Source organism: Cimex lectularius, unplaced genomic scaffold, assembly GCF_000648675.2.
Source record: "Cimex lectularius strain Harlan isolate CLEC.00 unplaced genomic scaffold, Clec_2.1 scaffold28, whole genome shotgun sequence".
Classification (NCBI taxonomy): domain Eukaryota; kingdom Metazoa; phylum Arthropoda; class Insecta; order Hemiptera; family Cimicidae; genus Cimex; species Cimex lectularius.
Window position 1 is genome coordinate 2,563,780 of NW_019392712.1, and position 60,948 is coordinate 2,624,727.

The 60,948-nt window shown below is 34.1% G+C and overlaps 1 protein-coding gene across 2 annotated transcripts; it reads right to left on the bottom strand.

Moving 5' to 3' along the window:
• Positions 1-37,350: 37,350 nt before the first annotated feature.
• LOC106669209 (FAS-associated factor 1-like) lies at positions 37,351-58,227 on the bottom strand. Of its 2 annotated transcripts, none has more exons than XM_014398525.2 (14): positions 57,968-58,227; positions 52,374-52,442; positions 51,137-51,368; positions 49,745-49,994; positions 49,381-49,657; positions 48,687-48,810; positions 47,551-47,696; positions 47,209-47,363; positions 45,648-45,784; positions 45,141-45,303; positions 44,554-44,650; positions 41,807-41,941; positions 41,399-41,476; positions 37,351-38,192 (listed from the first exon to the last, which is right to left on the bottom strand). In XM_014398525.2, the coding sequence occupies exons 1-14, from the start codon at positions 58,013-58,015 to the stop codon at positions 38,112-38,114; spliced, it is 1,992 nt and encodes a 663-aa protein (XP_014254011.1). In that variant the 5' UTR covers positions 58,016-58,227; the 3' UTR covers positions 37,351-38,111. The 2 variants fall into 2 exon arrangements, with proteins under 2 accessions (XP_014254011.1, XP_014254010.1); XM_014398524.2 differs by having other exon boundaries at positions 48,687-48,813; positions 57,968-58,223.
• Between the last annotated feature and the right edge of the window lie 2,721 nt (positions 58,228-60,948).

Here is a 60,948-nt window from a genome sequence, read left to right on the forward strand (position 1 = left end):
TTAATTAATTTAAAATATAGGTTTTTTATTTCATGGGAAATTATAAGCTTACTTCTCTTACTCTCACGTTATCAAAAGAAAAAAAGGGAATCGCATTAATTTTTTAAACATAAAATAATATATAATAACACATGCAAGATTTGATGTTTTTAGTCAACTTTGAGAAAACCTTGACGGAGGTTTGGAATAAGCCTCTTTGGGAGTTTAAGAAGTTATCTGATTCCATTAGTCAAGATATTGTAATAAAAAATGGAAAATTATGTTATTCCAGACGAATCTTTGAATTTAATTACGTGTTTCGGCTATTGCCGAAGAAAAAAATAATAATAAAACAAAAAAAATTATAATGAAATGAAAGTAAATTAATTCAACTAAAATTAATTTTAAAAAAGGTGAAATTAAGCAATAATCTGGAATCTTCGCAAGGAACCAATTAGTCACAATGAAGAGCAAAGGTAAACGGATACTTACCACCAGTCACGAGTCGCCCTCGTCGGAAGAATCGGCCTCCGCGTCGAGCTCGAGCGGGCCTCAGCCAGAAGCAACGTGTTTTCAAATTGTGATGGTCTCCAGCCAGTCTTCTCGGCCCCCTTTTGTGACGAATATTGGCTACTAGCACGGACTCGTTTGATGAAGAAATAAAATAAAAATAAAACTTAAGGATAACGGAGACAATCGTAAGAGTCGAGGGAACGGAAGAGTGTACAGCCTTCTCTCATGCCTTGAGAACAACAACTGGATTAACCGAGACCCCCCTCTTTAAGATCAACGGTCACCTTTAATTGTGATTCAAAATCAAATTACTTACTGGCGTAAACAATTGCCTTTTTGAAATGAAAGAGCGCACGTTGTAATGATTGATTATTTTGTGAGTTAGTCGGTGAAATTAAAATGCGGAGTTCCTCAGGGGACGTTGCTAGGACCATCACAATTCATATCAGTTTAATTTATTAGAGCATTGGTGAGCGCCTTGAAAAATTTATTTTAGGTAAATAATCTTCGAATAACCCCTCTAAATCTGTAACACTTGCCTGTGTATCAACTTCACATCAACTTCCTATCTCAACCCCACCTTATGAGTTTTCCCTCCTTTTGCCATTTTTCAAATGTCGTGTAATCGGTTTGGATTCTCGACGACAATTGAAATGGCCACGGAGAGCTTTAGTGAAGTGTACTTCATATTAATTCTTTAAATTCACTAATTTCGTGATCCGCTTGACAAATTAATATATTACAATTAATTAAGGTTTTTAGTTGAGATGAAAAAAAGTTAATGGCACGAGCGGGATTCGAACCCACGATCTTCGCCTAGATCGCCGCTGTTCTACCACTTGAGCTATCGTGACCTCGATCCGCTCGGACATTAACTTCCCATCTCAACCTCACCTTTTGAATTTTCGGTTGAGACCCGAAGTTAATCCGTGGCCATTTCATTTGTCGCCGAGAATCCAATCCGATTACACGACATTTGAAAATTCATGGCAAAAAGGAGGGAAAATTCAAAAGGTGCGGTTGAGATGGGAAGTTGACGTCCGAGTGGATCGAGGCCACGATAGCTCAAGTGGTAGAGCAGCGGCGTATCTAGCCGAAGATCGTGGGTTCGAATCCCGCTCGTTCCATTAACTTTTTTTCATCTCAACTAAAAACCTTAATTAATTGTAACTTCTTTTTTTACCTTCGGTAAACCATAACAGTTACCATTTGCGGCCTTCCCGGGTAATTCGAAAAAGGGGTTAAATTTCTTGACAACCCTCTTCAAGGTTGACCTTCCAAATGCATAAGAGATGAAAATATCTTTTGTTTCACAAACTAACGTTCACGGGAGCGTTTCCCGACTGATGTACACATTTCTCGTTAAATAACGATTTAACAATAAATTTCTTTAACGAAAGCTCTAACTTATAGTAAGTCGAGTAATCTTGGTTAAATAATTTCTACTTTGGAGGGGCGGCTAAGGACGTGAGATTATAGATTTAAGGAAATTATTTTTGGTGTCTAGGTCAACAAGAGTCAGAAACGTGCCCCAGGGGTTGAGAATAAAAATTGAGCTAATTTAAGAAATTTTGAACACGTTTTTCTGACTTTGTTGTTAAAAGATTGCAAGGTTATTATGTATCAATCGATTTGTGTTTTTACTTAGAAAAGAAAATAATAAGCAGGATTACATTAAATGAGATGAGACATATAAAAATTGACAAAACCCAAAAGACGCTACCAGTAAAGTAGGCCAAAAATATTTTTTGAAAAACCCAATTCGGAATCACTTTAAGCACCCTTTATAGTCCTGAATACGCATGTTTATAGCAAGCAAAAAAACATTATTAACGTTGTTACACCCCTTGGAAAACTGAATGATGCCACTTTAGCCTATGTCAACAAGGTTTAAATTTTATTTCATTATAAATGTGCAAAATAAAGATGAAATCAACAAACACTCAGCAAACATTTTATTTTATATCTAAAATTCTAATTTATTTAATAACAATAAATTTAAATTGATGTATTGGATCTTCTTGAGGTCATTTTACAGGTGAATAAAAACATCACTATTGGGTTTCACCAAGCTTTCGGCAAATGTTCCGCCATCTTCAGGGCATAATTTATTGAAAACGAATTTACATTAACAGAGTTACATAAAACATCATATACTCATACATTATAAGAATAAAATTACGTACTTCACCCAGTTTTTTAAGACAATTAAATTTATTGCACATGTTTGTTGTTATTTTAAACTGAAGGTGGAAATGAATCTACATACTGAAAATAAAAATAAAAAATAAAATAGTCTTGTTTAAAATCTAGTGACACTCATCGGTCCATCCTTTGGTCCCACCTCTTTATAAGTTAATACTCAATCTCAGGTACATGTATTTCTTTATCAAGATTACCTCGAAAAAATTGGGTATAATTAATTGAGTATTATTTTTTTATTTCCCAAAAATTTGTAGGCAAGGATTTTTCTTAGGCATAGAAAACGAATATCAACTTTGTTTCTGCAATTTCGAACGCGCTTGGAGTGATTCGAGACGATGGTGTGTTTGCCTGCCAAGTCTGCACCGACTCCCTCAGCGCGGTTACTGCTGACCGTGAAAAGACCTCAGTGGACCATTTCGTTGTGCTCTTGTTGGAGAAATACCATGACCTGGAGAGAGTCACCAAAACGGTGGTTGTTGACTGGGTGCCCGGACTCATAGGCCTGAAAGGTAACGAAAAGGTGGGCGAGACAACTAAGGCCGAATAGGCCATGCGAGGTGTACACACGGACCATCCCAACTAATTGAAAGGTGCAACTCTTATTATAGTAGTCCTTAGGATTGCCAGCCGATATTTGGGTTTTATTGCATACAGTAAGAATAGTTTTGTGTCCCTAGCGGGTATTGAGAGTGAATGTATTTATTAGCATGAATTTGTGGTTTGATAAAACCGATGGCAAAATATTGAATAACCCATCGATCCTCAACTAGATTAGTTACATAATATGTGTGGAGGGTGATAGAGGATACACCCCAAACTGAGTGATTGGTCTGTAAACAATAAAAAATGTATTTCAGAATGAGTGAAAGTGTGAATGGTAGACTGATTAAATTGGGGCTGAAATGGCCTAGCTCTTGGTAGCCCCTGAAGTCCAACCTGGACGGATAAGAGAGACCTAAGAGGGTGTATTGTAAATCACGATCGCTGGAATTGCTGGTGGACAGCGAGAAGTGATAAGCTCAACTCTGTACACGTCCGTATTTATGTACTTGCATGTGCAGATTTGAGCTTACTGTATCTGTAATCAGTAACTTTGTTTCTTGTTAAAAAAATTGAATATGCTTGCTTTAAACTAAAAGTTAGTAATAAGGCCGGAAGTTCGATTAAAGTCTTATGTCAGAATCTAGTAACCATTTCCTCAATTTTAGGGCTTTGTTACAAAATTATCTTCCATTTGAAGCAAGCTGTCAATCGTGTCCTATTAGGAACTACATTCGGTGATGTATCTCCCTCATACACATATAAAATTAAAGTGCCTTTTATTAAACAGTGAACTTGGGTAAATAATGTGAAAATCAAAGGGGTAGTCGTAAAATCCAATATTTGCTCGTACTGATTTCGATATAAACATCAATTTGTTACACTAATTTAACTTGATCGACTATTAGTCTAAAGAAAAACTACAAATAATATTAACGATATTGTCTACTAATTTTTTCTTGTTTGGAAAGGTATTTTATACGTAGGTGTTTTGACCAAACAATTTTATTTTATATCACATTCACTTTGAAATTTTTTAATTTAGTCATAATTAAAAAGGAAATTACTTGAGCAAAAATAAGAACGAATTATTATAAAATATTGTGGAAATGGAGTTAAATGGATCGTGAGAGTTTATTCTTATTTAGATGGTAGTTTACGACGAGGGAAAAGAGCTAAAAGTCCTACTTACGCAGAGATATGAGATCTTAGAGGATCGCTAGAAATTTATCGTGAATGAACGGAAGGATTTCAAATTTACAGGCCGGACAATAATTAGTTTAAAGGATTTGGATCTCCCCGTCAAATTATACCTTGGAACGTACACATCGCTGAATGAGACACGAATTAAGCAGCTGTGTCGCTCGTTAATTCGGCAGAAAGCTTTTCTAAAGGTGCTGTCTCTACAAATAATTTCACTGTTGTTTATGTTGTCGGATACAGGAGCGAATTTTAGTAGACACCCGTTACCGAGAAAGGATTGTGGTTTAGCCCGTGCTTAACTACAGTTGTGACTGCCCCGGCGGAAAGGGATTAGACAATAATATACACCGAATAAATAGACGGTTTGGAGAAAGGGAAACTTACGAAGGCACCCAGTGCTGAAATAAACGTTGTTACGTTTCCATCAACCAACTTCTTCCTAGATTCCGGACATTTTTACACTCACCCTTTAACACCAAATTTACCATGCCAACTTTAGGAACAAACTTATTACTAGTACAATGAAAACTACATATCACCACGGAAATATGATTAAAATTGTTACATATAAGTTATGTATAAGGTACATATATAAGGAAAAATAATTATTAAAGATAAAACATATAAAGTTTGAAAATTAGGTTAATACAGTATAAATTATTAATATTACCTATGGTGTAGAGTTAGATTTTTCAGCCAAATAAACGAATAATGTTTTGCCCTTTCTCTTCATGGCGAGCTACCGAAAATGGCGTCTTATCAGCCCCCAAAGCACTGTGAGGGCTGACGGGGCACTCGGTATTTCGCCATTGGCCCACTCACTTTATCATACAAACAAACAAATATATACTTACACTGTTCAGCTATACACCCGTTTCCCTTCAAAATCGGAACATGGAACCCAACAATCCACCCCCACGCACAAGGACTGTCTTTATGTCGGGTTCAATGCCTACGCACTCTCTGTAACGGGCCATGGCGTGGCACTCCTCGACCATGTGACACACACAGAGCAACCTTTCTGTATAAGTGGACCACCGGCGCGGGGTTTCCTAAAGTGTCCGTGTGTCAGTCCGGTATGGCCTATCCTCAAACGAAGTGTGAGCACGATACCTTCCTCGTGTTTCACCTTTTATTCTTCATATACATGCGTTTCGGAAAGTTTCCGTCCTTTTTCAAAGTATACGAAAACTACAATGATTTTTGGTAATATCACATGTGAATATAGAGTAATAAATCAATTTTATTTTTATAGGACCATTATTCTCAAGACACAATAGTACATTGCATATCATTCCAAGTATAATATACAATGTACTATTATGTGTAGAAAATAGTGTTCTTATAAAAAAATTATGTATTCCTTATATTCACATGTTGCGAGATTGAGCCAGTTTTTTAAAATAAAAAATCAAGCTATTACGAACTTGAATCATGAATAATGTGGATCTCTATATTATGCGTGACTAAGTGGTCGCTATATCTAACAATTTAAACGAAATTAAATGTATTTCGTATGTAATTGTAATATGTCCTAAATGTAGATTTAGGAACAAGCTTCATACTAGTACGATATAACAAAAAAAATCGCTGTACCGTTGACATAGATCCTACCACGGAAATATACGCAAAATAATCTAGATATAAATTTGAACTATTTTTCTTTTCATTGCAAAACCTTTAAACCGCAGAAAAAGGATCAACAACGGTTTATATATATCATAAATTATGTCCGAGATAAAGTATTAAAAAAAACAGCGAATATTTGTTTCGAGATAAACGTTTCCGTAAGGTAGCAAAAGAGTAATACTATAAATATTACATGCATAAACTGTAAAAGAAAATGTCTTGGCATCTTTTTATTTTTGAAATTGCGAAATATTATCAACATATCAGTTGTGCTATTATTGTGACTATTGTATAAATATTGCTTCTTTAATTCTGCTATAACGATTGTTTTTGCACAGGGGGCGAGATTTATGCGCTTCATTTTCCGTTTTTTATACACACTTTGAACAAGTGAAAAACACATTTTAATTATTTTCATTTTTTTATGCATTTTGCTACAAAACGCACTATTATCATACAACATGATAGAGTTCCAATGTGAGAGAATGGGTTAAATTTGGAATTAGGTACTGTGTATTAATTAAAACACAAATGGAAAATAATCATCAATTCCTTAAATAAGGCTTTTTTTTTTTTTTTTTTTTTTTTTATTTTTTTTTCTAAGGCTTTTTTTTTTTTTTTTTTTTTTTTTTTTTAACTGGGGCTTCAGTTTATATTCTATTTACCCTTTCAAAAACTACATTCATACAAATAATAAAAAAATAATAAAATAAATAAAATAATAAGTCCTAGAACAGATCCCTTTCTGGCTTGTGTGAGTAAACAGCTATTTTTGGTAAAAATAAAAATTTGGTGTGCACACTATTCAAGTAAGTTAATTTTATTACTTTGACGTCAAAATAAAAAATAATAATTGTAATTTAATTTTAAAAGGATATATATTTTTATAAAGAAGAGTAAAAGAAATAATATTTCATTTTAAAAGTTGTTAATATTTTAATTGTATTTTCTAATTTGGAGGTCAAAATTTTAATAATAATAATAATAATAATCTTTCAACCGAGAATCAAATTCCATTTTAAAATTAAGGTTTGTAGATTTGAGATAGGTTCGTTATTGTATAAAAGGATTCTTTAAATTAAAAATAATAATTAATAAAATATATTGTCATTTTATGTGAAAATAAATTGTAATTAAAGATTCAAATTTAAGAAACATTTGGTGTCGTATTTACTTTGGTTTAAATGAAATATAAAAGGTGCCTCTGATCGATAAATGAAATAATCGTAGTCAGGTCCGATCGTAAAAAACCTCTGGGACATTGATTTCGGTTTTCCGAAATCAGGGTTGGGCCCAACAAAAAAAGAAGAAGAGACACGCTATATCACACACATAAATACATCCATACAGTACACTGTCGGTGGAGTACTTGATATTCCTCCAACGACCCTATACTAATCTAGATTGGGGTCGATGGAGTACTTTTATAAATATTCCGCCATCGACCCCGAACACACACTCTTACGCTCTCAACGTTCGAGGGGCGATGATGACGTTATATTTCACCCTCACCCCTCGCCATTCACGCTAATAAATACATGCACTCAAACAATCAAACAAAACATATAGACACACAACACATAAGACATTATATACAATTTAAAAAAAACAATTTCCCCTAAAAAGCGGAACAGGGGACTCTGAAACTCGCTACCGTGTTCGAGAACTCTTCTTAAGTCCGGAGGCATGCCTACACGCTCTCTGTATTGAGCCAAGGTATGACACGGCTCTATTATGTGGGACACATCGAGCAACCTTTTTCTGCATAAGGGGCACCGCGTATGGCAAATCATCAGTCAGGTGAGGATGATCCTTCGTCTCCTGCTCAGGTTCTCTGAGGGCCATCTACCGGTCGTACTCTTGACTCGCAAGAGCCTCTCCGACGACCCCGCCCACTGACGCTGCCATCTTTCTTTTATCATATTTTTTACTGCGTGTTTAGCGTCAGGGGGCCTGATCGCGATGGTCCGATCCGGAGGGGCGCGTTCGTTACCCTCCAGGCTCCGGGTCTAACTAACTATTCTAATAATAAAAAAAAAATCTTTCCCTGAAAATAATAGCACCAGCACACAGGAGGAAAATAATGGGTTTTTGTTATTTCACCTCTCACCTTTTTTTAATCGTGACTGATTTCTGAGGTTGTGGCCCGAATTGTTTAGTACCTATCTGGTATATGTTGGGCGTGTTGCCCTTAGCGAAACTCCCGAATCGTTATGTTTCCACTGAAACTGCTATCTCCAATCCCTTTCCCTCCAAGTTTGCTATCACCAACCCTTTTCCCTCCAATTTCACCGGAAGCACTCTCTCCCCGCATTTATTCCTTAACATCTTTGTCTGCTTTCGAAGCGTTAATACCTCCTCGGTGACTTGTTTCAAAGTATTTCACAACCGTCAATTTTTTAATTACTGCGTAGGATCGCCTTTGTACTGCCCCATTAATCTTTCATCGCTTTGCGCATATCCTGCGGTTTGTCATTCGCATCGCCCAACGCCTTTTAACGCCGAGTCGGACCATAGCTGCCGACCGCGTGGTCCCAGAACTTACATCGTTTTTCCTTCAACATTCATAATATCTTCCGCATTCTCCCATACATCTGAGCCCTTTTCTCCCATCCTTTCTATCATCACTATCTGGAGATACTTATTTACCGTCTTTCACTGATATCGCCCAGGGAGTTGCATCATTCATCGTCATTCCATCTACCGAAATTAGGCCTATTCATCGCCGAGCGGAACATCATCTTTCGCTCTCAGACTTCATATTAACTCATCGTTCATCTTCAAGAGTCAATCACCAATCAAAAAGTATTTGGTGGGGGGAGTTGCTGGCGAACACTATCACCGACATAAAGGTCACAAGTAATTGACAATATAACTGCATTTAGTTTTTACATACAAGGGTACGCTGAAAACATAATTAACATACATTAACAATTAAATGTCTGGTACATATTTTTAACTTAACTTTTTCACTTGCCTTTAAAAAGTCTTTAATAATTCCTCTATTTAAGTCAGACTCAAATTTTAGAGGTTAATAATATTTATTTGGCTTTGTCTTTATCTAGAATTCTTGAAAAATTATTAAAAATAGATTATTGGATTTCTTTAGCGCAAACAAAAAAATGCCATCAAACCAGTATGGTTTCCTGTCTGGTAGGTTTATTGGGCAAGCTTTGTTTGACGTGGTTAATCTTATTTGAAAAGAGGTTGATAGAGGTAGTTATGCTTTGGGACTTTCCTAGACATAAAAAAGGCGTTTGGCTCTGTTGATTAGGGTTTGTTATTAAACAAATTTACCACTTACAGAGTTGTATTTATTGAATAGAATCAAGGACACAAGAATTGGATCAGTCTGCAGTTTTTCATTGCCCGTTGTCTCGTGAGTACCACCAGGTACCGTTTTGGGTCCATTAATTTCGCTTGTTGATTATTAATGATCTTTTAGAAAATAAAATATTTGGAAAATTGTTTAGTTATGTAAATGATGCTGCTCAACGCTTAAACCGGTCCTTGAGATTGGACCTTTGACTGCACTAATGTACATTGAGGAAGTTCTTCTGGAAGCTTTAGTCCGATTCGGTCCATTTGTTAGGAACAACTTAGTGTTAATCCATGATAATGCTCGACGCATGTAGATCAAGTGTCACCCATTACTTGGAGGAAGTATGGATTAACACAATGAATTGGCCAACACGACGAAATCCGATCGCTCATTTCCTGGATGGCTAGGAGACTTAAGGCCCTCCCCAGGGCCAGAGGAGGTAATATTACAACATTATTAAGAGCTAAACCAGGTAATAAATTTTTAGTTACATTTTAATCTAAATGATTTTCCAGTGTTTGGTAAATTTGCTTTCAAACCTTCTTATTAATTAAATCATTTTTTATTAAAACTCATGAATTTCTGATCTCTTTTAATTTGGTTTACATTAAAATAAGTATGACGTAATTTATATAACGTTAAAAATGTATATAGTTTGGAAGAAATACACTTATCCGTTTTTTGTGACTTTCAGTGTATAAAATTAATTTTCAAAATTGTAAAAGTTCCACAGATGTAAAGAATTGCATAATTTCAAAAATGTTATCTTAATAATCTATACACAATTCTTTGAAGTGTCTATATAAAATTCGATAATATTTATCTTTTTGTTTTTTCTCTTTGAAAATGTTAGGTAAATTTTTTTAAACTGTACTTGCTTTACTATTAAGGCTTTGATACTATTGATGAACATAATTTGAAACTTATGCAACACTTTCCTCTCTACATCTGATGTAACTCCTACCTACTAGTACAAGCTCTGCTTTTAGGGCGAAGATGTAAAGAAATTTTCTTTTGGACTTTCACCCAACAGTTTGGTCACACCCCGATGTGCTGACCCTTGGGTCTACACTTCAGGGGAGTTCGCCTACCCCGTTTTGTACCTGGGTACCCCTAAGGCCAGAGGAGGAGATTGCCGGGCTCAGATGTATTGTAGAATGCGGAAGATGGTATAAATGCTGAAAGAAAAGCGATGTATGTTCTGGGACCACGAGGTCGGGAGCTATGGTCCGACTCGGCGTTAAAAGGCGTTGGGCGATGCGAATAACAATCCGTAGAATAACCGCGAAGCGATGAAAGATTAACACGGGGCAGTACAAAGGCGATCTTACGCAGTGATTAAAAAACTGACAGTTGTGACATACTTTGAAACAAGTCACGGAGGATGTATTAACGCTTCGAAAGCAGACAAAGATGTTAAGGAATAAATGCGGGGAGAGAGTGCTTCCGGTGAAACTGGAGGGAAAAAGGTTGGTGATAGCAAACTTGGAAGGAAAGGGATTGGAGATTGCAGTTACAGTGGAAACGTCACGATTCGGGAGTTTCGCTAAGGGCAACACGCTTGGGAAGAGCCTCTCAACGGCTGTACTGTATCCTCCCCAATTCTTTATTGTGTTTCATTTCGTCTTAACATGGTTTATATCCTTTGTTTTATCGAGTGTTCTGTTTTGTATAATATTAATAATAATGTGGGAAGTTTAGTGGCCGACAAACAGGTCATCAACGTCCCTCTGCGTGTTTTTACTTCCTTTTTCTGAGCTTTCACGCGTATTTTTCAACCTGCAGCTATTTTATCGTCTCGATATGTCACTGGCTCTCTGCTTTTGTGGGGCAATGAGAACAACTCCCACAAATGCACTGGAAACTCTGCTAAACATACTACCACTGGAAACGTTCATACAAGTAGAAACAAGGAAGGCTCATTTGGGATTAAAAAACAATCAAACTGGATAGGAAATTCGGGCCACAACTATAATTAATAAAATCAGACACCCATTCTTAGAAACGGAAAGTGACAATATGACAATATGATCCCGGATACATTCTCGACAATATCCTATAAAGACTGAACACTACTGACTACTAACGTCTAAGTAAGCACACTTCGTTTTTTTAATTATATAATTATATAAGTATATATATATATATATATATATATGTANAAAAATGTTGACGAATATTAGGTCAAAGTGGGGCTAAGCCTTTACGTTCCGCTCCCACGCTGTGAGGAACCTTCGGGTCGACATCTTAAATGCTGAGTTTGGAAATGCTGTATGTTATGAAAGTTGTAAGCATCGAAATTTTACTACCATTCTTGTCCATTCTACGATAAACGTAACTTTTTGTAAATGGTTTACATCAACAGAGATAAACACAGCATCAATTAAAGAACAGACAGTGTGTTTAAGAAGATGTCGACCCGAAGGTTCCTCACAGCGTGGGAGCGGAACGTAAAGGCTTAGCCCCACTTTGACCTAATATTCGTCAACATTTTTTTGTCGTAGACAGAATCCTAAATAAGCAGATTTTTATCCCATTGATTCCTAATCGTCCTGCCCTATGGCTTCCGATACAGATTTTTTTTACTTCGACCTACTTTCAACATCTCCTGCGTCGGAAGGTGAAAACGTTTCCCACAGCCGGTCCACTCTGTCCCAGTTCCCCGATAAAACTGTACGGTCGTTTCAACGCCGATGGGAACGGGAATATTTATATGAGGCGACTCGGACGAAATGGACGGCTGATCTCCTTTCGGTTACTGTCGGGAGGACAAACTCTGCCAAAACAGTGACAAGTCATCGCCTTCATCGATGCCATACATTGTACATTGTAGAATTAATGAAATTATTAAAAAAACATAAACACATACAATATAAAACTATAAGAGGAAATGAACCAGTAAAAGCATTGTTTTAATATTCCTCGATACTAAAATTGCCGCGCTATCCATTACGGCTAGGACCCAAGTACGACGGGTGCCCTTTGTGGAGGTAATAAAGACAAAGTGGGAAAATTCGTCAACATAAAAACAAAGTGACGATAAGGGTTGAACCAGGCAATAACTTCCATTTCCCAGTTCCTCTTTTATTTGAAGTAAGTAAACAAAGAGTGATGTTTTTTGTTTTGTGTTTTTTTAACCGCCGTGACAAATAGATTTTTTTTTTTTTCATTTTCTCTTATTTTCTATGCGATGAGTGGAGAATGCAAAGATTAATCAAACTGTGAGAGTTATTTACGGTTGAATAGAATACAGGTTAGTTTGCACTTGACGTGCTAACAGCCGCGCCCCAATGGTTTTCCCTCTGAGACCATTTCACAACTCAGTTATCTGTTCAAATCAACCCGACATACAGATTTATTTCCGACAGGGTAATGCCATTAAACTTGCTAAAACATATTATTCACTATCAACAAACACAAAAAATAATAAAGATTTAAAAATTTACACCCAAAAAACTCAATTTCTAGTACCTTAAATGTATAAAACTCCAATTTTCTATTAAGTTTTGATTTTATGAAACTTACAAAAACTATTTGAAAATCTGTTCAGAAACATATGTTGTTTTTAAATCAGCTTTTTTTAAGCCTTTGGTATTTGGCTTATTTTACTTACTGTGTCCGTTAACTTGGCAACGTGTCATATTCAATCAAGGCGTATATTATTTTACTCAACGTCACGACCCATCCGATTTAAAATTTGTCTATTTAGTCTTATTGATGAGCATTTTCTGAATAGAAGAGCATATTGACTTTAAACAACTATCTTGCAACATCATAGGTAATTTTTTTCTGTGGTTTACTTATCCACAATCACGCTTGGTCTTTTATTCGACCCGTTCTTCAATAATTGTCTTGGTTGAAATACGTATTTTCATAATCAAATTAGTTTGCTTCCTGATTTGAAATTTTTTAACGTTAAAGTTCAAAATATTATTGTTTTTGTGGATAAATTTATAGATGTATCACAGGTGAATCGAGTCTATGGACGTTTTAGAAATTCAGATTATTTTTCTGCTTTCCTCCATAGCGTTTTGAATATTTTAAATTATTAATTTCAATCATGCTTGCCAGGAGAAGCTACGGGCGTTCATATGAACGATTTTAATTAAAAATTTTTTGGTGATTCAAGGTGGAAAAATATTAGAAATATGTTTGAGTACGTCCTTGCCAATTAGCACTAAGAACCAAGAAAAAAATCTTTTAAATCATTCACATTAATTTTTTAATGTATATCATAATTATCATACCTCATTCGAATTGTTTTTTGTTTTTTTAATATATAAAATAAGGAAAAAATATGAAATATTAGTATTCAATAGCGTAGGTTCATGAAAGGTTACAAAAATAAAAATACACTTCGCACAAAGAATATCCAAAAATATTTTTATACAAAACACATAGTTGGATTCATATTAAGAATCCTTTAAAGCCCATAAGTATCTAATTTTCATAGCAAACAATAAATATACATTTTAGGGCTATATTAGAAACAAAATGTTTTTCAGCTGAAAGAACCTTCAGAATAATGTATATTTTTAAAGAAAAATTCCAATAACCGTTTCATCCGACAAAAACGGCCGAACGGCTTGCGAGGATATTTTTGAATTGCCCGTCAAATTGGTGGTCAAAACGTGATCAACTGTCTGGTTGAAGGAGATGGGTTGCAACCATTATTTATTCTTACCGCATTCCCACTCGGCCTGTACACGTATTGCAACAAAAAATGCGGTTTATTTTGTTAACTACACCATTGTTTTCTAAAGCAAAAACGAAATTTTGTTTAGCTTTTCTATTTGGGTTAACACAATGTCATAAACATTTATTTGAAATTTCAAAATAATTTAGGTATTTTAGGTGAATCGTAGATAATTAATAGAAGAAAAAATCAATTAGCTTCATTTACAGTAAGTTTTTTATGTATTTGGACTTTAATTCTAAAGAAGGGAATTGTTATTTTTTAGGAATTAATCATTCGTTGATCATAGTATAGTTTAAGGATCTAATTGTGAGGCCGACGAAGTTTTTTCCTCTACGCCTAAAGCCAATAAGTATCAAATTTTCATAGCAAACAATAAATATACATTTTAGGACTAAATTAGAAACAAATTTTTCAGCTGAAACAACCTTCAGAGTGATGTATATTTTTAAAGAAAAATTCCAATAGCCATGTTTCATCCGACAAAAACTGCCGAACGGCTTGGGAGAATATTTTTGAATTGCCCGTCAAATTAATGACCTTTTTTTCAAGCCGGTAAAGTGTATTCTTTACATCAACAAGCGCGTTTTTGCGCTTATGGTTATGAACATGAAATTTACATTTACACAATGTTTTATATTGGCTTTCATAGCATAAACCAAATAAAAAAGGTTAACAAAATACATTCTTTAATTAAAAACAAGATTTTTAACTAGCCAGTGTTATTTTATTTTCCGGTAACTGATTTATAAGGTTATTTTTACATCTAACGACGTAACTGGAAGTCTTTACGCACTCAGACCACTGATCGTCTTCTGCTGTCTTCTTGGTTGGGAGGTTTTTTTTTTAATTTCTCTAACAAGAGCAGTTTGCATCTTGGAGAAAATGAATCTTTAGGTTTGTATTGGTAGTTTCTTTAGACAAATAAAATGGATCATAATGACAGAGGATTATTAGATAGTTTGGATGAACGGATATTGGAATGTTTGGCTGAACCCACATTTCCCGTTAATGTGTTTATGTAGGCAGCCTGATATTTAAAAAGTTATTATCATTTAAGAAATTCATTCTTCCTTGATTGCTGAATATTTTTAAGACCTCGTTTGCGATTATTGTTGTACGTTTGCATTTGGGGTAATATTTTCATAAATCTTTTTTAAACAGCCCCTTGGAAAATAGACCAGTAGTAATGTAAACCACATATAAAAACTTACAAACATAATGTTTCACTAAATAAAAAATATTTTAAAAGGTTTTTTTGCATTATCTGATTTAACGTGTAACTTTTGGCCATAGGAGAGTTTTTCTGGATTGAATTTGAAATGATTTTCGCCAATTTGAATGAATCTACAGATAAAAATTTAGGTAAGGAAAGAAAAGCCTCTTTTTCAACTTTGATGGGCAATTGAAAACAAAATTGAAATTATTGCAATGCTTGAAAGTAGATTTATAGATTATCATATTGCAAAGAATCGAGTGCAGTGAAATAAATAACAAGAAGGCGCATTATGTTTTAACTTTATGATTCAGTTGCCATGAAGGCAATTTAAAATTTACAGCTACTATGTTTACACTAACAGAATTCTTTGGATGTCATCTTAGCAATCTTTACAATCAATTGTTAAACCCATAAATATTGCTCTAAGCCCCTTTCTGAATTTCCATCCGCTGTTAGACAAGTTGCCTTTAATGAGTCAAATCGTGGAACGATTTGTAAATTGCGTTCATAATAGGCGCTGAATTAATCATGGGGAATGATTGTCATCATGACCTTATGAGTAAAAGATTCCTAAATCCTGATCCATGTTCCAGTAAGTCTGATTTCTACATTGCTTTGTCAATTATCGTCCCAGCCTGTACAACATTGTAAAGTCCCTTTATAAACAGCTTGTGCAAAAACGAAAAACCCTTCAATAATACGTCATGACAAAATTCCCCATGACAAAGTACACTTAATATTTATATGTACAATCATTACGATTTAGAAAAAAAAATGTATAAAGGTGATTATTTTTAGTATATAATTATTAGGGACCGGATTTATATGTGAAATAAAATAAAAAATATGTACATATGTATGCATTAATTTTTTAACAAATAAGCAAATAAAAAAGAAAAATATATAAACTAAAAAACATTTAGTTATGCATTTTTTTTAAATTAATTGTTTTAATTTAATTTTAAAATTTACACATACTAGGTGAATAATGTGTAAAAAGGAAAAATATAACAAGTTAATGAAAGAGAAAATAAAGCTCTATTTTCAAATTAAATTGAAATGTACATTTTTAAAGTTTTGTCATAAAAATGTATATTTCTAGTGCAAAAAAAATCTATAAAACAAAAACATAGTTTTAAAAATAATTAATAATTATTGTATTTGTATTTGAAAAATGTGGAAAAGAATTAAAAGAAAAATTTAAAACTAATCTTCAAAATTTTTTGAAATAATGAGCATTTTTAAATTCTCGAAATTTGTTGTTTACGTCTTGAATCTTTAGTCCTCTGAAACACTTCTGACGTTTTAGCTCGTTTTCTTAATTGTCAATAATTTCGTTTTTATTTGATTAAATGCGAACAAAAATATGTAAATTAAGGTAAAATATGGAAAATCCAAAGATTTACAAATATATAAAATAAAATACGTTTATTTGCTACTAAATAACATGAAACATGAAATAAAAGTTTCAAAACGGTGTACGAAACCGAGAAAAAAATTGGTGAACCCATGTAATTCCTGTCCCTAATAATTATAAAGCATATATGGAATATATTGAATGCTTGGTTATTATTATCATACGTTTTATTCATTAATAATAATTACGGGTTCCGGCTCGTATTTGCTTCGGTCCTGGATTCGAATCCCGGGTTTTTTAATTGAAAATAGTACGAAGTAGAACGGGTAGTTAGACGTTAAGTCCTCCAGTATGACATGAATACTTTACTGTTCTTTTTACTTACTTGATCATCATGAGCTATTCAATGTCGTTTCATAAAGAAATTGAACAACCTAAATTTTTTCACCCTTCGCCTCTGTCTGCTTCACGGTCCCAAAAATCTCATTTCAGTAAATATTCTCATTTATTAACCCATTTCTTCTGTCTGGTTTCCGAGAGTCGATAAATACAAAATTCAACCCGTCCTGCAATCCTTATCTAGACTCGTATTGACATCCAGCAGATTATTCACCCCGGCTCTTATATCCTGTGATAGATCAATTTTTCGATGATGTATTTTACGAACTGGAATTTTTTTGTAAGTGTTACATTGACCACATATGTATTCACGAATAATCAGGATGAAAAACAATTTCAATTGTTATCTGCCAAGCCTATTGTAAGATAATTATCAAGGCAAAATAATCTTTAAAATATTTACAAATTGACATATTTAAGCTTTTAATAGATGGCTTCAAATGACTTTTAAGATAGACTCAGCCCTAAAATTATCAAAATAATTAAAATATTTAACAAAACGTTTTCGATTCAATTAATTTTGAAAGTAAGTAAACGAAATAATGACTATGAATTGTTATATTTATCGAAGCAGGTGTGATTCAAAAAAGCTATCGTCTACTAATTGATATATTTAAGTACATTGCCAATGCTTTTTTACTCAGAACAAACGCCTTGGTGTTGGTGCAAGTTTACACATTCAACAATTATTATATATTTATTCAAAAGTCTAATGCGTTTTAGAGTATATATTAACTAAAGTGTGACCAAATGTCAAAACGCACCAGGCAGACCAAAAATAAGTAAAGTAAGACCACGTTGTTTAAAGAGGATTAATCGACTAATTATTTCCAATCCTAGTTTTGAAGTATCATTCAGGTTAAATAAGATATTTTATTTATTTCTCAATATTATAGAATTGATACATTCTTGTATTTTATTCCGTCTCGGACAGTACATTTTCTACATAATTGCCGTTCCATAAAAATAGAAAAATGTTTGTTCTGTACAATATTGTACAACTGCATGTTGATTTTGTTATTTTATTTGAAATTAATATTGTCAATTAATATTTCTATTAATATTGTCTGTCAAAGTTGCGTTTTGCCACGAATAACATTTTGATAAAATATATTTTATAATAAATTTATAATTCTTTTCTACTTAACAATCGCAAAAACTAATCAATCGATCAATCCTGGTATTAACGTACCGTTCACTTTTAAATAAATTATTGTATTTATTGTTCAATAATACAAACTTGATGTTTTATTGAATTTTTCCGTTTCCGGTCAGTTCAATTTGTATATAATTATCACCGTTTCATAAAAATTCAATTTTTATTTTTATGTGCTATATCGTATAATTTTATGTAGATATTGTTGTTAGCAATATTGCCTGTCAAAGTTTTATTTTAGCATAAATATGATATATTTGTCATTTTTTCTTGCTTAACAATCGCAACTTCCACGGTTGGTATGGTCCATGATCCTTGTGTCGTTTGATTGACACACTGGAAAATTTGTTGATTATAACCTAATTAAATTGGGGAAACCTTTACTGTTTAAATTGAATATGAAATAGATTTGGTTTTCTTCACATTCAATCTTTATTTAAACAAAATAATTTTTACATTAATGTGTTATTTCATATTCATCATCGTGGAACCGTGGTGTTTACTAACGTGATACACTAGCGATAATGTGACAAAGGGAAAAATAATTTCACATTATCTCTGATGTTCATTTAAAACGATTATATACTCTGGTTTTTATACATAATCGGTGGGTTTTGTGAATATGTATGCTTCTTGTGACGTACCTGTGCGTATCTGTCGACTACGCCTTCTCCAAGGTTGAGATCCGTGCCGGCCGTGCAATTTTCTCCCAGTTGCTGTTGGGATTCAACGATCCTCAAAAATCTTGTCACTATATCCCCAGTTGGGCTGCTGACCCCCGTCCTGTGCTGTAAACGTTCACCGGGTGACAGCTCGGTCGTTGACGCGCTCGCAAATGTGGAAGGGTCGGAACTGCTCATTGACGACGGCTCTGTGCTCCATTCCCAGTAGTCATCGCTTCGTTTCATCTGCCTGGTCAGTTGGCTTCTGGACCTTCCATGCCTTATTTGGCTGACCCAAGCGAAACAACCGGTTACACCCCAGATCACGAACATAACCCGCCACTTCATCCCCTGGCAATATTATTTAATCGTCTTTAATTTTACAATTCTGGCGAGTTTATTTCTTTTTCTTCGAAAATACGCGCGGTACCATTGGATCGAGTTGCGAAAGGCTGTGCTCAGAGTTCCCAAAGTACTGACGCCACACACCCTTTGCGCCCTTATATATAGGGAGGACCTTCATAGCGCCGGCGCCTGTTGACTATACGATTGTCAATTTTATTTATTTATGTATTATATAAAAAACATACATCCATTATTTTTTATATCAGCTTTCAGCTTATTATTTAATTTGATCAGTATTATTTGAACTATTTAATCAAAAGGCTTAATTTATTTTTTATTTATTACATTTATTTGATATTTACAACTAAAAATATTGTATTAAGTAAATGTGTTCATATATGTTGAATTTGTCATTTGAGTTTGTTGTAGGAAAAGTTTCCCAGTGGTGACACTCCTTCACACTGAAACCTACTCAATCTTCACTCAATGAGAAGTTCTCGCGGCCACTTTTCTTCAATCGTGTTGGAGGATTTTCAGGCATGGTTGGAAGTGATAAATGTCGTACTAAAAGATTATTGTGTATGTTCAGTGATTGATACCGTAAACCGTAGATTTAATAACGATTTTTTCGATCTATATTTCCTGTTCGAATGTAATAAGAGTTTTAAAACATTAAATTTAAACAAAAAGTATTTTTTTAAATGGCGGATGAGACGGCTAAGGCCGGGAAGTTCAAACCCCCGACTTAAATACTGCGATTCGGCACCCTGACATTAAACAGCAATACATTTTTTACGACTTTTTGCAACAGCAGAGGTCATATCAAAAGAGAATCCCTCACGTATCACGAGCACTGTCGATAGGTGGCTCTTGGAGGATCTGACTCGTAGAAGAAGGTTCGTCCTCACATGATTAAGGATATGCCATGTGAAGTTGACACACCGACCATTGATTTAGGGCCAAAGCACGCGTATGTGTCCGGCATTTAGAGAAAGGTTTCTCGATGTGTTCCACCTAATAGAAGGTGCTGTTCCTTTACTCCATACTGATTACGCGTAGGATTGCCTGTCCTTCAGAAAACCAGGGAATATATGGCTCCGCTGCTCCAATTCGTGGAGGAAACAGGGTTTTTCATACCCCGGGGGCAACCAACAGTGAAGTCTTTTCAGTTCCACCTCGCACTGTAATCGCCGATGTGGTACTCGATATTCCACCATTGGCCTTCTCATTAATCTTCTTAACACAATTTTAATTATTCACAAATACATACACACAAATTTATATATATATATATATACATATATATAAGTAAAAAATTTTAATATACAACAAGCACTCTAAATGTTCAAGAGTTCAGAAGATCATAAAAATCGAAGTTTTGAATCTTCGATATAAATACAATAACCAAGCTTTCTAAGGGCCAAGCCTTTGATATGGTTCGAAATTCGAAAAATAAATACAAGAAAATGATATATCAAGTGTGCACATAGCCTTCTGATTTCTAGAGAACCAGAAAAATTTCTTTCCGTAAATTTGAATAAAAAACGCTAGATTCATCCACCCGCCACAAGTTTACTTACAGTTACACTCTATTGAAGTAGTGAAGTTTCCAGTTTGTCTGGCCTGTTGTTAATTCCAGAACTGGAGTACTTAGCGTAAAACAACATTTGTAAATTGCGATGCTTGTGTTTTTCTGCTCCGTTGAAGATTATAACTCAGGTTTATGCCTATGCAGACAACAGTGTATTCAATTGGCACCTTTACACTACAAAATGTGGCCTACTGCTTTTTCCAGTGAGTGATAATAAAATGCTAGCAAAAATGCCCTTGTCAGCGCTAGATTCATAAAAACTAAAACCTCAGGTATAGTTTGGTTGCACGGAAAAAAGAGAGCTTGCAAACGAGTTTAATTAAATAACATTAATAACAGGGGACCCAACAACCTACTCTCGTGCCCAAGGTCTAGATTTATGTTGGGTGCCATACCTACTCGCTCCCTGTAAGGATCTCGGGCGTTCCTCGACCAAGTGTAACACGCTGACCAACCTTTCTCTTCAAGCGGGACATATGAGCGGGGTTTGCTCCAAATCGTATGGCCTATCTTCAAATAAGTGAGCCCTGTCCCTTCCATGCGCTTCAGATCCTCAGCGGGCCATCTGCCAGTCGTACGATCCGGCGCATCGACGCAGTCACGATCTTTTATGGCGTTCTTTATTGCTCGAACAGCGTCACAGGGCCGGATCGCGTTTGTTCTATCTAGAGGCCTCGCGGCTTCGTCTGCACGTTCGTTGCCCTCCAGCCCAACTTGTCCGAGTTCGTAGCATATCTCTCTAATAAGATCGAGAGGGTCCACCGAGAATCTGTCATGAATAACCGAAACCGCCCTCAGGGAGACCGTGCAGACAAGATAGCCAGAGCCCACATCGTCTCCGATCACCCCGATACCAAATCGCATCCAATTCGAACATGGACAAGTGGTCATGCCTCAGCTATACACGGCGCAGGCCCCCACCCTCGCCGGTCTAGACCCGTCCGTCGGTAATCGAGGCGAAAATCCGACGTATTCCGATCTGAGATGCAGGAGAATATCGGTAGAGGTGCGACGGTGTAAACGATCCGGCTAGTACAGCAAGATCGTCCCAGACGAGTACGGCCGGGAGAACCCAGGGAGGCGTTAGACGGATTCCCAGCTCAAGTACCGACTCCAGTGTCAAATCGGCCCTCCCTAAGGCTTCGCTGAAGCGAATGCTCAGGGGTCGCGACAGAGTTCGAAGTCTCTCGTATACCTGGCTATGCTTGTTTTGAGGATCGTGCTCGTCAAGGCATCAGCCTCTTGGCCAAGAAACCCGTCGTAAAGCCAAGAGTATACTGGCTTACTCCCTGCTGGATTCGGGTGGCAGCACTTCCAACTCGCAACAGAGGTTGACCAAGGGGCTGGTTCTAAACGCGCCTGACACAGCTCGAAGTGCCTGACGAGTAAGAGACACGTTTTTCGGGCCGAGGAATAAGCTGTACATCTTGGAGCAGAGCAAGGCTTCGAATAAATTTAGTAGGGTCTCCCTGCCAGCTCATCACCTGAAGTGACCAATATACTTTATCAATCCGAGTGTTTCCCTTCAACTAACTTCGTCAGCTTTGATGTGTGACTTCCACCGTAACTTTCCATCAAATATGAGTCCAAGGAACTGCACTCTCTCCTCGTACCTCATCGGCGCCCCACCCAAACAGTGTTGATGTGTGTTGTGGGCTATCCTAAGTGGATTCCTAAGTCTCTGACGAGGATAAGGTAAAACCGGTTTCCTCAGCGCTAGGAGTTACAGCATTAATCGCCGATTGCATTACCCCTCCGACCTCTGTCAGATCCTTACCAGAAAGATAAAAACAGAGCTCGTCGACATATAACATTTTCTTGATCCTGTTCACTTCCAACAGAAAGAGCTTGACACTCATCACCGATACCTGGGAAATACCGTTCTCCTGAACGTAATCCCCGGATTGCATGGACCCCAGCCAGACTCGGAATCTCCTGTTTTATAAATTTTGATTTAGATTTTTTTCAGGGTGCCTTCCCTTACCATTTTATACCTACGGCACGGTTGGGAGAAAAATTGGAGGGGCGTAAGAGAACAGAAAGGAGAGATGAGAAGAAATGGTATGGTATGGTATGGTACTATGGTAAAAGTGAAGAAGCTCTTTTAGTCGGCTCTTACGACAGGCAGAGAAACCGTTAGCTTGCTCTACCCCGGGACTAAACTGAGTGTAACTTGTGTGTAAAAGTTGACTAACTGTCCAACTTTTTCGTTTAAATCGTCGTTTTTTAATGAAAATTATTATTGGCAATAACATAATAAAGGTGAACAGTTCGACATTTCTTCGAAGAAACAACCTTATAATTCAGACAATCAGCCTTTACGATTGGCCCTGTCGACTGAAATTCGAAAACCCCCAAAATTTATTATAAATTATGGGTTAAATAAATTTGGAGGGCGCGAGCTGTGAGCCATGAAAACGGGCTGTCTAATTTCACTACTCAGTGACTCTAGCGGTTTTGATCCAATCCTTAAAAAGAGCGGTTTTTCTTTGGGGTAACGAACCTGTTATTTCGTCGTTACCAATCATTTTGGTCTCCCTATCCTCACTGGGTTTGTCTGTCAACGCGTTTTAGCATTTCAGTACACACAGATACCCTTAAGATGGCAAAATGCCGAAACACGTCTCACGTACCAACCCATAGAGGAGAGGCAGACGAAAATGATCAATTACGACGAAAATACATATAATTATATGTTTTATTTACATAGATCTAATCGCATTTTTCCATTTATAGCAGGTCAATCAGCTTCCTAAAACACAATTTTATAAAANTTGAGTGAGTGAGAGTAGGAAATAAAATAAACGAGAAGTAATTTCAAATGAGGCGCATCGTTATGTTAAACACGCACTACCAATCCATCATGTGGGGTTTTAATCTAGTCAAGCGCCTTAATAAGAAGAAATTTGTACTTTAAGATTCTTGGTATCCTTATTGGTACTTTGCACTTGCATATTTTATCCGCATATGGAAAAGCTTTTAAACTGTGCATTTTACGAATATGAACTTCTCGGTAACGTTTTTTTTGCCGATCTTCCAAAATGATTACAAGAACCGTTTTAAAAGAAAATATCAAGAAGCAGCTTTTGTTTAAAATCTATAAATCGCGCTTTAAAGGAATTTCATTCAATTACATTATTGTGTTTTGAGATGTACTATTATTAATAATGTGTGGTATTTAGCGAACATTGATTAATGATTATTTAGAGACCGTGAGATGCGGTCTGGTGTGACGTAGGTTTAGAAAAACATTTTCTTTATCGCGCCAACGTTTCGATCTTTATTGAGATCATCTTCAGGGCCTAGGATTTATAAACATTATTTACATTATACAAATTTATGTAAGTTGTGAAAATGAATTTATACAATGATAGAAATCAAAGTACTTGTACTCACTCAAAGTGTGTGTTTTCTGTGTAGATGTGTCATTGCTGTGTGTCCTGTTGAGAGTGTCAGTGAGATAATACAGACGGATATCCATTTTTCTGTGAGGAGTCGGCGTTTTTTAGGTGATAGGAGCCGGCAATGGGAAAAAATGGTTAACGGTTTGTCGTTTCAGGATTATTATAGACGAGGATTATTAGGAAAAGGAGAGACAAATTGTTTAACAATTGACTATGTAGCATTGTTTAATGTGTGGAGTGTAATGATTGTTTTATATGCTGTATTATATGCTTTGTGTATTATAAGTATGTTATTGATTTCGGATTTTATTAATGATATTCGCGTAGCTGCGACTGAGTCCACATGTGTCTGTTCTGTAATTGATGCTGTGTTTATCTCTGTTGGTGTAAACCATTTCTCAAAAGTTAGGTTTATGTTTGTTTTGTTCTGTGTTTAATATTTTTGGAATGTTGAAATCGAAGTTGTGTTGGTGGTCAAAATGGTAGGTAGCCAGTGCTGTAGGATTTTGTTTGGTACGACTACGTTACATTTTCAAAACTACATTTTTAATATAAAAAATGACACTTAAAATAACAAAACTAGATTGAAAGCGTATTTCAAGAGATATTTCAGTTCATTCTTTCAGTGTTGTCCAAACAAAGCAAATATTTTAGGAGTTTGTCGCTTGTGTAAGGGAATTATTAATATCTAAAAGCCAAATAAAATTGTTTACTCTTCATTCTAAACACAATTAATATACAATTTTTTTTAAATTCTAGTGTACTTTTGGATTTTGATTACAGTCGAATATAATACTTTATGTTCTTAAAGTATGGATACTTTTGGGTCCTTTTAGTCTAATATTTTCCCTTGGTCAATGAGTTTTAGACAGCTCTTTATGCTTCTTCATTCATTCTGAGCACTGCTTTATTGGGTCTTCAATTCCCTGATGTTTCTCATGAATACATAAAACATAACTTTATGTATCTTTGTAGTCTTCTTTTGCCAATGACTACACTATTTTTTTTATCTGCAAATTTATAGTCTTTAGGGGTTCCACTTCCTTCATATTCCACTTTCCTACTTCTAGCCCTTTTAAAGAGTTACCACTTACTACTTTATTGCTATCCGCGTTTTCATTTTTAATGTAATTGTATTTGAAAGGACAAGCTATAATTTTGTACAGTAGACCCTTGTGGTAAAGAAAGAATCCCATACAAATTCTTTGCGCTCAAGGAAGTTGGTACATACGTTCCACAACGTTAAAAATTTGCTGGAATGTAAAATGGTGGGAGCGAAAGCGAAACTAATGATCTGGGAGAAGGTTAGAGAAGTTTAATATTGCCAATTTTTTCAAATACTTTCTACATAACGGGAAGTAAACTAATTGAACAATATAATGAGGTTTTTTAATTAGTTTTCAGGTTTCAGAAAGAGGATGATATTCGAATATTTTCAGAAAAAGGTGAAATGTGTGTCCTTCTACCCTCTACTTAATCCTCCGGTTTTACTCACAGAGCAGTTCTTTCTGGTCCGACAAGGATCAGATTACTTGGAATACTGCTATCTGGTCGTGGGAGTACCACATGGCAGTGTGCTCCGACCAAGCCTCAATGTTAACGAACTAAATCTCGAAGTAAACCACCACCTAGACCCCCGTTTAACATGGAATCAGCATATACGCCTGAAACAACGATACCAAACAGCCGGTCCACTCTACAAACTTATAGGACGACAATCCAAAGAAAAGCAAACTTACAATCAACAAAATGCTACTTCAACCGATTTGGAAATACGGTATAGAACTGTGGGGAACCTGTAAACATTTCAATAACCAACGTCTCCAATCATTTCAATTTAAAGTCCTCATATCAATTAAAAATGCTCCATATTACGTTTCCAATACTACCCTACATAATGACCTTAAAATCCTATTTATCAAAAAAGTTACCAAATTCCACAATTACCTCTCCCATCACCCAAATAGTCTCGCCCAAGTCTTGTCCAACAGAACCCATCCCTACAATCCCATAAGGCGTCTCAAGAGAAAGTCGTGAACTTTATTTAGTGAACTGAAGTAGACGAATAATATTGATCATTTGCTCCCCTCAGTGTACATTCAAAGACAAAAAGCGGACACTCGTATTTTGTTGTTTGTTGCAAACTATAGGTATTATTTATCGTTATCTTAATTTTAGCATACTTATTTGAATGTAAACAAATTAAACGAGACCAAAAATTCAGAGTTTTAATCAAATTATTTAATTATGATGGTTTGAAAGATTTTTGATGTTTGAAAGAAAGTGACCGATTTTGTCTTATGAAATAGAATCGCATTCTTCAACATGAGTGGCTTGAAGCTGTTCAACACTTGTTGGACGCGGCGAACGATACCTAACCCGTCCCTTTATCATGTCCATTAAGTGTGCTATGGGATTCCTGTTAGGAGAATACGCTGGCCAATTTATTATAGTAATCCCTACAACCCCCAGTAATGGGTGACAACTTGGTAAATGCGGTCGAGCATTATCATGCTTTAGCATGAAGCTATCCCCAATGAATTGAGCGAATGAGACCACAACTTCCATAAGAATTTCTTCAATGAACTTTGGGGCAGATCCACTGTTTCAATTAGTTCGGTAAGTGCATGGACTTAATTCCACCCCACACCGTAACTATCTTCGTTGTGTTGAAGTGTCCAAGTGAGCTGCCGATTTGCAAATAGTCGCCTTTCTACTCGATGACTCTCTAGCAGTAAACAACCTGATGCTGGACGTATAGAGACTACGCTATACTCATGAAGCCTTCTGATGACTGGTTTAGACCTCACCCTTACATTACGAACCGTTTGGAGTCGACTACTTAGTTGAATGACGTTTCCGTAGTGCGGCAAGAGCAATAAAACGATCGTCTCTAGCCCTCGTACATCGAAGTCGACCACTACCTTCTCTTATTCGATCGAGGCTTCTGGTGGCCCTAAACCGCTGTGGACTATCGTAGATGGTAGAGCACGGTACACCCAGGACTTGGGCTACGTTTGTCGTAGGCCAAAGCCCGGGCGAGATCTTCTCAAATTAAAACCACAGTTTTACAAAAAACCAAATTAATAATTAAATTTCTGAATAAATTTATTGTTTTACCAAAGAAAACAATTTAAAATACTAAATAAATCGCTCGAAAAATTGGCTCTGGAAAGGATTGAACTGATTTTTTTTTAAATCTAAAGAGTGAAAAAGATTAATAACACTCTATAAAGGTAAACGACAGGTTAATAATGTTGTGTTTACGTTTGAATTGAACTATTAATCTTAATACCACGTAATATATAATATCATGTAATATGTAATATCATGTAAAATAAACAAATAAATGCAATTGTCTTTTTTTACCTTTTTTTTTTGTGTGTCTTTGAGTGTATCTACGTATCATCAAATTATATAATGTAACCAGAAATCGCAGTGTAATAAAATATTTAAATAAAAAAAATAACAAAATAAAATAAAAACTTTTACTGATCCTCTTTACATATATGAAATGATGAATGTATGTAGCGAACATTAACTCGTATTCAACACACGTTCGAGTGAATCACGCGTTTAGTTAGTTTCCTCATTTTCCAAGCTGACACAACGGCGGGTGACACGAGGTAAAAAACCCATTGAGTTTGGTGCATTGAATACGAGAAAACTACATGCCGCGTGCTTCGAATACAAACTTATCTCAACGGATTTGCGAATAATCTGGATCTCGGTATAGTCTGGATGAGAAACAAATTCAATTGTTATTGCCAATTTTCGATTTATTTTAAGGTCATAATCGTGGCAAAATGATCTTCATTAGGTCAACAAATAGACTTTGTTTGCGCTGGGACAACGGACGTATGTCGATGAAATTAATTTAAAAACAGAAAATGAACGAAACTGAATAAAATAATGAAGAATAATAAAATAAAACTCACCTCCTTTCTTCACCGACGAGGGTTCCAGGGGGATAGAGAAACGGAGAGAAAAGATGATTTGGAAAAAGGAACAGGAAACCCTTACCTTATGGTGGAGACACCTATCACACCAGGCGCCTTCGACTCCGTTGAATGGACAACATTGTTAAACGAGCTCAAAAGAAAGGGCATCCCTCAAAACATTTTCAAATTGATCGTGAGCTATTTTAACGAAAGAAGGGCTGAGATAGCAACGAAGCAAACGGTTACGACAGAAAATGTCACAAAAGGGTGTCCTCAAGGATCAGTCCTAGGCCCACTTTTCTGGAACGTTGTCTTCAACGGCCTCCTGGAAAAGCTGGAGGAAATGGGAACTCAGTTCGTCGCCTTCGTGGATGACCTTGTCACCATCATAGAGGCCGATACGAAGAAGGAGCTAGAGGAAAAATCAAAAGCAATGGTGACGGCGATCAAAACATGGTGCGAAGAGGCCAAATTAAAAATTGCTCCTGACAAATGCCAATCGCTATTGCTAAAAGGCAAATTAGGTACAANGACGACAAACCACGATCTCGAGAACGTGAACGCCACGGTATCCGGAGACCATGACGAAATTTAACAAAATAATCGATGCGTTCACCAGGGCGGTTCGACAACAACTGTATTGGTCCTAATAACATACTAACATATGGCCGGATCGACAGAACGACAGTCAAAAGTACAACGGAACGGAAACAGACTTAATTAAATTTTTAACAGATGTTTTCAAATTTCTTTGAAGATCAGTCTCAATATTGCAATTTTTTTTTAAATTTTCTGACAAGTTTGCATGTTTTTATATTAAAAGGGTATGCACTTTTTATGTTGTTGGAAATAAATGTCGGAGAGACACCGTGCGTTCTGAAGTTTAGAAAAAACCACCTCCGGGATTTGCAATTTGGCAATTTTCTATATAGAGACATTAATTCTTTGTACTATTTATAAAGTGAAGGTTCATAAACTTGTATAATATGACTTAAAAAGGCCATGATGTTTGTTACCTTACATTAGTTTCTATTCAAAATGTTAGATGTTGGACCACTGTTTGTACTCACGACTAATCTGGATCTCTGTATTGTCTGGTCGAAAAAACAAATTCAGTTGTTATCTGCCAAGATTTCAACCTATTTTTATTCATAATCAAGGTAAAACAATCTTAAAGATGTCAACAAATTGACATTTTTAAGTTGGTAATAGAAGGCACCAAACGCCTTCGAAGATAGACTCAGTGCCAACATTGTCAAAATTATTACAATATTTAATAAAATGTTCTCGCACCAAAAAATTTTGAAGGTGAGTAAACAAAATAATGATTATGAATCTCCAATAATTATCGAACTAGGTGTGATTCAAGTATCGTTAGGGTTCCATTAATTACAATCCATATTTTTTAAGTAGGTCCTAGTTAATGATAGTAATGATTTAAATTGATTTATAATTTTTATGTAAAATGTGGTTGATATCGAAAAATAGAGTCACGATTGGGACTCGAATCCACTACCGCCGGCTCTATAACCACTTGATTTATCGGGACATCAGACCCCCGGGACACCAACCCATCTCGACTACACTGTTCATAAAAATTATAAACCAATTTAAATCATTACTTTGGTTAAATAAGACAAACTAAAAAGCAAATGGATTTATAAACTAATTACTGAAATACCTGCACATCGCTAACAGCTCCCCGTAGCCCGTATAAATTATTACACGAAATTTGAATATATGTCAAAAATAGGGAAACTTGAAAAAGTTGTAGGTTGAAGTGAACAGTGTCCCGAGGGCCGAAGTTACGATGACTCGACGGGTTAGAGCACACGGGCTTAGAGCCGGAGTCGTGGGGTCGAGTCTCGCTCATAAGAATAACTTTTCATCTCAGCCATACTTTACATATGCCAATGTTGTGGTTGATACCAATATGTACCAGCCATCGAGAACAAAAATGTTTGTGGTACCTAGTTACTGGTAACCCTCTGCATCCCTTGTTTTCTTGCAAGTGTATTTTATAAATATAATTTGAAGGGTTTTCGAGCAAGGTATCAACTAATATATAAATATTCAATATTTATAATACATTATTTGGAGGTGGTGAGATGCGGTCTGGTGTGACGTAGGTTTTAGAACAACATTTTCTTAGAAATGATGAACATTTTCTTTATCGTGCCAACGTATCGATCTTTATTGAAACCATCTTCAGGGCCTGGGATTTATAAACATTGTTTAAATTTTACAAATACATGTAGGATGTGAAAAAAAGTGAATTTATACAATGCAAAATATATTTTTTATATTCAAAGTATTTCTACTCACTCAAAGTGTTTGTCTTCTGTATCATTGTGCCATTCTTGCGTGTCGTGTTAAGAGTGCCAGTGAGATTTTGCTGTTTTACGTTTATATACGTTTGATTTTGAAGGGGTGGGGAAGGAAAAACTAGTGAATTGAATAAGTAAGTTAAAATGAAATATACCTTCACTAAAGCTCTCCGTGGCCATTTCATTTGTCGCCGAGAATCCAATCCGATTACACGACATTTGAAAAATGGCAAAAAGGAGGGAAAACTCAAAAGGTGGGGCTGAGATAGGAAGTTAGTGTCCGAGTGGATCGAGGTCACGATAGCTCAAGTGGTAGAGCAGCGGCGTATCTAGCCGAAGATCGTGGGTTCGAATCCCGCTCGTGCCATTGTCTTTTTTATCTCAACTAAAAACCTTAATTAATTATGGCTATTATTGTTTCTGTTATAAAATTATAATGATAATAGAAAATGTTTCAAAGATGTGATATAAGGGAATTTTATGAATTTATTCATAAACAAAATTGACTACAAATGACGACTTGTGAAATAATTAATAAAAAATAGGTCATTAAAAAAATTATCTGTAATACTAATAATTACCTACTCTAGAAAGCCGAAGGAAAAATTCGCAGGTGTCAAAACACTGTGTGCAGGATCTTAAATTATTTCGCACATCAGAAGCCCTGGAATGGTACGTAAATAACATCGTAGCCAAAATATTATATTGGAAGTGAAATGGATGAATACGATTATTAGACATTTCAGAAGAGTACTTACCAAAAAACAATTTAAAAAGCCTTTGGAAAACACCGATCTTTGAGAGAGGGGCGATATTTTTAGCCAGGCAGGAGATGAATAAGCAAGCGCTGGGACGGCCACAGGAGCATATTTTTGTAACACAAAGACACATTTCGGCGATTTTCTCGCCATCTAATGAGAGTGGATAAACACTGCAGAATTTTTCCATGCACTGTTACGACTAGAAAAAATATTTCAACCGTTGACTGCATAAAATACCCGCCGGATCTAATGAACAAATGAGTGGCACAAATGAGTACCAGAGACCTATCAAGGGCGTTTAACTTTTGAACATGTTGAATGCAGACTGATTGGATAGGAATTCTCGTTTCATGGATAGTCTATAAATGTATATCATTCACTCAATATTCTGGTTACGCCTTTTCCAAATGGAATGGAATATGAAAGTATGTACAAATTATGTAGAAAGAATATGATAAATAACGGCGAGATAACTCTGTCAAAAGGTTGTCATAAAAATCAAAAATGGAAGACTCGATATTCCAATGTTCGGCCATTATTCCCCACCCCCATGATGTGCCTGAATCAATCTTTCTCATTCAACCTTTCTCATCCGACCCTTCCGTTTCTTCACGTTTGGCAAACTTTGGTGGAACTTGTCCACAATGTCGTAATGCTCTCTGGGCTCCCTCGTCCTGACAAAATCCCTGGGTGGAGGTATAAAATATAAATAAAATCTGAAAATTATATGATCATCAACAGTACTTAGAGAATTTTTTTTTACTCATTTAAAGCTCTTTTTCTTACTAAGTAAGTAAGTAAAGTAATTCCTTTCATACAGGAGGGCTTAATGTCCAACTACTCGTTGGGTGTCGTGGACGAGAGATCGAACTACTTTACAATAGTTATTTCATACTAGACGCAATTAAAAAACCATGGGCTGTGACGGATCGAACACAGGACCGCGTGGCAAATACGTGTCGGACGCCTCTACCAATATACAATGAGCACACAAAAGTTCATATCATCGTTTTAATAATATTACTGTAAACAAATATATTAATACATATTACAAATATATATGTGTAAGGTTTTATTCTCCTGATCTAGACAAATCTCACGGACTAGCCACTGTCTATGTAAAAAAAATTATTAATTTTCGTATGATCATATTATACGACGAGAAGGCCAATTTAGAAGAAATAAGAAGGAAAGTTGTAACATATTCGGATTAGAGTAGGTTTAGTTGTTTTTGTGGAATTTTTTTAGCAGCATCTTGTAACTAGTAGTACTTGTTGTGTGTAACTTGTAGTATCTTTTATAAAGAGAGCATTTATGTTGTAAACGATGGTGCTATTGGAAATATACATTGTGTACATACATCGTGGCATTCTGCGTAGAAAGAAAGTTTGAAACCACTAGTTCTCCGCATTGTGAACAAATTAGTTTCATTAATTGAAAAGAAAAATATAAAATAATCGACAACTGAAATAACAGACCAAACCCTTGACCACTCCCCTAGCGACAACAGCTGGACCCCACATTAGTCTATAGTCCTCGCGTTTAATTGTCATAAAAAAAAACCTGCGTCCGTAGAAGGATTCAGTAAGTGACTCAATGACTCTTTCGATCAAGTTCAACATCTATGAACAGCATTTCTTTTCCTTAGGGAAGGATGCGATGATGTCGGCACGGCAACACGCCTAAATCCAAATTGATGTCGGGGATTATATTTGAAGATTTGAAAATAACGATTATTTGGTTACAAGGGAGTTTTTAAGTATACCAAGAATTGACGTAAACTGATGGGACGTGGGGATAATCGAATGTTCTACTTTGTATGCCCTGGAGAACGAAGGAATTGTGTTGTAAATTTTTTTTTTAAACATTAAATAAAAATAGGCATTAAATTAGACATTAAAAGTGATAAAAGCGTGATGGTATTAAAAAGATGGATGTATGAAAAGATTTTAAATTGCCTTATTATATGGTAAAAATGGAGAAAAGAGATTATTTTAGTTAAATAAAACATGTGATAAAGTTTGAAGTTTTTTGATCAAATGGTAAGACTCGTAGATATTTAACTGTACATTAGTTTAAAAACTTTTTTAAAAAATTATTAATTATTTCCGGATTGATTAGATTTTTAATTTTCAACACGCGTAAGACGTATTAATTTTTCAATATTAACGTGTATTCAAATAAAATAATAATTCAATCCAAAGTTTTTAATGAAATGTTAAAAACAATTTATCTACCAGATTGAACTCATTTTAACCACTTTTAAAAAGTGTTTAACATACCAAGTCGAGGGTGAAGACGCCGTGTCAACACGGAGATGCCTGGGCAATTAATTGTAACCCTGAAGCTGGTTTAAAAAATTCCACCAAGGAGACTGAACTATGAAAATTACGGCATTCGAGGCACTGGAATGGAAGTATTGCCTAAGCAAGCAAAAGAATACGGTTGAAAATTCTTATCCAAGAACTCGCTGATTTTCGATTAATGCCCATCATTTTAATTCATTTTTTACTGTGAGACATGCAAATTATAGAGTAAAAATATTAGCCTTGCCCAAGGATATTTAAAAAATAGCTTAAAATGTAAAACAAAATGAAGCGCTCCCAAATTTTTGAAGTTCCTTCAATATCAGATATGTTTCAGATCGGGTTGTCCGGCTGTGGCTGCTGGTCTTCAGGAACCTCAGGAACAAGGAATTCTTCACTGATGATGGCGTAAGGCGAAACGCGTTGAGTGACATCTGAACCCGCGAGATAGTAGACAAATCAATTAGAATGATCCAGTGCTGATCAGTTTGACAAATGTTCACCGACTCGCAGATCAATAAACACCACAAATTCTGCAAAATTACTAGCTTTCGCTTCTTCGTAAATCGGATCGTCACGTTCCATGAAAATTCGATTTTTTTTACAACCACAACACCAAAAAAGATGGGATTATGTCTGAGTTACCTCTCTGTACCAAGAGGAGGAACGGTAGCTTAGGCATTAAATTTTGTTTTAGCATGTCAGAAGTGGAAGTTGGCCATTAATAGCCCCTAATCTTCCTTTGATATTTGTTGTTTAATTGCCCTGGCAAGAGCGAATATGATAAAAAGGAAGTGCTCCATTGCTGGGCCAGATCAGCTGAGAAGCTTTGTATCAAGGAGTCAATAAGCGGCTCTCAGATAATATAAATTGCGCAAGAATATCCCACTAAGAATATGCTGTATGAGGTTGATGCACGGACATTTATCTTTAAGCCAAAGCCCGCGTATGATGGCAGCACGTGAAGAAATGTGATTTGAAAGTAGAAATATTGAATATACCATCGACCCTCAATTATATTAGTTGGATATTATATGTATGGGTGGTAGAAGAATATTCTTCTATTCTTCGTATTCACTTAAGTGAATGGTAGTTAAAAGAAGGAAAGTATTTAAGGATGTTTTGAACCAAAACATTTTTTTCTTTTAATTATTCTGTCTCTACTCTTCTCTTTTATGTATATTCTGGGTCAAAAACTAAATTCTCAAGTAAACCATCGCCAATTAATTTCCTACTACAAGAAAAATCGGCGTATAAGGTTTTTAAGGCATAAATCGGCCTCAACCGGGAAAATTCGAACTCTTCAAAAAAATCGCATCTCCTGGAAAAGTTGTATTTTGTCCTCCTTTCAGTACAGTTTTCTCCAAATGTAGTTGCCATATTTAAAAGAATATTGTTTCATTTTTTTAGCGCATAATAGGCCTTTAATCGTAGTGAACAAATAATTTTAAAAAATCCAGGAACAGAAAAAAATTGTATAAATAAACAATATTATGTTGTTGCCATAAATTAATTTTTTTTGATACTTACCTGCTAATTTGTAGCATACAAGAATGTTAAAACAGTAGTTCATACACACTATACAGTTTAGCTTATAAAAACTAGTAAATATAGTTACTTGGAATTGAGGGCTAAAATATTTTGAGAATTATATAAATGTTGTTTGTTTTTAATTGTGAATGTTCAAACCTTACACATCTCCATCCTTTCTGCATGGTCACACAGTTTTCTTTATAAATTTTTCTTTTATTTATGTAACAAGATTTTTTTCTTAAAAAATACATTCTACAACAAATATTTGCTTTAATATAACATGTTTACTATACTTGAACTTTCCTTTCATTCAAATATGTAAAATTATTAATGAGATTATTCGAGGGTAAAAATAAAAACTAATATAATATGAAAATGGGTAAATAATCAGTAGTAATCAGTCATTATCTATGTCAATAATAGTTTATTTATGGAAAATTTAGATTAGGTTTTATTATATGCATTCAGGTATTTCTTCAATGTTGAAAGGATTTAAATCTGGAGTATAATTCACAATTTAAACATTAAAAAAACCCTGTTCATGGCGACAAATCACAAATATGCCGTTTGAAACTATTTTGTCATTTAAATTTAAAAACGTGGCTAAAAAAAGTGATTGAGATTGTTAAAAATCAATCAGGTCGAACTTAAATGTTATGAAATTGTAAGTTGCTCAAACGTATCAAAACATTTTTAACATCTTAGGATAAGTTTTAAATTATTTTCTTGCGAAACAATCTCTCCATTGTACCAAACAATGAAAAAATTAACAAATTGTAATAACTTTAAAACAATTTTTCAATTGTAATAATTTTACAACTTTTCTATCTTTAGTCATCATATACAAATTGACTGAATAAGCTATGAAAACATAAGATTTCTCCCATTTGGTACATTTATGTCAATTGACTACATATATTTGAAAATTAACAACCAATAAAAGGTACTGTTGAATAATAAAATTTATTAAAAAAACAATTACTAAATTGATGTCATTTAACATTTAGTAAATTGTAGCAATTTTATAAAAATAAATTTTATTTACAAACTACAAAACATAGTAAAGCATGAAAAGTTTTGTCAAGTTTTTAAAAGAACCATAATGTTCTACAAACTAATATCACTGGGAGTTGTATGTAATAAAATATGTTGTCAAAATGGCTTTTTGCCAAATCAAAAAACAATAAATAATGCAGTATATTTCTTGAGCAGCCATTAAGAGCAAACAAAATAGTACAAATTTATATTGAAAATTAATGAAACTAGATAATTTTTTATTAGCCATAAAAAGAGGAAAAATCACTCCATTATTTCACACGTTTCACTGAGGCTAAAATATTATGCCAACTTTAAAAACGTAAAAAAAGCCCTATTTTTTATCCTTTTGTAAACTTAAAGAGGAATTTTGTTTGTAGCAAGTATTTTAAGTAAAATATATTTTTGTTGCTTTGCCCTACAAAAAATTGAATATCTAAGAAAAAAATTTTTTTTTGTTAAATAGTAAGTGTGAGAAGGTACAGTTTATATCCTACAATCACTATGGGATGTTATTAGCCAATATTTATTAAAATCCTTTAAGGGCAATAAAAATTATTTTTTACAAAAACTATGCAATAAATAAATAAATAATCATAAATAAAACATGTCCAACCCTGCTTACATGTTTTCAATGGGCGTCATAAAAGTTAATTGAATCAGTACAATGGAAGGGGTTAATTAACACAGAAATAATTTTAAATCTACCAACTACCGGGAAAGAACTAAATTTTCCTATCAACTGCTGCTGGCACTATTTCACACAGATTGAGTACACTTATTAACACCTTTGATCCTTTTTTTATTTTTTTTTATTATATTTTTATATTTTTTTTAATACACAAATATTATCATTTGGCCTATACATTGGCCATTCCAGTAAAATAAAGAAACATTGAAATGTAGAAAATCATATAGTTTTCACAACATTTATACATTTAAGCAGCTTACAATGAAAAGATAATAAAATAATAAAATCTTTATTACGTTATTATTAATAATGGAGCTTATTTGAAATAAGAGAGCATTGAGTGTTTTCACCTACTGGAAAAAAAACAGTAATTTCCTATAACATCCAACATACATAAAAAAAATGAAAATAACCAGAACAAAAAAAGAGGAAATAAAATTTAATGTGTTTTATATGTAATTAGCAACACAACCATACAGACAATTAATTATACATTAAAGTGTTTAGGATATTAGCCACACAAAAAAAGAAATATATGTATAAATAAAAAAAGATGACTATATTTATGTAAGATTTAAATATTTACATCAAATCTACGAATTGGAAACATAGATTAACAATAACTGCTTTTAACATTTATATTTGAGTTATCACTGAATTTTAAGTGAACAATTTATCTCAGACTAAAATCTTGAAAGAATGGGACATTATTTTATTTATTAGACACAAGAGTTTATTTTAAAATTCAAGGTATAAAAGACATGCTCTTAAATCGCATGGTGTACATTTCAGAAACATTAATTTTATCTTAACTATACTAAAAAAATGGTATAAACAAAACTAAAAATTATAAACATAAATCCATTTACAAAAGTTAAGATTTACACAGCCTGCTATTTACAGTGCTCGAATTGGAAAGAAAACAAACAAAACAAAAATTTAACTGTAATTCAATATATTCCTCCTGTACTTTAATAAACTTTTCATATATTTTGTATGTAAATAATAACAAGTAAAAGAAACAATTTAGAGTACTTAAAAATTGTACTAATTAAACAAAATAATAAATAATATTGTAAAAATTTATTTTGTTTTATGGATTGATAATAGATCCACAACATATCCATATTTAGGTGCATTTATTGAACTCAAATGAAATGGACCTGCCCCAAAACAAAATTAAAAGAGAGAAATGCTCCAAAAATAAATGCGAGTATGTCATCATGGGATAAACCCATCCGATTCGAGCACTGATTTTAGGAGAATTTATAATGTAAAAGTTCCTTATTTTCCCAGTTTATCGTTCTTCTATGATTAGAGTTTCTTGCGAATGAAGATTTAAATCTTTTAATGTGGTCGATCCAGTGAAAGAGGAAATCTGAAAACATTTAAAGAATACGCATAATATTTTCAAACTCATTTAAAACGAAAGGGCAGTACTTTTTCAACAAGGACATGTACATTGATTCATTTTTATGTTAGGAACATTTAACCGTCATTCACATTTTTATTGCCTGAATAATAGCTTTAAACAGATGTGAATAAGCTATGTCAATTGAGTAAACCACACTATTTCAACACACTGATTTAATAATGCTTAATTAGACAAAACACCCATGTATTCCATTTTCAGTTACAGATATGAATTTTTGTGTTACTCGAAAGGAAAGGAAATATCTGTTTGTATATAATATCTGAAATATATTGAAAGGAATATCTGTTTGTAAAAATATTCGCATTACTGGAGGGGAGTGTGGAGGGATTGTGTTAAGTTAAGTTAGGAATATTTAGGTTAGAATTAGGGTAGGTTAGTAACGGTTAGGTTACAGTTAGGATGAGGATTATGCTTAAGTTAGATACACTAGGTTATGATTTGTGTTAGGTTAGGTAAGGTAGGGTCGATGTTAGAAAAATAATAATCAAAGCAGAAAAGAAAATATTTGTAAAAATAAAATAAAAATGTACTTGCATTGGGTTGGTGCACAACTTTGCAGGTTTTGAAAATTTGTTTTATTTTCTTAGGTGCTTCATGTAAACAAAGCTAAATCCTCAAATCTAATTTATGGATTATAAGAAATACTTTTAATTGTTATCTTTTATACAAAAGGTTTTAGTTTACATAGAATTTTATAAGAGTGAGGACCTGTGAAATTAAATATGTCTAAATTAGATTTTCATCAAATTTATTTGTATGAATTTAACTTGGGTGAAGTGCAACCCTAATTGTGCATAACATCAATACATTTTAGGGGGAGAGAAGCATTAGTGCGTGCATGGTTTCAGTGGTTTTGTCTTGGACATATCAATCTCAAAGTCAGGGAAGGTCGTGGTAAGCCCTCCTTTGTGGATGACGACCGATTTAAAACATTGATTGAAGAAAAGTCACATAAAACAACCACTCAACTGTTGTTTGCCATCTGGAAAAAATTGTTAAAGTAAAGAAGCTTGAAAAGTGGGTACCTGTTGCCTACAGACTTCCACTTTTTTAGACATTTTGCTAGAGGGATAACATTTTTAGAAATGCAGTGAGCCCGAAAATGCCTTCCAAGACTTGTGATTCGAAATAATGATTTATGTCAGCAGAATAAAAGCGCTTATTACACGTTGGCAAAGATGTATAGATTGTGATGGAAAGTATTTCAGATTTATTTTATTTTATGAAAATTAATAATAGTTTTGACTGTCTTTATAAAAGCTACATTATTTTTGCACCAGCCCAATAACATGCTAGTTTTTTTTGCAAAACTATTTTCACGCCAGAGATTTCGCATTACTGGAGGGGAATGTGCATGGGTTGCATTCGGTTAGGAATGGTTGGGTTAAAATATGGTAGTAAGGAAGGGTTAGGTTACGGTTAGGAATAGGATTATGATTAAGTTAGATAGGCTAGGCTAGGAAAGGTAAGGTTGGGGTTACAAAAATATTAATCGAAGTAGAAAAGGAAATATTTGTAAAAATAAAATGCATGGGTGTTAGGCTAGGAATGTTTAGGTTAAAATTAGGGCAGGTTCGGAAAGGTTAGGTTACGATTATGTTAAGTAGGATAGCGCTAGGGTTAGAAAAATTTTTTTTTGCTAATAGACAATTGTTTTGCATGACAATTTTTGCAACATAGATTTCACATTACCAGGGAGAGTGCATGAATTAGGTTAGGTTAGAGTTAAGAATGGATAAGTTAGGGGTAGGGTTAGGATTAGGGTTAGAGTTAGTATTAGTCTCTTTGGCAGTACATATACTGAATAAAAAACACAGGTTTTGAAAACCAGGATTCCAGAAGTTTGCATCGTGTCTATTTTTTTGCTATATTTGGGCACTATTAACTTACGACTGTATTAGCATTTTATGGATTGTTTAAAAGGTCTCAATACTTACAAACACCACATTTTGGCACTAGAGCTTTTTTCAACTTTTTAAGTATAATAAATAATGATAAATATAAAACAACTAATGGCAATAATTATGGCTCAAGTGCTCCAGAAGTGTTGATAATACTTCTAGTTAGTTATAAGCCGACAATCATCAAACGGACATTACTGGCCCTCTCTATAAAACAGAAATCCTGCAGTTTTTCTTCCACAATGATTTTGTCATATATTTTTTTGAACAGTGCATTGAGTACCCAATCGCAATGTTCCAGAGAACAACCAGAAGAGCACGTCCACATTTACTTCCCTGGAGGACCTACTCAATTTTCCTCATACAGGGTTTTTGACACTCTTGCTACAAGTCTCCTTGTAAAGCACTGCCTTTAAAAATCCTGTATTTTAGGAGTGGTATTACAAATCAATTAAATAAATTACAGAAGCCTCAGCCCACAATGTTACCGCATAATTCTGAAACTTCAATTTTTTTTCAAAAATGTTTAATGTTTTTGTAATTTGGTGGTTCTGGATCAGAAGGTATCTTTCCTAACCCTAGATGAACTGTGGGGAATGCCACTGAGGTGGACTGACACACCTCCCATTCCCTCATTACTGGAATGCCCAAAACAAGAGAATAGGGGAAATTTGTATTTGGAAAGGGTGGTTATGGAATATGCATGATAGATATGATGGTTATGGATATGGCATATAATGTAGGATAGTAGAAAACTAGGAATTGTGGAGTTAAAACTGGTCACCAGGTACAGCAGGAGACTTTGGTCACGTTTACCCCTCACACCCTCGTCCTGGAAGCAGATATTACCTTCTAAACAGGCAATAAAATATGTACTTGCATTAATGATACAACTATTGCAAATATTATTATTTATTTAAAAAAGAAAACAATTAATTGGCAATTGTTCAAATTTTATTTGGATGTGTACATAATACATATTAGTATTATACTAATAGCCTGTTGTTTTAGGAAAATTATCATATTTTGTTTTAATTATTCTTTGTAAATCAACTAATCATTATTTCAATGATTTCTGACAACACAAGTGAAATACTACTGATAAACACTAATTAACTCATTCCGTGCAAATTTATGCAGTCAACTAAATATTATCAACATTAATTAAGCATGTCTTTCAAACTTTCTAGGCAAAATAAACACAAAAACAAATATTTCATATATTACATTACATTTTTATACACTTACATCTCTCCTTGGCCAACTTGTCAAGACTTTGTATTCCTTGATTCGGAATCCTTCTACAAGGAGGAAATTAAACACAGTCTGAAATTCACACCAATATGAAACAATTATTAGAATTATATATCATAAACAGTCGATTACATTTAGATAATATACTAACATGTGTGAGGCAATGGACATGAGATCATTGATTTTAATGAAACTTTTTTTGGGAAAACTAGGTCAAAAGATATTACACACAGGACGAACCTTTCATATTTTCGCAAACCGGCTTAACCTTGTAAGTAACTTCTAATGTGTAATTAAATTTACTATGCAAACCTGTTACTGTGTCATTATTTCAAAATCGGCCAATAAAATATTTTGTAACTTTTAAAAACCTTTTAACATGGAATCGGATTAAATAATTACCTCAAGTTTATCATGAGATAAAAATCTTCTAGCGAAAGTATCTCCGGTTGGCCTTCGAAACTTGATTTTGACAACATCTGTAGCATCTTCTTCAGGCTCAGGTGGTAAAATAGCTAAAACAGCATTCTTTTCTTCCTATAAAATAATAATATCATGTACTGCATCAGACGTATAGGCATGCGTTGTGTGCTTGTGTGATTGGGTGAATTTGGATTAAAACATTATTTCAAAATAATTCATAGTAAAAATGTTAACTTTTGATAATCAATAATAAAAAGAGAATAAACAATGATGACACAGAATATAGATGGTTTCAGGTTTACAGTATGCCGACAGTTAATTAATTAATGTACTGCTAATATTATAAACATTAAAATGAATACATTTGTGATGACTTTCATTACATACAATCGAGTAAGATTCAAAGATTATTTGACATCCCTAAAGCCAGGAACACACTTACCCGATGCTAGGCCATGCAACGCTACCCGATGCTACCCGACGCAAATGCAAACTCCAATTTTCCAAAAGGTTGTATTACCCCCGTGCACATCTACCCGATACTATACGATCCCTACTGTCCAGATTTTCGTCGGGTCGCATCGAGTTCAGTCGAAGACAAAAGAACCGGACACTCACTCATACTTTTATTCAAACTACATGTTTTATTGTTGTTGTATTAATTACAACATACTTATTTTAATATAAACCAAATTAACTGTGATTAAAAATTAATTAGTTTTTATTTAAAAAATTAATTTTAATGGTTTGGTAGAAAATTAATCAAAACTAATTATTCAGAAATCATGAGATGCGGTCTGGTGTGATGTAGGTTTCAGAAAAACATTTTCTTTATCATGTCAACATTCCGATCTTTATTGAGATCATCTTCAGGGCCTGGGATTTACAAACTTGTTTACATTTAACAAATACACGTAGGATGTGGAAAAAAGTGAATTTATACAATGCAAATTATATTTTTATAGTTATTCAGATATCGATTAACGGTCACTAATCTCTACACATATATTTGTATATTCAATCAAAGTATTTCTACTCACTCAAAGTGTTTGTCTTCTGTATAATTGTGCCATTATTGCGTGTCGTGTAGAATCTGAATAACTATAAAAATATATTTTGCATTGTATAAATTCACTTTTTTCCACATCCTATGTGTATTTGTTAAATGTAAACAATGTTTGTAAATCCCAGGCCCTGAAGATGATCTCAATAAAGATCGAAACGTTGGCACGATAAAGAAAATGTTTTTCTGAAACCTACATCACACCAGATCGCATCTCACGATTTCTGAATAATTATCGATTAACGGTCACTAACCACCACACATTAATCACATCATCATTAATTTTTTGATATAATGAATTTAACTAACAATTTATTGTACTCGCTTTGGCGGTACATACATAAAATTGGAACAATTTATTACACGGTTTTGCTCATAAAATTGAATTAATTTATTTCATAGTTTTGCTCGTAAAATTACACCATTTTCGTTGGGTAGTATCAGAACAGGACACTCATATTTTTTGTAGTTTATTTCAAACTAAGTAATGTAATTATGTCGTTATATTAATTACAACATAATATTTTAATGTAAACCAAATTAAACTATTCCTAAGTAAATACATTTTTAAAAATGAGGATTAACATTTTTTTTGTATTTTATATTTTGCTTTATCCAACTAACAAGAATATATCAATTACTTTAATTAAAATTAATAGAGTAAGAATAAATTACAAATAACCCTATTTATTTTTTGGATTTGTTTTGGGTTTAAAAAAAAAATTTAAAAAAAATAAAAAAACAGGTTGGGTTAAGTTAGGGGCAGGATAGATTAGGTAACAGGGTAAGTGTTGGATTGGATTTAAGGGCAGGTTAAATTCAACAAGTGTCTACATGTGAAAATTGGCGGGCCAAGAAATCCCTGAAATAATAAAGTTTAGAAACAAAATATTAACATGGATATGCTTTGGGCTAGATTCCCAAATGTGTTAGGGAAGGTAATGTAAGGTGAGTATGTAACTTTACCCACCGTAGCCTTATCTTAACCAAATTTAACCCCCACTGTACCTAACCTAACTTAACCCTACCTTAACAAATTTTGGTATCCAGTCCAAATCACATCCATATTAATATATAATTTCTAACTTTATCCTTGATTTCTGGGCATGTCATTATCATGTATTGTTGCTAGCTGAGCATAACTGGCCCTGAACCTAACCTTACCTATTCTTTACTCTATCTGACCTAGCTGAAACCATTGTGTCCTTAACTTTATCTAACCTAATCTAAACCCTTACCCTATTAAACCTAATCATTGATATATAAGGGAAGGGTCTGGAACGATGCCTGTAATAAACAAATAAAACCAAGATTTTGAATGTAAATATTTACTAAATTCACTAATTTTGTGGTCCACTTGACCAATTAATATATTACAATTAATTAAGGTTTTTAGTTGAGATAAAAAAGTCAATGGCATGAGCAGGAGTAGAACCCACCATCTTCAGCTTGATACGCCACTGCTCTACCACTTGAGCTATCGTGACCTCGATCCACTCGGACACTAACTTCCCATCTCAATGCACAAACGTACAAACGTAAATATTTACGTTTCAGTGAAGCAGAAAAAATATGCAAGTACAAAGCATGAGTTGCCCAGTTTCTTTCTCTCTCACACATTCATACATAATAAATAATTAACCAATTGTTTGAAAATACTTACAATTCTCATCCTTTCCTCAGCCTCCTTTTCCTGCTTTTTACGCATTTCTTCTTGGCTTTCAAGCATAAGTTTCTGTTTTTTGGCTTCATCTTTCGCTCTAATCAAACAAAAATTAAATTATTTTTGGTTATGACAATATAACTGGGCTTAATTTTTTTTTTTTTTAATTTGGATAAATTTAAGACAACAATATTTTAAGACAAATGATATTTATTTATAACACAAGTAAACAAAATGATAAAAACAATAGTGACAATTTGATCATTTCTTGAGTTAATAAATGGATTTGAAAATACAGATTTTATTTTATATTATAAGCAATATACTGAGGAAGAAACAGGATGGTTTGTAAACTTTAAGCCTAACCCTCACTTTAATCATCCATATAAAATGACTAAATTAAGTAGTATTTATTTTTATAGTAGTTATTTTATTGTAGACTTTAATAATAAAATGACTAAATATCTTCTTAAATGTAATATTGAATGAACAGCAAAATTAAAAGAGTAATAATTAGTTTTGCAATATGCAACATTTTCACAACAACAAGAAATAATTAGATTAATTGTCGTATAAATTTTATTCACCTATCCATAAGTAAGGACTGTTGAAAGGCATGGTCCTGTTCAGTCTTTATTTGTTGTCGTACTGCCCTTTCCTCTTCTTCTTTAATTTCGTTCTCTTGTAACTCAGAGTACATATCAACGGCATGAATCAAAGTAGCATAAAAATCATTTAGACCAATGTTACCTTAAAAAATACATAAATAATAAGAAAAAAGAAAAAGAAAATAAGCAATATATAGACTAATGTAGTCGATTTCAAAATTTCAATCTTAATATTATATATTTTCTAACATTTCTAATATGTACTATTTGTTTTATGTGCTAACTTTATTGTTAAAAAAAAATATAAGGGCAATAAATATAAAAAAAAGTTTCTAGATTTGTCAACTAGATTTTATCTGCTCTCACTTTTTGAGATTATAAACATAGATTCAAGGAGGAACAAGCATCAGCATTTACATTTCACACAATAAATAAATAAAAGTTCTCAGAAAAAGTTATCACTTGAACTTGAAAAGAAATACATACCATAAATAACATTGAAAAGCTCAGTATTGGATCGGCTCCTGGTAACTATTAATAGTGCTGGTAACTGCTCGGTATTCATATTTCTTACAGTTTCTGCTACTGTGGCACCAAGATTTTTCATCGCAGAGGCCAAAAACCTAAAGTTTATAAATATTTACAACAGTGGTATATTTAAGTTATGAATAACTAGAAAAATTTCACATCAATTTTTACAAGATTCCAAGTCCATTTCCATAACTTTCAGTTGTAGTAAAAGTTAAACACATCGTCATGGCACTGATTTGAGTGACTCCCAAAATACAGACATTTTTGTTTTTAGTTTTGAAATCTATTCATGTTCATAAATGACATTTAATTAAAATTTTGCTTAAAAAAATGCCTTTTTTAGATTTTTGGGCAGCTGTTCTGGGACAACGTCCTTATATGTGGAAGGCCAGGTTAGACAAACCATCAATACTAATGTTTGCCCACTCATTATTTATAAACCCACCTGTATATTATGAAAAATTGACTAATTGTATATTTCTACTTACTAACCCTTAATAAATTTAAAACATATTAAGCAGAAGTAGTATATAAATGAATAAAAACTGTTATTTACATTGTATTTAATTGAAATTTTTTACTTACTTGTCAAATTTATTTGTGATAACTACAAATAGTTAAACACAATTGTAAAACTATTGTTTCATATAAATTTACATATAAAAGATGTTTTTAAAGCATATTATTAAGATAAATAAAATCTGTATGTGTGGTGACAAAAATTACAATTATTTACAAATTCAGTAATTATTTCCATATTTACTATTTATTAACAATTATTTACTAAGTTATTTACAAAATACTTACCCATTTACTAATTATTTATGATTAATAGAAATATAATAAACGAGAAACCGTGAGGGAGCAAAATGATGAACAAAGATCACTTTGACATGATGTCCTTGAATATACCTTCAAATGAAAGTATTTTTTGGAAAGAAAAAGGTTTACCAGCAAGAGAAATGTGTTTCACAATGACGTGATAAAAAAAAACATACCTATTACAGAAAAAAAAAATTTTTTTCAGAAAATCGTAAAATATATTGCAAAAGGTCAAATTGAAAAATAATCTTTAGAGTAATGTTGCTAAAGTGATACTACAGGGCCTGTGAAAGTGACTCGATTCAAGAGAGGAAAAACCAAAAAGTTTAGAAAAGCAGGGTTTTCTAGACGAGGCGCATCATTCTGAAACGACGTTGATATATATAAGGAAGGGCCATTCCATCGTTCTGGAATGGTGCTGTAATAAACATGGTAAACTAAGATTTTCATGAGCATTTGTATAACCACTGAATTGATTATTTATTGATTAACCATTGCTTTGTCTTTTTAAACGTGAGGTTAAAAGATATAGATTTTGAAAAGAGGTTAAAAGATATAGATTTTGAAAATAAATTAACAGTAGAATTGTTTCATTATGTTAATTTCTAAAATGGGGACCACATGAACGAAAGCAATAAATTAATAAGAATGGATCTGACATTCCCAAAACTACACCTGAATGTTATATACTTACATATTTTTATTGGCTTCATTGGTTAAATCCCAGCCCCAAAGTAGGAAGCAATTACCAAAAGTTTGTAGGACAGTTTCAGAACAGAGAAGTTCCGTGCAAAAAACGTTTGACAATACACTGCCATCATGATGCAAGTATATAGCCAACATTCTTCTCTAAAATACAGAAATTAAAGAATATGCATATTTGTAACAAAGTGTTTTCATAATAATTTAACCATTTTAAATGTTATAAGCACAGATGATCCATTTATTGCTATTTGATAGTGAAGTTTAAATTTAGATGATAAATCTATGAAAATGAGTTCATTCTTAATATAATAAATAAAATATAATAAATAACCTCTTTAGCCGGTTTCATACAGGATTCTTTAATAGCATCTTCCAAAGATCCTGGTAAAAAGTTGGGAGACGTTTGGCCATACCTTAGAGTAAAACCGTCAATAAAATGGACTGAACCGGCTGTTTCATCTTCAACATTATCAGGAACTAAAAGACATTGATAATATATTTACTTATCTGACTTTGTATTAATTTATTAAAGATAAATATAATATTGTTTAAATTAAACATTACTGGGTTAACATTGATATGTTTTTGGGCTGGATCATAATTTGTTTTTGTATGAACATTTTCATTTCATCGATTTTGCTTTGTTGGGAGTGTGAAGATTAGGTTAGGTTAGAGGTTAGATTACATATTCATGATTCAATGTTTTTCAGTGAAGAAGAGAAAATATGGAAATGCTAAGTTTGGCCGCCTATCCTTTTTCTTGTGGTTTTAACATTTTAATTCCATCAATGATTGTATCACATGGTCAATTTCCAACCACTTGAGATGGTACAACTGCCTTTCTACTGGTTTATTTGGATTAGTGAAGCATGAAAGTGCAATAAAAGTAATGGCTATCTGTTGTCACCCAATAAAATGACAAACACATTTAGTTAATTTACCTTTTATTTTATTTATTACAATTTATGTAACTTCAGGTTAATTTATTATACTTTTGACTTGAACCGGTAACCACTTGGGAAGGGATGGTTATTAATTTAATTTTTAATCTTCACTGAATTATCATTACTGTTAGTACTACATACATATACCATCATTATATTTGCTTACATTAATATATTCCACTTATTATTATATTATATTTGCTGTTTCCACTGAATTATAATTTTTTGTATTCTTGATATTTAAATTGAATTACCAAGAGATAATATGTATTTAAATAATTAGGGGCAGTAGCAGGAAGAAAGGACATACATGTCCTATGCTGTAACACTTAATAAATAAAAGTATTGAGCATCTCTCTCCCTCTCCCTCTAGTATCATCAAAACAGGTTCATACAAATGCATGATTACCGCCTCTTCTTTAAAGATTAAAAAACTAGTACAGTTATTGCACTTTACTACTATTAGCTTTCTTCATTTTTTTATAAGATACACCAAATAATTTAGTAAATATAAACCAATTACTTAAAGGCTCAGTCCTTGGTGTGATGGTGTCATCAATGTAAATTTCATCTTCAGCGTTGAAGCTTTCCGAAGCGTCTTCAAAGTCTTCAGGTGAACTGTCGGTATCGCCGGTCAGATCAATACACATCTGGGAAAAATGCGAAAAAAATTGACAAAATATTATCTAAAGCAACTATGTTCGGAAATCAAATGAATCGGGGTTATCATGTACAAAGCAATAAACCTACAATACCTAATCATCATGATGAATCTCTTTTTTTTAATCAAAATTATATGAATCTGTAAAAATATTTGATCAATGAGTACTTTGACATGCGAGTTGTAATGTCTATGTTGTTGAATAAATAAAACAATAGAGAGTTTAAGAAAGAAATAGTAGTACAGAGTGCTACATATGTAGTTATATAACTAATCTGTAATTAAAAATAACTGCAGATGTAATTCTTGTCTTGACTATTACAATTTAATTTATCAGGTATATAACTGTTATGCTTTCAAGTTCTCAAAACTTATTAAAAATGTTTCTCTACACAAAACATTTGTGCCACCATTATCATTCTCAAAATGGGAGAAAAAGTCACAAGGCATGGGGAGCCTCAAAGCTCAAACAAGATAACTCGCCACAAATCCCAGAAAGGTTAACCGTCAAAGATCAAAATCTTTACAATTAGAGATCTGAAATTTTCAAACTTACTGTTGACGGTGCTATATTGGGAGTTTCATTGCTACTTCTCACTTTCAAATGGTGCCAAGGCAGGGAAAGAGGAAGTATACCAATCCAAGTATCATCATCAATATTTGGACGGGCAGGCCAACCTGTCCAGACCTGATTGGCAAGAGGTATATCAGTTATGTATGTTGTGTACGCCTTTACGGTGCCAACTGGCGTATCAAGATCTAATATCAAGAGGTAACTTTTGTTGCTTATTTCATCGAAAATTTTCAAGCGCCTTGCATATATGGTAATATCTCTGTTAAAAAATATATATATATAAACATCATAGAAAAATACTTTTCTAATAATAACAAATGGTAAAAAGGATGTATTTAGTACTTACGCTTCTGCAGTTTGAGTATCAGTAGGCATAGATTCTTGCGCGATGAATTCCTCATCATCATCCTCAATATGGACTATGTTGTAAGCAGTTGAAGGTTCTGGTTTTGCAATCATAAAAAGGTGTAATTTGGCTGGTGAACCTAAATCTGCTAATGTCATACTGTCATTGTCAGGTTCTGCAGCCCAACCGCTAAGGATTTGTAAACTTGGGCTAAATCCTGTTTCGGAGAAGACTATTTCTTTCAGGTCAGCTGAAATCATAAACAAAGATTGTATTTTTGTGAAGCAGAAAATATATAGACACAAAATTTGTTGTATTTTTAATTTTTTTCTTAACATAATAAAGTAAAAATTAAAAAAAAAATATTGAGGTCAAAATGGGTGATATAACAGTTGACACAATAAACAAAATTTTATGATGGTGTATCTATTTATTTTATCTGAAGCAAAACAAGTTTTAAATGCTTAGAAAGCTCTTTCTAAAACAATTAACTTGACATAAGGCAATTTGGTTTGTTGTGGAAGCTTCTTTTTACATATCTTTTAATACTTGAACTTTATCTGAAGATCCGCACTGCTGCATCTATCAGGGGATTGCCTTTTCTTCATATATTCCCATTGGGGTGTCCTCCAGGGCTACAACCTAGGGCTCTTCCTATTCACAATAAACACAGCCAATACAACGGTTCTTCCTAACAATATTATATGCTATTTTGCTGATGACACAGCCACCCTGTTATCTTATACTGATGATCCTTTCCTAGCTAGTCATAACGTCCAGCAACATTTAAAGCTTCTCAAGTCTCACAAAAGGAGGTTAAAAGTTAATTAAATCCACCTACATCAACTTTACCATCAGAAAATCTACTTACATTTTATGCCAACAGAAGACACATTCAAAATTCAGATATTGTGTGCTACCTGGGACTGTACATTGAAAAAAGTCTGGCATGGAATACTCATACTCAAATGAAAAGACAGGAAACTATCTGATGTTATTAGTTACTTGATCCATAAATCTAACTTACACCGCACTAACAAACTCGAGATATCTCTGAGAGATTGTTTGGCTCAATGTGAGGGAGTGTCGTTGTTGCTAGGTTTCCATTATCACGTGTTGATTTTCAGGGTGTTAATTATCACATTTGCTTGTCCTGACTATAAATGACAACTGTACCATTATAATAAATAAAATAACTTCAAATCACTCCTGGTAATGTTACTTTTACCCAAAAATGAATGTAATAAAGGAGAATATTCATGTTGTATCAATTGCTGATTTATTCTGCTGTTGGGAGTAAAATCTTGTACATTTTGGTAAACTAATTTTTTAATTTTGCTTCCCCACAATTCCACATACCCATTTTGAGTTTTATAAGACAAAAGTTATTACCTAGTTTGGTGCTATCTGGAACTCTAAAGTCAACCATCTCATTTCCGTTATAGTGGATAAAGACTTCTATCAGGTGTAGCCTTTGTGCTGGATCAGATGTAGATGGAAATTCGCCAAATCTTTCTATAATAGGGAGTGGAATACCATTTCTCAATTTAGAATTCTGGCAATTAGTTATTGACGAGTGAAAATTATGTCCTTCTTCTTCGGGTAAAAACCTCTTCAATGCAACCTAAGGGAAAATTTTATTTTTATTATTTATTTATTGCTATCTGTACAAAAGGAATATACATTGAGCAAATAGTATAGATAATTATATACAAGTCTGACAATCTGTCAGAACAGGAGGCAATAGGGAGGGAAACCAGCCAGTGCTAAAACTCTTTTATTTAGGTTAGGAGGATTAAGATAGGAGGTCATGAGGCCATTGACATTTTAGATGATGTGGAGTATTATATGGGTGGGACGTTGAGGAAAGAGTTAGGGTAAGTGGGTTAGGTATGTCAGCAGTGTAGATGGTATAAAGGATTGGAACTAGCATACTTCCTTGTGAAACGTCAGCTTTGATTGTTGTGATGGGTGAAAAATAAATTCTTACTTTAAATATCGATCCAAGAGAAAGAACTTGAGGTAGTATGTGTGAGGGAGGGGATGTTTTAACTTGTAAAGGAGGCCAGGGTGCCACACTTGGTCGAATACCTCCATAACGTCCAGAAATAAAACTGAGCAATATTGTTTGTTTTCTAGAGCCAAGGCTATCGTGTCGACACTCTAAAGCACTGCTGAACAGAAAAATGGAGGGATTGGAATCCAAATTGATGGTTAGGAATTAAGTTTCGGACTCGAATATGGTAATTAGTGTTTTAACAAGGAGATGTTGAAAGATTTTTGGCAAAATAATAAAGGAGACTTATTCATCTATAAGAGGATGGTGCACAGGGGGATTTGTGTGGTTTTGATATTAGGGCTATTAAAGTTATTAGTTTCCATTGCATGGGGAAATAGGTTGTGCAAAGCATTCCATTGTAAATAGTTGCAATATACATTATTGATTTTTTAGGTAGATTTTGGAGGATTTAGGGGTGATTGTGGCACAGAGATTACCTTTTGGAAAGGTGGAAAATCTGAGAGGATGTCTGTGGGGTGTATGGGCTTATTAGGAGGCTTTCTTAACATAAATATTATTATTTTAAAAAATCTCTTCAAGAGAAAGGACAATAAATACAGGAGTACTTACTTCTATATTCCAGGATGCTTCTTCTAGTAATCGTACTGCTTCAGCAATGTCTTCTATGCCAGTGCAACTCTAGACATATAAAAACAATTAGCATTTTTTATTATTTCCTCAAATAATATATAAATACAAGTTGACGGACACACTAGAAAGAAAAATTTTAAGGTTCAAAGACATTTATTTACAAAATAGTAATGATTAAATATGAAAAAAATATTATAACAACTTTTCCATTATTTTAGATACTATCCAAAATATGAAAGCATTAAATTTAGCTACTGTTGTTGTAAGAAGGTTTTTGAATGCATAAAACGTACGAAGAAAACTAAAGGCGAATACCTCATCGGTAGTAAAAACCAGAGCCATTTGGAATTGCACTAAGACCATATAGACATTGGAGAAAACAACAAAATACTCCTTGTTTGGGTACCAGGGCAAACAGAACAGAGGAGATAAAAGGAGAGCAATAAATTGGCCAAGTAAAGTTTGATGAGTACACCTATTGGCCTTAAACCCTTTTGCAACATATCCACTTGCCAAAAATGTACATCCATTAGACAACGGGTTAGGAATAAGTTCTTGGTTCAATCGGAATGTATTCCAGAACAGAGGTATGACAAAAAATTCATTAAAAATTGCTGAAACTAACAGCAGAACTAATAACTACTAAGCATAGGGCATAATTATCAATGTAGCACTCCTGCCTTCATACTGCAGACTCCGGAGGACTAGAAGCAGCACAAACAAACCTGTGCATAATATGGGAAAAGAATGAAGAAATGTGTGGACATGTGCTCCGTTGGCACGAAGGCCTATGCAAGCTGAGATTAATTCCTGGGAGAGGAAAAGCCAATGTCAGAAAGATGCTCATAGGAGAACTCATTAATGCTTTGGGGGTCTGGTGGGAAGCCTTAAGCTTAACAAAGAACTCTATACAATGCTGGAGATTGCACAATAGACCAATATTGGCAGTACGCAAGGTGACTGACGATTTCTAAGAGCCTGTTAAAGCTATTACATAGTTCATCATCAATGGAAAACTTAAAATAGGAAAAGCCAAAGCCAGAAAGATACAAAATGGGACCCTTTCATTTTTTCGAAATGAAAAACTTGTGTCACAGTCAAGATTTAAACCCACGACCTTCGGCTTAATACACCGCTACTCTAACCACTTGCGCTACCATGACTTCAATCACCCATGCTACAAACTTCTCATAAACAAGGAGTCGAAATGAGAAGTTTATGACATGGGCGATTGAAGTCACAGTAGCTCAAGTGGTTAGAGCATTGGTGTATTGAGCTGAAGGTCGTGGGTTCGAATCCCGCCTGTGACACAAATTTTTAATTTGAAAAAATTGTGTATAATTATCGAGTACAATTTCAATGAATTCCAATCATTGGACCACATCCCCGATCCACTTTTACAATATATTTTAATGAAACATTAATTTTCTGTTGGGGGACCGCGGTAGCCGAGTGGTTAGCATGAGAGACTCTCACGCCGCGGTCGTGGGTTCGATTCCCACCGTCGCCACTGGCCCTTTTTTCACAATAACCCTCCCCCCAAAATTTGAACACACATATATGAATTGTCACATGGCTAATATGCATAGTTAAAAAAAAAAAAAAAAAAAAAAATTAATTTTCTGGTTTAAAATATAATAATAATCGATTTTATATGTGGCAGCAATCCAAATACAAATTGCGACGCCAATTTTCGGAAGTTGGGAAAAATAAAAATGTAGTTAGCGATATTTCACTTGGAAAGAAAGCGTTTCAATTCTAAACAACTATAATTAATAGGCAGAATTAAAATGAAGATAACAAAATGCTGAAATGCATTTGTCAGACCAAGCTAGCAAAGGTAGGTAGACCAAAATGATTTTTAACGACCAAATTACAGGTTCACCACCCTGTACCCGATATGGAGAAATTTCACAAAAGATGTCAATTTCTTTATTGCTGGAATAGCCTTCTTAAGGTTTTATAGTCAATTTATGCTAGAAACCAAATGTCAAAGCTATTCAAGGAAAAATGTTAAGGTGATCATAAAACATACCTACTAAAATTTTAAAAAAAAATTAATCCATATAAGAGACAGTCAAAAGAACAAATCAAAAAAGATTTATCTCGATAATACCGATCTGACATTTTATAGAAATAGGAAACTGATTGTCATAACTAATTTGATACTGGAACAAAGCAATAAGAAGTTATGACAGTTTATTTACAGATTTATGCAATTAGTTTTACAATAAATATGGGTAAAATAAAACCCACTCACTCAAACATCAAATTAAAAAGTTTCATGACTTTTTTTTTAACGAGGGTTCGCAACAGCAGAGTGACCAACCCTCGGGGTGCCGAGTCATATTTTTACTAAATGTAAAAATTTAAAATTGTCCATGGTTTGTTTAAAAAAAAAAAAAAAAAAAAAAACCGCAGAAAGGAAAGAAACAAAATCAAAAAAGAACTATTGACTACATTCACATGACCAAATACTTCAAAGATGAACGGGCAAGTTGTAATTAAGTTGGCATTAAATTGGGGTTATAAGGAAAACTAAATAAATAAATATATATTAGTGCCATAAAAACAACCCCCACACAAGATAAAATGCTGACAAAGCAGGAAATGGAAATCATTTTTGGGTGTAAATATCAAGAGTGTGATGTTCCTACAATAATAGAAAATATACTCAATGTTGTGCATAAGTTGGAACTAGATCAAGATGATAAACAACTTATAAGAATTTATTTTTGGTACTAACAGATCCCCTTGAGGGTTAATTTTGGATTGAGGAAATAAAATGATATCAACAAATGTCAAACTTTACAATAGTAAATAGACCGAAAGACCAAAAGAGCTTTGTTTTAAATATTGAAGCGGTGAAAATTTTGTAAATTCATAGCAGTAATATTTAGCAGGTTTTTAGTCAATTTTGAAATTAAAAATACAATGACTGTCATTACTACAAAACTTATTTCTGCGATGACATTCAAAAACAGTAAATAATAATTTCTAATATTACACTTCCTATACTGAATGCCATAGGGAAGAATTAACTAGATTAAGGCGATAAGAGAGTAAAATACAGGAAACCCAATTGTGTATTTATACAATTATATCTGATATGGAGAAACAAAACCATTTCCAGGAGCAAACTAAACTTCGGCTCTTCAACATGAATGTCAAGTCTGTCCTACTATATGGAACTGAGATTTGGAAAGTCACCAAAACCGTGACAACTGCTCTCCAGGCTTTTGTGAACCACTGCCTGCAGCCGATTCTTGGAATATGGTGGCCTAAATAAATAAGCAATGTAAGCAAAATTGCTTTGAAGTTCTGGAAAAGGATGAGCCTGCTTTCCATACATACTGAAATATGTAAAACAAAATGGTTATATATATAGGATATACGCTGAGAAAAAGGGATAGCTCCGTTGATAAAAGTGCCAAGTGTGGAATCCACAAGGGCAATGCAAGATTGGAGACTGAGGCAAACGTGGAGGTGATCACTGAGAAAGGAACTTAGGACAGCCAGGAAGTAGTGAAGAAAGGCCAAGAGAAAGCGCAAGTGAATGAGAGGGATGGAAGAGATTTGTGCTCCACTGTGAGTGACAGGAATAGTCAAGTAAGTCAAGGAAAAAAATTAACTCATAAAAAGACACCCACCTGCTTTGAGCTAACATAAAACAATTCTAATAATATATGGAACATGAAGACATAAGATGGAAGGGCTAAGAATTTTTGCAAAAATACTTTCATCACGTTTACTGGCAATTTTGCATTAAAAACATGATGAAAACTATGAATGTTATAGCTATGTACCTTATTTCTGAGTTAACAATGAAAGTAATAATTTCAAATACTACACTTCCTACATTGTTGTTATAAGGCAGAAGTAAATAGATGGAGGTAGTAGCAAAGAACGTGAAGTAGGTGTCATAGGAAAAAGTGAAAAACTGCCATGAACAAAACAGGCACAACAAAAGAAAATTAACTTTTGCAAATGTATTTATAACAATAAAAATACCTTCCATCAGGTTTACTGGCAATTTTGCATTAAAAACATGATGAAAACTATGAATGTTATAGCTATGTACCTTATTTCTGAGTTAACAATGAAAGTAATAACTTCAAATCTGCACTTCCTACATTGTTATTATAAGGCAGAAGTAAATAGATGGAGATGGTAGCAAAGAACGTGAAGTAGGTGTCATAGGAAAAAGTGAAAAACTGCCATGAACAAAACTGGCACAACAAAAGAAAATTAACTTTTGCAAATGTATTTATAACAATAAAAATACCTTCTATCAGGTTTACTGGCAATTTTGCATTAGAAACATGATAAAAATAATGACTATTATTGCTCTAAAATTATTTTCTGAGATGACAATCAAAAACAAGAAGGAATATTTTCTAATACTACACTTATTATGGTATGTCATAGGTCATAATTTGTAACTAGTTGGAAATAATATGAGTTTACTATTAAAAAAAAATGATTCAAGGTTTCTGCAAACAAAGTTGGTCCAATGTTTCAGATGAGAAACTATTCAAACCAATATAATCCTCTCCATAAACCTTTTTAACAAGTTTTTCTAAGATCAAAAAAGAAATAATAATCAAGAGTTATCAGCATTAAAATAAAGATTGTTTTACAATAATAAAAGGCATTCCATTGAAGTTCGTAGTTTGACAAAATTTTAATGTTCCAGCTATGTTGAAGTTTTGTGCGATTATATAAAACTTAAATTGTGGTGTATGTTGTTACTGCTTATTTTTCTGCTTTTTTTTTTGAAGGATAGGAATAGGCCTAATAGCAAATAAAATTCAATAAATCTGATGCAAGTATACTGTTTCTGAGTAAAAAGTTTAGTTTGTTTAATTAATACTACAGCTACGAAAGGTCCTTAATTATATTGATTTTTTTTTTTTTTGTAAAACGCGATTCTTGAGTCACAGGTTGTTGCCCTGTTAGCAACAACTTGGTGACAAGTCCCGGCCATAACGGATCACCCGTGGGTTTAAATAATTAGTGAAATCGGGACGAAAAAAGGAAAACAGAACGTCCAAGGGTTGAAATAATGAGATAAAGAGGATAAAACCGAGGCGTTTAATCGGCCGTCGTTTAATTGGTTTATATTAAAATAAAAACCGAGTGCATACACTAACATCGATTTTCCAGGCTTCGCGTCTTGCAAAATTCTGTCATAGACGAAAATCTTACGATTTTCCTCAGTTGAGCTTTAAAGGAAATGTTTCAAAATGACGAGGGGCGCGGGGAGAGGGTTTCTCATAAATATATTCAATTATAAAACAATCTATAAAGGGTGGTTAAATAGATGTTGTCAGAGAACAATTTAATAATTTAAGCTGAATGGGTTTTGTTTGTAGGGTGTTGATTCGGTCCAGTCGATAAGCCTTTTTCTCAAAAACCTCGGGGAACCTATTTTCGACATGAAAAAAGAGGAAGGAAGGGAAAATTCCTAACGTTTTTCGGAAACAAAGGAAGTCGGAAAAAGCGTGTGAAAAGAAAAAACTTTCCGCTTTGAAAAGTAAAAAAACGTCAAATTGATACGAAGTCAGACTCACTTGAAAATTGACGATCATCTCATCCCTTTTATGGTCCTCGTTCGACATTTTCGAGTCAATTCGGGTCCAAAATCGAATACGGAATTGTTATCGAGAAAAAAGGCTGAACCCGAAATAAATCCGCGTAGGTGGAGAAGTTCGACTGGAGCCAATCTCGAAAAAAGGCTGGAGGAACGGATAGAGAAAAATGTACGTGATACTGCTTCTTGTCCGACTCTGCGGGAGGTATCAAAACACGAGGAGCTGTCTTCTGAGGAAGCAGGTCTCCCGCGGACGGGGGAAAGACGAATATCGTACGCCAGGCCACGTCCCCCGGCTCGGCCAAAGCGGAAAAGCGATTTTCACAAAACCGCCCGCCGGGAAAACTGATCCGAATGCTGACTTTCTGCAGTGTCTACAGTGGTACGTTTTCTGGGTTGGATCGACTGGCTGTTGTAGCCCTGCTACGAAGGCCGTCTTCCTCCGAGCTGTTGCTATGTTGAGAGATGAACCGATCAATATCGCTGCTTGGTTGCGTTTAATTGTTTTTCTTCATTACTAAATACATAAAATATTTCTTAAATTTATTTTTTATTCTCCACAGGTATATATATAAACACAAAACAATCAACCCTCCAAGAAATAAAAAATACATGAAACACAAACGTAGTAATATCATTTTCAGAAATAAACAATCAAACTTAAATGCAGTTTGGAGTGCTTAAGTGCAGCTTAGTCTGTTCATAACAATCTGGAAAAAAAATAAAGCGATCTAATGGGTTGATGCAAAAACTATGCAGGTTTTTGATGTTCAGTAAAAACAAGCTACAATTTAACTTCAAGAAAATACATTTAATCGAAATAACTTCCATTATTCTCTATACATTTTTGCCCACGAACAACCAATGCATTAATCCCAGAAGAGTTGAAACTAGGGTCTCTGGAATCGACAAACTCCCGAAATGCATTTTCAATGTCATTCTGGCTTCTGAACCGTTCTGGCACAAAACGTTGTTGAGATGTTTAAAAAAAAAGTGATAATCAGTAGGAGAAAGATCCGGTGAGTATGGTGGATGTGGTAAAGCCTCGTAGCTCATGAAATAGAGCCAGAGTCCGTTGTGCGACGTGTGGGCGTGCGTTGTCTTAAAGGAGAATATTCCCCTTGCGATTGATTAATCTAGACATAAATGTTGCAGTTTTCGGTCCATCTCATTAATTTCATTACAGTACTTTTCAGCAGTGATGGTTTCACCCAGATTGAGGGAGCTGTAATGAATGAGTCCTGCAGATGACTACCAGACAGTGACCATATTTTTTTATGTCAGCTTGGCTTTCGGAAGTCCTCTGGTTTTTCACTCTTATCCAGCCACTGTCTAGAACGCTATCTATTGACGTGTAATATACATTTTTCGTCACATCTTACTATACGACTGAGAAACGGATCAATTTTGTTGCGGACAAAATCATTGAACAGTTTTCATACCTGAGATCCTTTTGGCGATCGTTCAGCTCATGCAGAACCCACTTGGCGAGCTTCCTTGTTTTCCCAATAGCATCAAGATGGCGAACGACAGCTTCAACTAAAGCCCTTAACCGGTCGTTGTCAACAGCAAAAGGACGGCCACCACCTATTCTGCTCTTGAGGTCGTAATCTCCATTACGAAATTTTTGACATCAACGCTGCACAGTGGATTTATGGTTCTTTGCCCCCAAATGTCATTAATATGTCGAGAGGTTTGCGCTGCATTTCGCCCAATTTTAAGTTCATAGAAATAAATTTGCCGAAAATCGCTCTTAGACAATGAATTAGGTCTGTTTACACAATTGGCGTGTAAGGAAGCGTGTGTAAGCGAAAAGGAAAACCTGCATTTATTTTGCATTATCACTGTACTCATCTGACAGTCACGCATGATAGATAGAATGAGGGACAGAGTCATCGGATCGACAGAGAAACTCTTACGTATCAAGAGTCGATAGGTGGTCTTCTGAGGATCTGACTCGTAGAAAAGGGGTCATCCTCACCTAAGAATAGGACATGCGAGGTTGACACATTTGGCCAAAGATCGCGTATGTGTCCGGCATGTAGAGGTAGGTTGCTCGATGTGTTCCCTTAGATTAAAGGGTGTAAGAATGCCACCGATTTTTAGAGAAAACAGGACTCTGGTTTTATTGTGTATAGTACCTACTTTATAGATATCTCATCTTGTTTTCTTTGTGTACATTGGGACTGGATATATTTATTAGCGTAAATGTGTAGTGTTTTTTTTTGTAATTAAGGGTTTACAACTGCAGAGGTCATATCAACCCTTGGGGTTTGGCGTTTTTGAAAAAAAAAAAACATTTGTAAGTACGCCGGGTTGAAAGCAGGTCGATGGATCGAACCCGGTACCTTTATCTCAGTGATGAGCGCCGTGTCAACGCCTAAACCGTTGCGGCCACCAACGCCCCCTCTATAAATTTATTATTTTAAATATAAATGTATAGTTCATATTAAACTATTTCTAACTACGCGAGACGTCATCTAAGTTTTCTTGTTGTTTTTTGTTATTGTTTTTCTTCGCAAAATTCAAAAAATTGACTTGGAAAAATTAATTAATGAAATAGAGAAGCATCCAGCTCTGTGGGGCTTGAAGACCGCACAATACAGCGATCAAGTACTCAGAAAATTTGCATCCAGTTTGGAAAGGAAGGAATGACAATGAATTGGGATGAATGCATTGGGTATGTTTATAATATGCAGTACAGTTTATTACTGTTTTTATAATTATATAATATCTATCATGTTAAACAGTGTGTATTTACTTATTAATTAGACACTAGGAGGTAATACAAAAGTTGGCAAAAATTAAGCATTGTTGTAAAAAAATTTGCAAATTTATCTCTAGCAAATAGCGCTCTAGGATTTCCTCGTTTGGTGCTATCGGTGGAAATTGGTTGCCATAGGTAGTCATCTTCACCTTCGTTGTGCAATTGGACTCCAAATCTTGTTCTAACAAAATTAT

Bases quoted from the DNA above. Each gene is read 5' to 3' on its own strand.
- LOC106669209 (XM_014398524.2), bottom strand. From the start codon at position 58,015: ATGTCGAACGAGGACCATAAAAGGGATGAGATGATCGTCAATTTTCAA. The intron at 44,651-45,140 runs GTGAATAAAATT...TTGTTTGATTAG, and splicing joins CAGTCCTTACTTATGGATAG to AGCGAAAGATGAAGCCAAAA. The intron at 41,477-41,806 runs GTAATTATTTAA...TGTGAATTTCAG, and splicing joins TATCTCATGATAAACTTGAG to ACTGTGTTTAATTTCCTCCT.